The 72,089-nt window shown below is 39.4% G+C and overlaps 1 long non-coding RNA gene across 3 annotated transcripts; it reads left to right on the top strand.

The window, feature by feature from the left end:
- The first annotated feature begins 21,596 nt into the window (after positions 1-21,596).
- LOC140616487 (uncharacterized) lies at positions 21,597-58,521 on the top strand. 3 transcript variants are annotated; one of them, XR_012016958.1, is made up of 6 exons: positions 21,597-21,748; positions 28,327-28,475; positions 28,708-28,835; positions 29,088-29,173; positions 30,551-30,664; positions 58,035-58,521. It is a non-coding gene; the product is annotated as an uncharacterized lncRNA (long non-coding RNA). The 3 variants fall into 3 exon arrangements; XR_012016957.1 differs by lacking the exon at positions 58,035-58,521 and adding an exon at positions 22,979-23,043 and having other exon boundaries at positions 30,551-30,986; XR_012016956.1 differs by lacking the exon at positions 58,035-58,521 and having other exon boundaries at positions 30,551-30,986.
- The last annotated feature ends 13,568 nt before the right edge of the window (positions 58,522-72,089 follow it).

Here is a 72,089-nt window from a genome sequence, read left to right as displayed (position 1 = left end):
TAACACAGACCCATGAAAGGCTCACCAGCAAAGCAAACGCAGAGCCATGGACAGGACCAGAAGGACGAGAGGAAGGAGGCCAAGAGGAAGGCAAGCCAGTCCTGCAAGGCTGGGGTGAGCTGTGACGTGCTTCTAATAGGTGAAATATAATTGTAGTCACCCCCGTAAAAGACTTCTGCTGCAATTTATTAATCAGGGTCTGGGGAGATGGATGACACTGAATGATTATGTAGCATTAGGCTAACCCCCGTCCTTTGGCAGAGTTGTTCTCTGGATGGGGTACAGATGCTCACATCTGCTTTTGTTAGAGACCCAAACTCCTGCATCCTGGTGTGAAGTTAATGAAGGCCCCTGCATTATTCCCCACATTCCTTTAGCAAAGTAAACCATATCTGGCCAACCTGGAAATCCAATGAGTTAATTAAGGGAGAATTGTCTATGATTTCCTTTTACATTATAACTGCCCCCTCAACCCTTACCCACCCCCACATGGACCGGGTCCCCCTCCTCCCTGCAAACCTAAGCAGTGGAACTGCCTCTTGCCCCATGTGCCAGAATGATTAATGGAGGGACTACAATGAGGTCAATTAGCCAGGGTCGGCTTGAAGCTGAAAGGTGGAGTGTGTTTCTTTATTGAACACTGCATTCACACTCCAAACAGTGACCTGCGCTGCAGTGATTTATTACGAGGGCAGTCCTCTGATCACTTACCTTCAGTGCTTGTACCTTGGCTTTGAAAACCGGGCTTTCACTGTCAATTAACGCCAGACAAGGAGATCCATTCAAAATCTGAAATGCATACCTAATACCAGAGTGGGGGAAGGGGCGGTGAAGGGGAGCCGGGGAGCATGAAGAGAGGCGGTCTGGACAGACGCTCCACCGCTTGCAGGACACCCAGGCCTGCAGGACACCCAGGCCATGGAGGGGCTGGACAAGTATGGTTGGGCTTCCCTTTAGGGGCAGAAGCTTTGGGTTTGAAAGCAGGTTATCCTGCCTAGCAACGGGAATCTCAGAGGGCTCCCTTGGTGGGCCCCAAAGGGCACCCTCTTCCACTCAGTTTTGTAGTCATCCTAGAGAGACAGGAAAAACTTCACGGCTACTGTGTATTTTTAAAGCAATGTTTACCTCCTATAAGGGCCTTTGAAATTCCAGAGTGAGTCATTTGGATTTGGGGGATTTTCACATAAGAGCTACTAGCCTCTCTGTGTAACTCGATGGATGTATTGATATCTGTATTTAAAATAACAGGGCAAGAAAACAAATGAAGGGAAGTTCATTCTGGGGATGGTCAAGCTTGTTAGTAAACAAACTGTTTCTTCCCACTGCTGTGCTCAGCATCCTCAGAACACTCCAGCAGCAGCGTGGACTCACCCTGGGGCACATTCCAGGGCATTAAGTGAGTTGAGAAGAATTAGGTCCTCACCCCTTGGTCTGCAGCACTCCCCAGAAGGCTCTCCCCCAATATCCACACAAACACCCCTCGGTTCCTTCAAGGTGACAAAGTATGACACCTTCTTTTTTTCAAAAGAACATTTTCTCAATTTTTATTATCCATTGGTATTATGAAATCTTGCAGAGACTGGCCTACAAATCCCTCTTGATTTGAGTGTAACACCTTCCTAGTGAGACCTTTCCGACCACTTATTCAGCTTGAAGCTCCTCTCTTTGCTTTCCCCTGGAGTTTTCTCCTTAGCTTCTGTCACCACCTGATGTGCTCAGCTTTTCAGTAATTTATTCATTTATTGTCTTGTGTCCACCCCAAGAATGTAAGTTCCATGAGGCCAGAGACTGTAGGGCCTTCTTGAAGTAATTATTGTATCCAGGTACCAAGATGGAGTTCAGGAAACCTCCCTTACCTCTGCAATATTTTCCCAAAGACTGTGTTTTATTGGTTCCCCAGACTGGTTTCATTTATGTTTAAAACTACGTTTCATTCTGTATTTAATTCTTAGATTTTAGACCAGTCTGCAGTTGACAGTGCTAACACTGCTGCTGCTGGTACTAATGTCTTTTTTTTTTTTTAAGATTTTCTTTATTCATGAGAGACACAGAGAGAGACAGAGACATAGGCAGAGGGAGAACCAGGTTCCCTGTGGGGGCCCAATGTGGGACTCGATCCTAGGACCCCAGAACCCTGGGGTCACGCCCTGAGTCAAAGGCAGATGCTCAGTGAGCCATGTAGGCGTCCCAGTACCAATGTCTTATATTTCATTACATTACAGCTTCTCATACCTGTCAAAGCACTCCTGCACGCCTCAGTTTCCCTCTGTAAGATGGGGCTAATAACCCTTTTCTGATAGCCTCTTTTGTGGATTAGCTGAGATGCCATGGTCTGCCCTCAGCACAGAGTAGATGCTTTCCTAACATCAGCTCTTGATACTCTGCACCTGAGCAAGGCAGCAATCCTTCTGCAGCATACACAGAGGAGGATAAATTATTGGCATCTCGTACATGAAATTCCTACGGTCAGAGGCACCCAATGATCTGCCCAAAGTTACCCAGTGAATCCATGTAGGAAATGGGCCTAAACTATTGCTTTTATGCCTTTATGTTTCTCAGTCATAGATGGACTCTGCTACTCTTGGTTTCTACTTATTTAGAAATCTAGAAGTTACACTAAAAAATCAATTTAATTCAGTCTCAGAGAACTCAAGAGAGGTCACTAATGGCATTGAGGAAAGAGGGAGCTTTAAGAATACATAGGCCTCAAATGTTTTCCTCTCTGGAGAGAAGTGACAGGTGCACATTCCCAGCAGAGTGCTGTGGGCAAAGCCATGGTGGGGGGGGGGTCCCCGCTTCCTGGCCTTTACTTCATTGCATTCTGTCCTGCTCATGAAAGCGTGTTAGAGAGAGAACAAGTGGGGGTATTTTGCGTTTTCTCTAATGTACAGGAAACATCATTTGCGAACCTTTACTAACATTAACAGAAACAAATTACTGTCCCCACAGGCCGTGGTGGACTAACCGTCCTTCTCCTCGTTGGCCTTGAAAAATCATCCTCACCTTACATTTCCTCCCTGAAACTGACGTGTGTAAGGGGCAGCAAGAGTGGTGAGCAAGTTCCCCTCCTGGTAATTAACAGTCGTGTGTCCCTACTGACTTAGAACCAAGCAACGTCTGTAATGAAGACAGAACAAGAAGGAGACCAACCTTTCCCCAAGTCTGTCCCGATTTCTCTGCCCCTTCCCCCCCAGGAGAAACATAATGACAGACATGTGGGTTTGGAAAGATCATTTTGGTTGTTTCTTTCTTTCCCAATTACAGATTTGTTCCTGTGGAATGTTTCTGGAAGCTTTATCTCAGCCCACTTTAAATGTATGAGTCAGTGGGACTTCTCTGGATTTCTCTCAGGAGGTCATTCTGCCAGCTTGAACGTCTCTCATGATCAGCAGACAGTAGCTCCCTTTGCTTAGAATTAGCTTGGAAATAGGAAACATGGGGATAGCATTGTGTATCCGTGATGCATATGGCACCTGGGAACCCCGGCCCACAAGGCCCTGTCCTAGGTCGTTGTCTTGCTCCCTGCAGCTTAGTGTCATGGAGTGAGCATGACTTTTGGAGCCAGGGTATCTGGACTTGAATGACAGGCCCACCCTTACCACCTATGTGTCTTTGAACTCATTACATTTTTAGTTTCCTTGTCTACGCAACAAGATTAGCCATACCCCCTTTCAGGGGGGTTACGAGGTACATAATGCAAAAGCATCTTGACTAGGTTGCGGGAATTGGGTTGGAGCAGAGGTCAGTCCACTCCAACCTCCAACAAGTATGAACCCCAGAAAGCCATGTGTGTTTTGTGAGCTCCAGATGCAAGTGCACCTGTTGAAGAGGGGCAGGAGCACATCCAGAGAAAGAATGGGGTGGGGGAGGTGGGCTGCAGGTGCCACTGAGTCCAAGATGTGCTGAGTCCTAGGCTCAGATGACAGCTCCTTGGAGTTGTTCCCCTTGGAGTTGGGTGGAAATGTTGTTAGGCCAAGGGAAGTGACTGTGGACAAAGGATGGGAACCCAATGCTAATTACTGCCCCATGAGCAGCTACTGTGGGTGACAGAAGGTGAGCATAAGTAGTCCAGGGGTGTGAAACTCAGGTCTCTGTTTGAGACCTGCCCTCGGATGGCCGAGTAGGAACCAAGTTAGGGGAAAGCAAGAGTTTGAATTTGTGGCTATATAAGCCTTGACCAAACAATAGGGTCAGACAACAGGATGCTTTGGTAGGCTAGTGCCATGCCAGGCTTTATCTCCCATGCCAGTGGGGCCCCAAGGGTCCCAAATGTGAGGAAGTATGGATATCGTACAAGAGGAAATGGAATCTTCATCCTAGGGAGGAGGCTCTAGAGAGGTCTGGAGCATCATGTCCCAGTAAGGAGGCTGAGAGCTAGAAGCAGATCCAAAGTAAAGGGCCAGATGAGACAAAAAGAGGCCAGAGGCCGATGGGGAGGAATTTGCTAGTGACAATAAATGGGATTCAGGGAATCTCATGAAAGGGTCCACAAGGAGGGCAGAGGCCATGAAGGCCATTGGCTAGCCCACAGGACTACCAGGGTTAGTAGAGTTGGACAGGGACATTTCTCTTTCTTTGATCACTTTCTTCACCAGCTCTCTTCCTTCTCTCTTCTTCCAACCTGCAGCTGCACAAATGTATATCTACAGGCAACTTCTGTTGGCAACATGCCCTGTCCTTAGAGAACCAAATGGCAACAGAAATGGGGTCTCCAACAGCTTTTCTCCATTAGTGTCCATGAAATGTTAAGTAAAAAAGGTTCTGCCTTCAAATAATTTGGAGAAATGTTGGGTTACACTAAGGTAAGCACCCTTCTTTATGGGAGGATTTCTCAGATCCTCATAGACACTGCATCCAAGGCTATTACCACAGTATGAGCCACTGTGAGCAGGGCCTTTGTCATATTTTCTGTGGCAGGGAACATAGACTCTGCCTCGACACAGAGAAGGAGACTAATAGATATTTGTTGAAAAAACAAAAAATTAAATGGGAAAAATTAATTTTCTTAACCATATTTGATGACAAAGATTCGATTGCTCTTGTCCAGGAAAATTTCACAGAGCAAGTGTCTGCTCTATCCGTCCGGATGGAATGGGGACATGGGTCAGTTCTTTCAGTTTTGTCTCTGATCAGATTCCAGTGAAAACTTTCAGGCTCGAATTTAGTCCAGTTCACTGTACCAGAGTCTGAGGAATTTGGGGGGAGGGGCGGGAAATCCTGGCTGTTAGTTACTGAATGTATTGGAGGTGAATCTTGTATGTTCCTGGAGAAGTGGGGAGGGAGGCAGCCAGTATAAAAGACATCTGATAGAGGATTTGGAGAGACTGATCCTCTTGGGCAATAAATAAGAGCTTTCATTGTCTTTTAGAGTGTTTCTGTTACTTCTGGGTTTTGGTGTCAGATATGGTAAGAGACCCACATATGGATCTGATTTTTTTTTCTTGTGGAATAGGAATAAAGGCAAGGCTGGGACCCGCTTCCTAACATCTACCATGGTCAGGGACCAGGTGGCCCCGAAATAGGCCTGTCCTGACCCACGGCACTGATATCACCCATTCCTCCTAGGGCATAACTTCCCTAAAAGTGTGTTCCATAGAGACCTAGGCAATGAGATGCTCCGAAAGAAAAGGTGTTGTGGACAAAGATTTATTTTCACAAATGTGACCTTTGAAGCTAAAAAGGATCCCATCAGCTGGGCAGGCCAGCGACTATTATCATCACTTGACAATGAGGGAAACTGAGGCTTTAAGGGGCCAGGTCAGTTCTTCAGATTGATTCAGCTGCTAAAAGTGGCAAAGCTAGGATCCAAAGGCTGTGGATCAACTAACTTTCCAGGAAGCCCTGTCCATACACACTTGCAACTGGATCTAGGTGTGCACAATGTGAATACGCACATGCACACACGGATGTCCACGTCATCCTCAAGTCATGGAAACACGGAAATTTCAATAATTGTGGTCCTAGATCTAAAAACAGCCTATACTGATATTTAAAAGCAATGTATTAACAATTGGAATGATTGATCTACCCAGTTTTATAAAAGGAAATTGAATGATTTCAGACAAAATAAATGAACTAGTTTTAGAATCAAAGTCCATGTCATCTGAGAGGAGAAAATCCACCGCTCATCACGGGATTGCTTGTGGATGGCTTCTTTCCTGATTTAAGCCCAACTCTTAAACGCTAAAAATTAGAAGTATGTGTAGGGAAGAGAAGTGGATTAAGAGTCAAGAGACCTGGGTTTTCATCCGAGCTCTGTGGCTAATTAGCTGTGTGACCTTGTCAGGTGATTTAATGTCTCTGGACTGCGGTTTCCTCGTTTGTGACAAGAGGGGGTACAGCAGATAATCTCAAAGGTCCTTTTCAGTTCTGAAAGGCTGCACGTTTAATAACTAAATGAGCTCTTTAAGAGAACCTGATGGGTGTCTAGAAATGTAAAGTTTTATCTTTACTGTTATCACAAGCCTCTCTGAAGGGCTATCTGCATATGCCATTATAACATTAGCATAAGTACCTCCTCGGAGGGAGGCTTGCTGTCCCTAGGGTTGCCTTGGCTTCTTGTCAGGGCTCCAGCTCCTCCTCGCTCTTGCTAACTCCTCTCTTGCAGCTGGAGTCCTGCCTAGAACTTCAGGCCTGCAGCAAGGGGGTCCACTCCCATCTGCAGGGCATGCCTGGAACTTCAGACTCTCTTGTTCCTGATTCCCTGGGACCATCTATGCTTCTCAGTGGCTAAGGGCCTCCTAGTCACGTGTTCTTGGCTTGCCTGATTAGACTCCCTCCACTGGTAGCACCTGGTTCATTCTCTACCTAATCTTCCCATCTAACCAACTTCCTGAGTGCCAAGTTTCTATTTTGACAAATGTGGAGGTTGCCCCAGGTGGCATATCTAAGTCAGGGTGAGAAGAAGCCTTAGACAGGGGGAGGAAACAGATTAGCAGAACCCCTCCATCTTGCTGTTGTCAGGAAACAGGATTTGTCCAATCCCGATGGGACTTGGGCTTTACTGCCTCTGTCCCCTGTTGGTACAAATGCTTCCATCAGGAAATGCCTTCCACACCCGTTCCCCTTCTACATCCACCCATCCTCCAGGGTCCACCTTGATTCTCATTTCCTCAGACTTCCAAGACCATAAGACTAAGTAGTCTCCTCTTCTCAAATATTGTGAGGCAGCTCCTTGCCATCATGCACTCTTCATAGAGCCTAATTAACTCCTACTTCTTCAGATCTTAGTTGAAAGGTCATTCTTCTTCCCAGAAGCCTTCCCTGACCAGCCAGATAGGCCAGATCCCCCTGATGCATATGCTCAGACTCCTTGCACTTTTCTTTCATCCTACATAACAGATTGATAGTTACATATTTATTTAACTGAAGATTTAATTCCTGATGCTCTCTCCCACGAGAGCAGGCTCTGTTTTCTCCTGCTCACTACTATATTCCTTGAGGTCCAGCAGAGTGCCACCTGTGTACCCACTGGGACCTTCGCTTACTTTTTTCCCTCTAAATCCTAATTACTTTTTTTTTCCCAAAGATTTTGTTTAATATATATATATATATATATATATATATATATATATAGAGAGAGAGAGAGAGAGAGAGAGAGAGAGAGAGAGAGAACAAGCAGGGGGAATGGCAGAGGGAGAAGCAGATTGTCCACTGAGCAGGGAGCCTAATGCAGGCTCAATCCTAGGACCCTGGGATCATGACCTGAGCCAAAGGCGGATGCCTAACAGACTGAGCCACCAAGGCACCTCTCTAAATCCTAATTACTTAAGATCTTTTCTCTTTGACTAGTGTGCAACTTCCTTGAAGGCAAGAACTGTCCTTTCTACAGTACCTTCAGAGTCCAGCACTATTCTTGATAGATGTTCATTGACTTGACATTCCAGCTTTAAAGAGACATGATTTGATCATCAGTCTGAGTCTATATTATATAAACTGCAGGACCTATTCCTGAATTTCCCATGCAGAAGAGAAGTTATCATAGAAGGTCAGAGTTGTGGATAAATCTGGTGAGAGAAATAAAAAGGAAACATATTCTCTCTGGCATAAGGACACGCAAATCCGGGCACTGGCCGGATGCAGCATTGGGGGAGGTGGCAGTCGGGAGAGGTTTGGTCTTATAGGATTTGGGGCTTACTTCCAACTGTCTGCATTCCATGGAGGGTCACTCAGCCTTCTGAGCTTTAGTCCTTCTCTATTCATTTATTTTACATGTATTTACCTGTTATTTTTAAAATTTTAGCTTATTTTAATTTTTATTATTTTTCATTGCAGCAAAGTTACATAAAATTTATCATCTTAAAAAAATTTATCATCTTAACCATTATTAGTATTAGTTTTATGGCCTTAGGTGCATTCACACTGTTGTGAATCTTTCCCGAAGTATACCTCCAGAACTTTCTTCATCTTCCCCAGACTAAAACTCTGTACCCATTAAACACTAACTCTCCACTCCCCCCTCCTCCTGGCCCCTGACAATCATCCTTTGACTGTCTGTCTCTATGATTTAACGACTCTAGATGTCTCATATGAGTGGAATCATATAGTATTTGCCATTTGTGACTGGCTGATTTCACTTAGCATGCTGTCTTCAAGGTTCATCCATGTGGTAGCCTGCATGAGTGCTTCCTTCCTTTTAAAGGCTAAATAATAAACACTTCATTTTATGGACAGACCACATTTTGTTATCCACTCATCTGTCATGGACCCTTGGGTTACTTCCACCTTTTGGCTACTGTGAATAATGCTGCTATGAACACGGGTGTACAGATAGCTCCTGGAGACTCTGCTTTCACTTTTCTTGGGGGTATATACCCAGAAGTGGACTTGTTAAAACACATGGTAGTTCTAATTTTTTGAGGAACAGCACACTCTTTTCTATAGCAGCACCATTTTACATTCCTACTAACAACTGATGTGCAAGAGTTCCAATTTTCCCCATCCCCCACCAACACTTCTCATTTCCTGGTTGGGGGGCAGTCGCCATGCTAGTGGATGTGCATAACAGTCCTTTTCCTGTAACATGATGTGATGGATGCGGCAATGCCTGGTGAGCTATAGAACAGCAGACACTGGTAGAGGGTGATCATTTCTGAGGAGTCATATGATATCCAGTACTTACCCAGGGTTCTGGACCCAGGCTGCCATTCCTTTTTGGATTCTGTCCAAGTGACTAAATCTCTTTTTGTCTATTTTCTCTGCAAAGATGGTGATGGGGCGGGAGTAGATGTGAATAAAAATAGCCGCCTTCTCTCCACAGGGTTGATGAAGCATCAACTGGCATAATACATGTGAAAACACTATGAAATGGAAACATCTATTTAAATCCAGGAGGTTGTTATTTACAGTCTTAAAATCATATTTGCCCGCTCTAGTTGCCTACCTTGAGCACATTCCCCAGGAACCGTGGGACTAGAAGAACAACAGAATGTGATGATTAAATTCAGAAACTCAGTCTGACCCGATCTGTTTTGGTTGGCAATCTCCTGGTGCAGTTGTCTCATTTGGGGCTGAAGAAGCTTTATAGATGGACTGTGAGGAGGAAGTCTGTTCCAGGCTGGTGGCAGCCTGTGCCTTCAGAGAGGAAAGCCCCAGCTTTTGTTAAGCCTGTTGACTGATTCCTTGTCAGTTTGAGATGATTTAATGGCCATGCAGTTGAACTGCCCCCAACCAAAAATCAATCTGGGACTGTGTCGGAGAGAAATGGTGAACTCTATTTTGTGGGATGGAAGGGAGTAGATCGGACAGTGAGGAAATGTCCAGCAAAGGCCATCGACTCCTTCAGCACATCTATGGATGTATTTTTCCCCCTATGGATGTATCTTATGGGAAGCTCTAAGCATAGGAGTTAAACAGGTGGACTATGGAGTCAGGCAGACCGGAGTTCAAATCCTGGCTCTCCCCAGGAGCCAGGGGAAGTTCCTTTTCCTTTCTGTGCCTCAGTTTCCTCATCTGCATGAGGATAATAATTTACCTATCTCCCATGATTATTGTGAGGGTCAAATGTAACATATATAAGTGTACAATAAATGTCAGCCATCATTGCTCCCATTATTAGATACACAATATCTCTTATACCAGTTCTGTTCTTTTAGTTGATTGAAATCATTGGCTCTGTCCAATCTCGGTGTTCATAGAAGCAGCATGGTATGCTGGGAATCGGTCATGAAGGTAGGGAGGGAAACTGGATTCTCGTGAATTTGTCAGTAAACAGCTTGGTGACCTTGGGCAAGTCACTTACTAGTACCTCTGGCCTTGTTTTCTTAGTCTGTACAATGAAAGTTTCATGTTCTCAGCCAAATATTATTGGATACCTGTATGTTCTTGACATGTAGATGATGATCAGAGAAGCAGTGGCTGCAGAAGCAATGGCCAGTGTGTGGCAGAGAGATTGATGGGGGGAGGGAGGGTAGCAGAGATGCAGGGTCTCCCCAAGTGTGAAAACCTAGTGAAGGGGCACCTGGGTGGCTCAGTGGTTGAGCGTCTGCCTTCAGCTCTGGTTGTAATCCTGGGGTCCAGGGATCCAGTCCCACATCAGACTTCCCACCGGGAGCCTGCTTCTCCCTCTGCCTATATCTCTGCCTCTCTCTCTGTGTGTCTCTCATGAATAAATAAATAAATCTTAAAAGAAGAAAGAGGAAAGAAAGAAAAAGAAAGAAAGAAAAAAAAAAAAGAAAAAAGCCAGCCTAGTGAAGGGGCACTGGGGTGGGTCTATGAGTTGTGCACTGCCTCTGCAGGGGTAGAGGAAGAACTGGAGGCAGGGTAGTAGCAGTTGTTGAATAAATGAACACCTGGGGCACCTGGGTGGCTCAGTAGTTGAGCGTCTGCCTCTGGCTCAGGGCATGATCCTGGGGTCATGGGATCCAGTCCCACATCGGGCCCCTTGCAGGAGCATGCTTCTTCCTCTGTCTGTGTCTCTGCCTTTCTCTGTGTGTCTCTCATGAATAAATAAATAAAATCTTTAAAAAAGAATGAACACCTGAATAGCTGATCTGCAAGCCACGCTCAAGACCATATGGGTCTGGGGATGGTTGGAGGCTTGAGGTGGACACAAGGGTTACCTCCTCTCAGCCCCTGGGGCCCTCCAGTGCCTGCAGCGTGGGGAAGGGAGGCAGAGAGGAAGAAAAGACCCACAGCAGCTTGACAATGAGCGGGGGATCCCAAGACACCCAGGAAGTTGGAGCTTTGGGGCCCAGCCACTGGGGTGCACAGGCCAGGGTTGGAGGGGCATCCGCAGCCCTCCATGATTGGCCAGCCTGCGGAGGGACAGTGACCACAGGGCCCGCAGGCTGGGTGTGTGGCTTATCCGTCTGCTCAGGCTCCTTTCCTTAGCGGAGAGCTGATGCTGATGGGCCCCAAACCTTACACCGAGGCAGACTCTGGCTACTTAAATTTCTGGCTGGCAACCAGTGGTTAGACAACGCTTTCCACCACCTGGTTTTCTGGATGAGATGTTGCTGGGGATGCTTGTCACCATGCCCCTCCTCCCCCCACCTTTGCACCTTCTCCCTTTCCTTCTTTACTCTTCGGTTCCCCTCACCCCCTCTTTGGGGCCATCTTTTCTCCCTCCCTGCCAAATACATCCTGATTTTTTAAAGAGGCGTCCTCTTAGCTTGAAATCCTGGCATGAAGAGGCAGTGTTTGACCTTCTTTGATTACCAGGCTGTCGTTTTTGTTGGTGTGTGTTGGAAGGGGAAGGGGGGGCGGGGCGGGAGGGAGACTCTCCCATGTTCTTCTCTTTCTGTCTCTTAAAAAAAAATTATCCACCTCCCCTTTCAAATAAAAAAAAGAGTGCGAGAAAGAGAGAGAGAGAAATCTAGAGACAGAGAGCGAGAGAGAATTTGACATTATTGTATAATTTAAAATTGCACAGCCTAGAGCCCACAAAACCGAGCATGTAATTACACACTTACTAGAGGTAACAGCAGTGCTGATAATTATTCTTTACACAGGAGAGACCCTGCTGATATCCCACAGTCAGAAAGTGGGAACTACAATATCTTTAATACCATCCTCAGAGACCCTCATAAGCAGAAGAGAAGTATGAGAAGGCTCACAGGGTCCAGAGCAATATCTTCATCGCGCCAGAATGTCAGGGGCTTTAGCACAACAGAAATCAATAGTTTTGAGTACATTTTTTGGTACAATTTTTTTTTTGACCCAACCTGAGAAAGTACAGCGAAGGCAGAGGTGCTGAATAGTATGAAACAAAACCTTCTTCATGGAAGACCTGTCTGTTTAGACATGTCATGCAATGTCAGGTTATGAGACACGCGTTCTTTATCAGAGCAACAAAATAGTGCAGCTGGAGAGATCCTCCTCCTGGAATGCTTTTGGTCATCAGGAAAGCCTTTTCACTGAAATCATAAACGGCTCCCTCTCCCCGTGTCCCCTGATTAAGGTGGCATCTTTGCTTACCATTGGCTATAAAGGTAGGCAGTATGTAGTCTCGATAGAGAGAGGGAAAATATATGGGTACTCGCTTCTAGGCATTTGACCCTTTTCTTCTTCGTGCCTATATGCAAGAAATGAGTTGAGTTGAATTCTAAAAAGAAAGACCAAACGTTATTTGAACCATTTACAAAAGATTTACAACTAGAGTCAGTGAATTCAACTCAGTGAGGTAGAAGGTTTTCAGTTGGGAAGTCCAAGTACAACTTTAATACTATCCTTGCTTTCAAAAGTAGATCGTGCATCTCTCTCCTAACTACAGAAGCTGTGACAAGTGGTGACATATTTCTACCCTATGACCATAAGTCATAAGTGTGCCGTTTGCTCTTTAAAACACACTGCCTTGATTGTTTGCAGGTTGTGCTCGCATTCTGATTTGACGGTGTGCATGATTTCAGTTGGGCTAATACACTCTTCTAATTGGGGCCATTGTTTAACAGGAAAGCCAGCCAGCTTTGGCTGGAGGCTTAGGGGAAGAACCCTCTGGCAAACTGATTACTCAACTGTGTTCCAGGCACTGAGTTAGTTGCATTAATATGCCTTAGTGGTTGAAGGCTTACATGCACTCTGTGGGCTCTATAGTACCCTCCCATTTTAAAGGTGAAAAAACTGAGCCTCAAACAAATGAACTTGGCTAACACTACACATCTAATAAAGATTAAAGAGGTGAGACTCAATTGAAATCTATCAACTGTTCAGTCTGATGGGTGTATGAGGCCATTTCATTTTACGATTCAGGTAATAGTGGCTGGTGAGTTGAAAGAGGCGTGTAGCTCAGAGTGGGGAGCCCCTTGGAGATGGCTTTACAAAAAGCCTTTTAGTGAGGATGTCACAACAAAGAAAAGTGTAATCAATATTTCAGGACAGGGGGCCTTGTCCAAGGTCCTCTCCACTCTCATGGTTCGTGTAGATTACCTGCTTGGCCTTTTGTAAACCCATGCCTGTTTGTACTCCAAGCACAGTTTTCTGGAGAAGAAATACAAGAAGGTTGCCTAGTTCATTCAGGGAAGGGGCATATGCTAGGGCCTGGTGCCATCTAAAGGTCTAGGGCCCAGAAGGTCAGCAAAGCAGGTAGCTTGATCCTTGCAAGTAGAATAATTCTGAATGGGACTGCCTAGAGGCCCTGGCTGTTTGGGTTTTGTCTCTTTTCTACATTCTGTCCAAATAGGCAGTGGCCTCAGGAGCTGGCATGGTAACAGTCAAAGCAGGGAACAACATGAGTTCCTACTGGAGACCCAGGCCAGGAATTTCTTCAGGTCTTCATGGGAAAGAGCTATCCAAGTTTTAGGATCCTCAACTTAGGTTACCAGCTCAGATACACAAGTCTTTTCTCTTAAACCATATTTGTGAATATCAGTCAGAATTATCAGATCAAAAGCATGGGCTTGAAGTCAGACAGATCTGGCTTTGAGTTCCAAATGGGTCATTAGTCAGCTATGTGGCTTTGAGCAAGTTATTCCCTCTGAGCCTCAGTTTCTTTACCTGTAAAACAGCAATAAAACTCTCTCCTTCAGAGTCGCTAAAGGGAATGAACAATATGTGTCATGGCACCTGGCACAGTCACTGGTACATAGTAGAGACTCGGTAATGGTTGGTTCCTTTCCCCTTCTTCCTCTAACCATTTCCTACCCTGTCCTTCTCCTTCCACAAATTTTGAGGCATCAAAGATTCAGGGGAATGAATAGGTCCAAGTAAAATGACACACCCTGTGAAACACCACTTGGGGATGAGTCTTAACTTCAGAGGGCATCCAGGGCAATCATTTGCCTCCTGCATGGGCTAATCCAATCCCACAGGAATCCCTGTTGGTATGCCTAGTTCATTTTCGAACCCATAGGCAAATTGAAGCCATCATGAATGTGAGAAAACAATGTGGGAAGTGAGTCATGTATTCAAAGAAATAAAACTGCTAATAACTCTTCACCCCTTCCAAGATAGACAAGGCATACAGGGAGGAGGGCAGGGAGAGAGGGGTTATCTTGGAATCATTCATTGTTTTTGTTGTTACTGGGTGTTGGTAGCCAAGTCTTTAGATTATCTGGAGCTACAAGACACTCACTACCATACAGGGGAGGAAGTAGAGGTTATTAATAACCACAATTACCCTAGAGCAAAGGGCTCCCTTTCACATCCATAGTTGGTGAGGTGGAGCTTCTCTTTTAACCTTCTTGTGCTTCCGTATGGCAGTGGGCAGATTGGAGAACATTGTAAAACACTTGACTTTGCTGTGTCTCAGGACTTTTCCCCCTCTGTCCATCTCCCACCCCCACAGACCCCCAAACCTTCCCTCCTTTGTGCAAATCTGTTTTCACCACAGGAGCACATGCTGTCTCTTCTAGCTACAACACTACTTGCTAATTCAACGATTCATCTTTAATGAGGCCCCCTGCCAATGTTTAAATAGCATTCAGAACAAAGAAAAGGCAATATTTCCAAAACAGCTGCTTCTACTGCATCCTCATAGCTCATCTCTTCAGAAAATCAAGAAAAACGCATCCATAGAGACAGAAGATAGAAAAATACTTGGTTATTATAAATATCTATGTTATCTATACATGGATGTAGATATAGATAAAATGCTTGCAAATGCTTGCCTCAATAAGGCCAGAACTGTCAAATATAAGCACCCTAAAAGTTTTGTTGGTCTCAGATAGTACTGTTGTAGCCAGGTTTTAATTTAGCTTTCAGATTCTTTTTCAGAACTGTTCAGGATCATACACAAAAGTGGAACAGTGTAGGATTTGAAATTAGAGCAATACAGGCCACCTTTTGGCTGCATCATTTACTATTGGTGGAAGTGGGGAGATCACTTAAGCGCTCTGCCCATGTATTTTTAGTTGGTAAACTGGAGATTATACCATCTTCCATTCTGGATATATGTTGACAATGATTAGTACAGTAGTTCGCAAACAGGAGGCACATGATAAATGCTAATGTCATTTCCTGTTTAAATTAAGCCCTTCCAAAACAATAAAGAGTGGTCAGAGTCTGAAGGGCTCTGTCTGTGTTTCCAGAAGTACTGCTTCAGTGGCCCCCAGGCAATAAGAAGTGTTCACATTAGCCACCCCAAAATGGACCTCTTTGTTCCTGCATTAGAGTCATTCTTTGAATAAGAAAGTGGAAGATGGAGGATCATCTAAAGAAAGTGCCTGGCAAAAATTCACACGTGCCTTTTATTTTATTTTTTAAAGGGAGATTGAAAGTAACAAAAGACTAGAGAAAAAGTAGTAAAACAAACCCAAGGAAACTAGAAGGAAGGAATGAATACTTCTTAATAAGTTAATGAACTCTAAAAACAGAAAAATAGTCTAATTTATTTAAAACAATTCAAGAAATGGTTTTTTGATTGAGGGGAGAAAGGTAAAGCTTGAAAAATATTGAATTAAGAAAAAAGAGAGAAATATTCAACATCAGGCCTGAGACAGGATATGTAAACACAAATGAAACTTTTTAGTTATTTGTGAAGGATGGAGCAGATGTTCAGAGAGATACGGGGAAAGAGCCCAACAAGACAAAAAAAAAAGGGCAGGCCCTTGAGTTCCCCTCACTGGCTGCCTGGCTGTTAAAATCTTCTTGGAATCCCATCTGATAACTTTATTTTTCTTTCTTTCTTTCTTTCTTTCTTTCTTTCTTTCTTTCTTTCTTTCTTTCTTTCTTTCTTTCTTTCTTTCTTTCTTCTTTTCTTTCTTTCTTTCTTTTCTTTCTCTCTTTCTTTCTTTCTTTCTTTCTTTCTTTCTTTCTTTCTTTCTTTCTTTCTTTCTTTCTTTCTTTCTTTTTTTCTTTCTTTCTTCTTCTGCCACTTTGAAGTTGATTTTTTCTACCTGCAATCTAAGGAGCATTGCCTATATAATTACGAAAATAGCAAGTAACAAAGTGGTTTGTGTAGCATGATCCTGTTTTTGTTAAGCAAAATATGTGTTACCATCTATAAAATAGAACCTGGAAAATGGTAACATTGGAGGTACTTGGTAACGGGATTATGGGTGCATTTTATTTTCTGCTTTTTGCTTAGATAACTAATTCTTCGTGTGTGTCGGCAGGAAAAGGTTGCTGTTTGGCCTTTAGTAGCAGATTTATGTGATCTAGCCAATCAGATTAGCTGGATCTCAGTTGTGTCTTTAGGAGTTCAGTGCCTGGCCCTGGAGGGAGAGACACAGGGCAGGGATGTTTTAAGAGCAGAAGGAGAGTGTGGCTGTGGTAAGGACTGGAGTCTTATAGAACATCAGTGGGTGATATAAATGGGATGAGAGGTTAAGGGGCAGTGGAAAAAGCTCGCAGGTGAATCCAGTGTTCACTGAGAAACCCTGCTAAAGGACATAGCTTTTATGTTTGGTTGCTAAGAGAAAGTGAAACTTAGACAGTTGTTATCAGGAATTATTTGGTTGCAAGGAACTGGAATTCTTTCACACTTAAAGTTTTAAAAAGTTTCATAAAAGGAGATGGGGACATCTCATTAACCCCCAATTGCAAACCACAGACTGCTTTCTCTCCATGTTTCCTTCTGTGTCTTTGTCTCTGTCTCCTTCTCCCTGAATCTGTTGGTTCTCCACTTCTTTCTGCTCTTTTCCTTACAGCCCAGATGCCTCTGCAAGCTTTGAAGCCACCTTGGATGAAACCAGAGTGCTGGCCTCACCCATTCTGAACTTCTAAGGCGCATTACCTTGTGGGACAGTTTTCTGTATTTGTTTCTTTCACCTCTATAAATGATGGTATAAATGAACTCTTCCCTTTCTCTTTTGTCAAGCACCTGAAAGCTGCTCAACAGATAAATGGCCGTTTTGAGTAACAAATATGACAATGTGAGTCAAAATACTTTATAAACTGAAGTACCATGTGATATTTTGTTATATTCATTCAAGGCAGGCTCTATTGCATTTTTGCTCCAGGCCTGCTCCTACTGGAATGTTCAGGCAGGCCAGGAGAAAAACTAAAAATAATTTTACCACCTGATCTGGCTCGGAAGTCAGATGACATATCTCAATATGTAACAGTGCCTATCTCTGTACCTGGCACAGAGCAGCCTCTCACATTTTGTTAAATCTCTGAAGATGGGTCTGTTCTCTCAAGAAGGGCCAGAGGCAGGATGCACAAAATAGAACCAGATGTTCACAGAAGCTTTCTGAGGTCCTGGGGGTTGTTTTCAATGAAGAGACTCTTCCAGCAGCTGGAGGTAGGTTGAGCCACAACTTATTAGAGGCTTAATGCCTACATCAGGCTCAGTCACACAGCTTTGTTGTAATTATTTGACCTTTATCATCTTTTCCCATGCTCATGTCTCTTTTATGTCCAGAAACTATAGCTCTAAGGATCTCTTTTTAAAGTTTCTTTTTATTTTTTTAAAGTAATTAATTATTTTTTAATTTTAATTTTTTTTTTGAGAGTACACACATGCTTTCAGGGGAGGGAGAGGCAAAGAGAGAGAGAGAATCTTAAGCAGGCCCCATGCCTAGCATGGAGCCCGATGTGGGACTCGATCTCATGACCCTGAGATCATGACCTGAGCCAAAATCAGGAGTCAGACACTTAACCAACTGACCTACCCAGGCACCCCTCTAAGGACCCTTTTTTGATGCTTGACCTTCTACTTGGCACAGCTCATACTCAATATCCTTCTACACTAACTTGCAATAGCATTGTACTTCTCCTTAGTTGTTCTTAGATAACTCTGCCTAATTATTACTCTGAATTGCTTTATTTTAGATTATTCTGATTATGAATTATGACCTGAATCCTTATAGAAGTAGGGTTAGGTAAAAAAACAAAAACAAAAACAAAAAAAACCCGTTTAAATAGCTGTTCCACTGCAACCTTGCTCAGTGGCCTTTAGGAGTATTTCCTGTTGAGCAGAACTCATCCTGGCCATCGGCTCTCACTTTTCCAATCCTATCACCCAACATTTCCTTCAATGAGACATTAATTAAACAAGTATTTGTTCAATATTGATATAAGTCAGATCTCTGGTGTTGCTTGCTTATTTGTTTTGATATTACTAAACCAGTGCTTTCACAAAGCTTGGAACACAGACAAATGACAAAAATTCTAAAATTTGTTTCCGCTCATCTGTGATAGATATGGGTGGTAGATCATGTCCAGTCACTTTGCCTTTACCTTTCTGTGATACAGACTTTGGAATGCTACAAACAACCCTTCCAGATTCCTTTGCAGTCACGAGTGACTATGTTCTTGCTGCTGCGGCCAATGAAATGTAAGCAGAAGTGAGGCCTTGTGTCACCTTCCTTCCTCCTGCCTGCAGTGATTGTGGGACCTGAAACACAGCAGCCATCTCTCAGGCTGGAAGAAAAGGAGAGGAGAGACCTCGATTTCTGGATGGCACTTGCCCTGGGTAGCCTATGCTAATGTGTTGCCATGTGAGACATATTAATGTCTTACCTTTTAGCCATTGTTTGTAGACCAATCCCAACACACATATCTGCTCTCTTATAAGAGCTTGGTTTGCAATATCTCACTTCATTTAGCAATAGCCCATCAAGTCCATCTAGCATGACTTATGTTAACATGGACAGTCCAAATTGCCTCCATGCAGGGACTACTCAACTTTAGTTATAGGAATAATCATAATTAACATAAAAATCATATATAATATCATTTAATAGGTGAACTACAAATAAGAGATGAGCACCATTTCATTCAAACCAGTGGGCCCATCAGGTCCTTTCCTCACTAATCTGTTTCTACTTTCCATTTAATTGCCCCAGTTATGCAGGCCTTCCAGCACACATGACTTTATTTGATCCCAGAGTCATGGATTTGCACTCTCCCACTCCTCTACAACATTGCCTTCTTGTCAGTTCTCATCTTGCTTGTCCTCTTCCCTTCTTCTTAAAGAACCATTCACTAGTCCTGGAGCACATATCTTGGTGAATTGGCTCCCCGGTGGTGGTCTCTATTCATACTATCTATGTTACTTATTTCTGATTTTTTTCCACTTCTTGGAACATGGGAAGATTGTATAGCCCCAACCTCTTGAATTAGCCATGACCATATGACTTGTTTCAGACAACACCCACAGGAGCTAGTGTGCAGTTCTCCACATTCCCTCTCTACTGCTGTGACAGTCTTGGGAGAGAGAGGGTTGTAAGACAGAAGCTGCCTGAATGCTGACTCTAGCTGGACAGCCACCTGAACTCTGAGCTGACTAACAGTGAGTGAGAAATAAACTTAGATGCCTGATATTTGGGGATCGCTGCAGCAGCATAATCTAATCAATATAGTTGAAGACCAACACAGTCTTCCCAATGGGAAAAAAAAATATCCCAGTGTCTAATAGATAGCTGTGTTCCAAAAACACAAGAGGCAAGCATCTTCCCAGAATAACTAGGAAATAAACATCACTAAGTCCCCCTAGTAGTTAAAATGCCATCAAGACTTTTTTAAAAGGCTATATTGGATGGTGAGTTTTTATTATGAGGTTCAGTTGTAGGCTTGAGGAGAAATTGTTTTTACAGATGTTCAGGGTGTGTTATGAGGAAATGGCCTTTTACAGGGGTTCAGATTGATGGGCTCTCTTGGGACCTCCTCTGACTACATGCACAGAGGAAGTAGGGAGGGGTCAGGACAGGCACAAAAGGACACAGTGGAGTTTGGGGAAGATCATGAAAGGGAGGCAGCTGAGTCCATGAACTAGAATAAGATTCAGAGTCACAAAGACTTGGGTTTGAGTCCTGGCTCTGCCACTCATTAGCCAAATTACCTAACCTCTCTGAGTCTTAGAATGGTGGTCTATAAGATAAAACTAATGATAATTACCTCACAGAGTTGTAATGAATCTAGAGAGTTAATAAATCCCAATTATCATTGCTTTTGCTGTTATTACTGTTACTATCTGGACCATTACCCAATGGTCCAGTTCTTTACTTTTTCTCCAGAAGCTTCACAGGTTCTGGAAACAGGGTGGAATAGGGAGAGAGGATTACAAACGTCTTCTACAACCCTTCTACTTTTATTTCTTCTTTTGTGGCAACATTTTGGGGTGGCGAGATGTTGGGAAGTACATTTTGGGGCTGAAGATGACTTCTTTGCAGAAGTTGCGTTTGAGTCTTAAAAGCTAAGAAGAGCCAGGGTAAAGCTGAGGGGAAAGTTGGAGATTGCTGGCTGCTCAGAGCTGGCTCCAGTATAATGGTTCAAAGTGGGAAGACAAAGAGGCTTTCTTTGTCCTGTCCATCTGGCCAGAACTAATCCAGGGCAATATTAAAGAGAACCTGATAGACTGATCATCCATTCTGACATAGCTCTTGGGAACCTCAGAAGAGTCCTGGGCAGAAGCGCTGGTACAAAGAGAGGTAAAGGGAACCTCCAGTACATTCATTGGCCCCAATGGAGAATTTTCTGGTGGGTCTCTACTTTTTTGTACCCTGTCACGTCAAGAATTTTTTCATCCTGCTGGGAAAGTTTTCTAGCCCTGAGAGAGGACTTTGGAATCTTTAACTCAGATTTCCCAACAGTTACTTCATTCTTTAAAGCTGACTCACATTTTATTTAAACACCTTCTTTAGTTTTAGGCTAAGCAATAATATCCATGAAATCACAGTTTTCACTTCTAACGCACACTACAGTAAGTATATATGTGACTTAAAATTTTAAAAGAATCTTCATCCATGCCTTACTTTGAAACATCTTGTGCACCCCTAGTGGTGCACGGGGCCACATTTTGGGATAGTGGCTTTAGAAGCTGAGGGGAGCAAGGGGTATCTACCCACAGGGGGTGGTGAGAAGGGGGCATCTGCATAGAACAACGGATGTTCTCTCAGCACCAGCCCCCCGGGCGGCCTCCATCTTGGTTTAGGCGCTGCCATCTGCTCTGAGAGAGCAGCCTTTTGTGAAAAGCTGTGGGAGGATCAGCCTGGCTGATTGGCTGGAGCTGTGCCCAGAGTGCCCAGATGTACATGTGCCCCAAAAGAGGGGGCACAGCTGGGGTTCACTGCCTCCCTTGAGGTTTGGTTTTCTGGTGAAGCTCAACCCTGCCTCCCACTTTCCTGCGGTGCATTCTGCTCGAGTTGGCGGTGAGGGAGAAGGCCCACTGCGGCACTGTGAGCTCCCTTACCGCCGTCTGCCTGCCATTTGCTGCCACTGGGGACATGAGATTGCTTCCATGGAAACAGAACCATGGATTGTTTTTCCAGAAAACGTCTCAATCTAATTTGTGTGGAGCTGCACTGTGTGTGTGCGCGCGCACGTGTGTGTGGAGTGTTTTAGTCACAGAAGAGGGGTGAGAAGAGGAAGGGAGCATTTACATAGAACCCCCAATTTTCCTTGAATCCCAGGGAGTTAATTATTTCAGGTGAGTGTTGGAAGTCATGGAGACTGCGTCTAATTAAGGTGTGGTGTTAGGAAGACCTCACCATTATATTTGACTAGGGTACTCAGAAATTTTTGAATTCTGTTTGGTCTAGACAGTTCTTCTCAGGAGGTCTCCCTCAAAAGAGGGAGGCCCACAAGGGAGGCAAAGTAAGGCAATGGAACAGTATTTCTACTTAGCAGTTTCCTCTAAGCCCTAGTGCTGGACTTCAGTAATTGGGCTGAATCTCCTCTACAGGTCCTTTTTTTGAGATCAGGCAGGGCAACACTGCCTCAAAAATGAGTGTTTTTTGACCCCTGTTTTTCTTTCAACCTTCAAATAGGAGTCTTGGATTTTATGCAATGGAACAACAGGCCAGACTCCCAGCAAAAAAGAAGCCAAAGAGAGTTGGTACCTCAGTGATGAGAATGAAGTTGGCCTATGCTGCCCTCCTGAAGCCCCAACTGGTGATAGATAGATAGATAGATAGATAGATAGATAGATAGATAGAGGGTGGGGGGGGAAGGAGACAGAGAATGAGAGAGAGAATCCAATGGGGAGAGAAAATAGAGGTGAGAGCTACTCAAAGCAGCTCAGACATTCTTACCAGTCTGGCTTAAAGGAAGGAAGTGAGAGAAGAGAAAAGTTGCAAGAGCCTTGAACCTGGAACACCTCATACCTGCTGCACTGATATTAAGATATCAATGCAGCAGGTGTGATTGATACTACACTGCTGCATTGATATTAAGATACAGCATTTATGTACCTTGTGAACTTTTGTTCCATTAGATGCTCCACCCTGTAGAATGGTGGTCCAATAGATTGTTCTAAAATTTAAACAGTTGAGATGAGAATTTCTCCTTCTTGGAAATAGATTGTCTTGCTTCCTCCAGAGAGAAGAGAGAGGTCTGAATCAGCCTAGCTCTTGAACTTCTACCATAAAGAGGTTTAGCTTCTGCCTAATGTCTCTTTCTTCTTTCCTCTTATGACAATGACTTTGGGTTTCACCAGTATGTCAAGATTAATAATGGTTCATCTCGGTACTAATAAAAATAACTCCAGTTAGCTAGTATGAGATGCCTGAAACCTTCCCCAAAGCCCTTGTTCTACATTTAGGAGAATAGCACCAGCACACAACTGTGCTCCAAAGTAGTTATAGCTGGGTGATTGTCTTAGTCTACAGTTCTATGTCATCTATTGAGAGACTGGAATTGGACACCATGTTTTCTGCAGATGGCTGAGCTCTTAGCAATGTGCCAAGCCAGTGGATATGCCTTCAGGAGCTTGACCCCAAGCAAGTAAGCAAATAATTGTTGAATGACCAAGTAGTTACATTTCCTTGCTATGTTGTGGGATTAGAACTCCTTTAGGAGTGAAAAAGATTTGAACAACAACTTTACAGTGGCCACTTTTAAAATTCTGGATTATCACAAAATCTTCAAGGAAAAAGAAATCATGTGGGGTCTTCATACCATCCGACAGATGGAGTCTACTGTCTCATTCTGTATGTTAGTTCCAGCTGCCCTCTTCACTTGAAATATCTTTCTTCCTCTTCACCCTTCAAATCATGTTGGTTGTTTTTTTTCAAGACCCCCTCAACATCAACTTGTGTGTGTCTTCCTGTCCACTGAAACTGAAGTCCTGATCTCTCTCTCTCTCTCTCTCTATTCGTATTGATATAGCTCTTCACTATCTGTTTAGCACTTGGCACTTGCCAGATTATGTCACCTTTTCTTTGTGAATTTTGCTTCCCTGACTTGATTATAAATCAGAACTGTGCCTTGTAATTCTCTAGATCTTTCTTCATGTATTAGAAGAGTGTTTGACATACCGTGAGGCCCAATGTATATTTTGGAATTGAAAATCAGTCCTGGGAAATTTCCTTCCAAGTAAAATGAAGTTAATGCTAAAATCTGTGTCAATGGTACTATGAGGACTAGAAGAGATGCTGTCATAAAGCATCTAGACCCAGGCACATACTAGCTCCTCAATAAACGTTATTCCTTTTCCTATCCTTCTGGGCAAGATGTCCAGCTTTGATTTATTAATAACTCGTATGTAAGCCATTTGTTAATACTCAGGAAATAAAAAGTGGTGTTCCTTTCCTAATCTTACTGTGGTTTTGGGGAAAATCAAAAGATCTGTGTTTTGTTTTATAATCTCTATACGTTGAATTTCCTGTCTTTCCAGAGCTGCAGTTCTTTATACTCTATTTTTTGCCTTCCCCGCCTCCCAGTGCCACATGGCATGCATTTACTTTGAAAATGAAGCACATTTCAATTTTGTTTCAAGAATTTCAGCATACCCCTGCCCATCTCTGGAGATCTGTGGGATGGCTCCTAGCCCCAGATTGCAGGTACCACTGCGTAGCATCCATCAGCCATCATTCAATCCTGGCTGCCTGCTTATATTGCTTCTGTGCTCCCCATTGGCACTGCCCGCCTGGCACTCACCCAATCCGGTCTGACACTTGCTGCTGAGGATGGGGAGGGGACCCAGGCAGGCTTCCAGTTCTTTCATGAGCTGGGTGCTGCCTGCAACCGGCAAACTGTGAAGCCCTGTTCTAAGGCTTCAGAGGTCCCCAGCATGGTGGAGTGGGGCACTGAGCCATGGGAAGTGTATAAGCAGAGAGCACAGTGGAAAGTAAATTAGCTCTTGGCATTGAGTCCTGCTGATATAAGCTCTTGATTTTTTTTTCACCTCTCAAGTACCACTTAAGTCCCTGTGCTTGCTTCCTCACAAACAATGGAGCTGAATGTTCATTTATTTGCTTGGAAAGGGTTGGGCTTTTCCCCCTTCTCAGTTCCGAAGGCTTGAAGTGCTCAGCTGTCCTCTTTCCAGAAGCTTGCACCCCCTTGGCTTCAGTGTCTTTTGCGCTTAATTGCAAATTATTGATTTAAAGGGAATACTTTTTAGCTCTTGCAAGATTCAGTTGCTCCTGGGTTGGACTCCCCAGCAGGACACTCTAGGGACTCCAGCTGGGAGGGGAGGGGAGGACCAAGGATATTAGGATTTTTTTCTGGGTGGGAGACCACACTCTTCCACTCGTAGACTTATTGGATGCCAGAGCTGAGACCTATTTTACTGAGAAGAAACTGAGGTCCAGAGATTGATAAAGCTTTTATACCCAGAGAGAGTGGAACTTGCAATTCCACTGATTAATCTTCACCGAAAACCTCAAGAGGTGGGGATCTTGTTCTAAGGCAGAATTGACTCAGCAGATCTGGGGTGATGCCCATGATTTTACATTTCTAACAAGTAGCTCCCAGGATATGCTGATGCTGCCTGTACCAGATCATACTTTGAGAAGCAAGGATCTAAACTATAGCATGGGCTCCTAACTTTGTCAGCACTTTGCAATTATGTGTGAGTTTTAAGAATTACTGATGTTTGGGGTCCTATCCCCAGGAATTCTGATTTAGTTGCGGAATGCCCTGGACAATGAGTGTTTTTAAAGCTTCCTAGGTGGCTTCTGTCCAACACAATAGTTTCCTTAGGGAATATCTTTCAGCTGAACTCCCCAAGCCTTCCAAAATTTTGTGCAAATACGCATCATCTGTATAGAGATGCCCTCGTACATGCATGTGTGCATGTACTTCATAACTTCAGAAATGTTGGAACCAAAAGAATAAAATAATAATTACAAGAATATAATATATTTTTCCTGAGCGCCTACTCTGTACTTTATATGCATTACTTCATTCATGTATCACTAAAACTCTACAAAAATGTGAACCTCTAATCCCAGAAAGGCCAGCCAGCATTCCCATTCTTCCATCAAGTTTGGCAGAGTTGTGACCACTCTATTCATAAGGCATCTCAGACTTAAAGAACATCAGTCCCATGTGTCATATGGGGTCATTGCCAACCCAGGCTGGGTGAGGAGGTGCGGGGTTCATTTTATGACTTGCAAAGGTGGGGCTTCCGGGGAGCGGCAGGGGCAGGAGCTGGCCACATTCAGAGGAAGCAGCTGTGGAAATAGAAAGCCGGAAAGCAGCAGCAAGCTAGCCCTGGATGATTTCATTGATCTGATTGGTGGGTATGAATTTCAGAGTCACAATCTCAGTTGTGCAAAACAGATTCTTTGTCTCTGAAATTGAATTGAATTTAGCTCTTAAGCTCTCTCTGGTGTCCATAGCAAAAACATACCTAATTATTTTAAGAGAGATGCAGATCTTTCCACATTTTTTTCCCTCAGTGTCTTTGGTGTAAATACTCAGTTGATCTGGGCTCCATTTCTCCTTTCCTTCTACAAAGTGGGTTGGGTCATGGGTAGGTGGGCTTATTGTCTAGGCATCGTGTGTGTGTGTGTGTGTGTGTGTGTGTGTGTGTGCACCTCTGTGACTCGGTCCTGTCTTATGTCCCTTGCAGTCGCTCCCTTCCCACCCTTTACAGGTCCCCGCAAGTGTCTCTGCATCATCTTTCTCTCATCTGTGAGGTTGTATAAGACCTCCTTTGCCACTCCAAAACAAATATGCATTTAGGTAAAATTTCCCATGTGCCAGGCTCCATTTTAAGTGCTTTATATATGTGAACTTAGTTCTGATGAAAAGAGTATGTACATCACCCTCATTTTACTGCTGAGGACACTGACACATAGGGAGGTTAAGTAACTTTCCTAAGGTTACATGATGGAGTCATGATTCAGTGTCACTTGTCTCTAGAACCCACACTCTTACGAATCTTACTAATTGGAATCCTGAATGTCCAGGAGGACTATAGCACTGGTGAAGGAATTCGATTGGATGATTTTGTAATACTTCTCAACTCTGACTCTGTCTCCTAACACTGTATGGACCAATAACACCGTGGATAAATCTTCTACTCTGTGTGTGTGTTACAGACACTGTACAGTTGACCTTTGAACAACACAGGCTTGAACTGCATCTGTCCACTTACACGTGGATTTTGTGTAGTACAGTACTGTAAATGTATTTTCCTTAGGATTTTCTTAATAACATTTTCTTCTAATTCATTTTATTGTAAGTATATAGCATATAATATGTATAACATATAAAATATGTGTTAATTGACTGTTTATCTTATCAATAAGGCTTCTTGTCAAAAGTTGGCTATTAGTAACTACATTTTTGGGGACTCAAAAGTTATATGCAAATTTTTGACTGGAGGAGTTTGGTGCCCATTCACCTCCCTACTTGTTCAAGAGTCAACTGTACTTCCTTGTTTCTTGTGCTGTTGGAGCCATCGATCTGTTCACATTTGTGTCATATGCCTGTCTTCCCCTTCTTACATCTTCTACGAGAACAGAATATTGCATTCCCCTGTATAGAGTTTCAATGTCTTAAGGAACTGGAATGGCATTGAGTTAGCCCAAAGACTAAGTTTTCCTGATGGAAGGAAAGGGAGAGGAGAGAAATAGAAGGGACACGACAGGCTACACAGAAGACAATTCAAGTTCAGTGTTTCCCTTTAATTTGATTCATATTAACCTCCTGATCTGTAGTACTTTGGAAGAACATCACCAAAAGAGAGATTTTCAATTTCTCCAGTATAGCAATGGCTAATGATCCCAGAGACAAACTACCACCTTGTGTCTTGCTCTTTCCCTTTCAATTTCCCAAAGTGAGTATGAGGGTCTCTGGACCCCGCCAGTCCTGAGCGATGGAGCGATTCATTTTACATAGGATTTCGTCTCTACAGTCCCTCCCTGCCATAATTAACACCTCGGGGAGGGAATTTAAAATCAAGTGCTTCTTTTTCAATTACCACTTAGAAAACTGTGTAATAAAACACCACGGCAAGTCTGCTTGCTCTTTTTGAAAGTCTAATTAATTCATTTGCGGAGGTTGCATCTTGCCTGGCACTGTGTCACTTGCTCATTTAAAAAGGTGCTAAGGCTTGGAATCTGTGGGTCACCACTTGAACAAATCCATTTTCATGTCCCGTTTTTGGAGGCTGACAGAAGAGCAGTAGAAACTGAGACAGACAAGGGATAATAAGAATGTCCTATGACCCAACAAGAGAGCTTACTTTGGGCTTCTCAAAGAATTAATCACCAATCTCACCCTGTATCCTAGGAAGCAGGAGGCCTGGGTCTAGGCCTGGTTCAGCCACTAAAGGGCAGCATGACCTCCAGCAGGCACCACCCTTTGGTTTTTTAGCCTGTTTCATCCCCCCCGCCCCCCGAATCTCTCCCCCAGCTCTATTGTTTTAAGCAGATGTATCTCTGGCTATCACTTTGCTTACTAAATGCACTATTATCTTTCACTGATTAACCTGAAACCAATCGGATTCATTGCATTTCATTTATAATATGCTTGCTGGACAAATTTTTGGTGAAAAGACTTGAAGAGACAGAGATTCAAAGAAGTCAATTGGTTCACCGATTTTTGATCTCTCTCCCTCTCCTCAAGATAGTTTGTGCGTATCGACAGAACTCTAGCTACATGTTATCTGGGTGGGTTTCCTTGATAGGTTCCATTTCTCAAACTTGATCCTCATATTGCAATAAGAAACAAATGTACATTTAAGGGAATTGTTTAATTTCCTATAATATTATCTCATTAAAGTTTCCCTACATTACCAATCAAGTGCTTCTAAATATTTCTTTTCTACTTAAGGGTACAGGATACTGTGGCCACCTGCTGAGGCTTATTGAGCTGGCTTTCTGGGTCCCTGGAGTGGGCACATGGCATGAGAGTCCACATGTGAAGAAGAGAAACCAGAGACCTGAGTGACTCCATCTGAGCTGGAGAGAGCACAGATGAAGGTGAGTTTGGAGGCCAGCAAGAGGGAGTAAAGGTGAGACAAACTGCCATGGGCCCAGGTAGGCAAGGAGAGTAACCAGAAGTGAAGAGCAGGGCTCTGAGGATGAGGGAAAGTGTAAGATTGAACAACATAATTAAGAGGAGCACAAGAGTGTCCTCATTTACAAGTGGCCAAACTGCTGTTGAACAGATGAGTTCTGTATCAAAACTTTTACTTGTTTTTAATTGCTCTAGGCACACAAAGTATGGCTCCAGACACCTTCCCGTCAATATCTTCTGTCTGTCCCTTGAGAAGAGCAATTGATCTGAGGCTTTCAGTGTCTAAGTTACATCATAAGAGGACTTGAGGCAAAGCTTACGTGGTAATGTCTTCTTGGGGAAGGGGGTAGTGGGTGTGGGACACTAGAGTTTCAAGGGTGAGGGAAACAGGAAAGTTGGGAAAAGAAGGAAAGAAACCAACCAGTTACATAGTCATGTGGCCATCTTGGGACAGGCTATCCCGAACACTGTACCTGGGAACCTTTCGTTAGAGGCAGGAAGGGAGAAAAATTTACCTGCTGAGTCATAGTTTCATCTTGTCTCTTGTTGGTGAAAGTTTACGCTCCACATTTCAGGATTTTGTTACTTGGCCCCACTGAGTTAATGCTGGAGAAGTGGATCCCGTGCTCCGTAGTATGGAACTTTGGCTGAATCTCCAAAGGTGAGAGGAACCAGAGTCTGCATAGGTCGAGACACATTGAACCTGGGCACTGGAGCTTCTGTGGCTTCTGTCACACAGGCATGATGGAAACTCTGCTAGAGCCCACCACCTACATAGGGGAGGACGAGGCAGCCAATGGTACCATGTGGCTGAGACAACCAGTGATACCATGTGTCAAGGACTGGAGGATGGAAGAGGCTAAGTGAATATAGTGAGGTAGTAAATTAGGTCCTATGCTCTTATGCATAAGGAGTTTTAGGACTATAATGATAGGCTGGCTGGGGAGAGAAGAAATGTGGCTTTGACTAAGAGAACTGACCTGATATTAGAGATGGCTCTAGAGATATCCCCTTCTCCCAAATGACAATGGTCAAGGGACATTGGAATTCAAGGTACTGACTGGTCACTATGTCATCCGTGGGGTCTTTTAGACCCTCTACTGACACTAGTCTGACTCCCTGCCAAGTAGCTGGGAGTGGGCTGGGCCCAGTGAATCCCATTTTGCTTGAAGCAATATCCAAGCAGGGGCTTTAGCCCTCTCTTGGAGGATATTACAAATAGGTTTGCAACCCAGTTCCACATTCTATCTGCTATTAGGAATGTTGGGATCCTGGCCAGCTTGGTATTTACTGTCTTAGGAACTGAGTGGGCTGAACTGATTACTAACTAGGAGTGAACCAAGTTACCTTGGCCGAGAAAGTGGTAAGGCACTCTCCCACCACCACTACCACCACCCAAGAGGGTAGAAAGTTGGAATGCTACTAAGATTGGGTTATCTCAAAATTAAATTTGAGCAAGATTATTGGGGAAAGGAACATTAGTAGGAGGAATTTAAGCTTTACTAGGTCAAATGGTACCCCCTTCACTCTCCACCTCCTATCTTTGGTCATCTTTGTCTTGGAATCATCTTTGCTCTACAAGTCATGAGATGTAGATAGATCTTGGAATCATCTTTGCTCTACAAATCATGAAATGTAGATAGAAATGTGACTATTTCAGAAAATGTTTCAGCTGCTGTCTCACTGAGTTATATGGGTCATCCACATTTGTTTCTAGAGAGAATGGGGTCAAGTAAGAGGCTCTAGTACAGTCAAGAAGTCCTTGGCACATCATGTGGCCTAAGTCACTTCACAAGGGCTAGGGCTCTGTGTTGGAGTTTAAAGCTAACTCTCCAGTCAAAAGTGTTTATTTGTCTGGCTGTATTCTTCGTTCAGGTATCTTTTGACCATTTCAAAGTGCTAAGAGTGATAACAGAACAGGTTTTGGGTGTTCAAAATCATGAGTCCTAACCAAATATCCTCTTCTCACAACATGACTTATGCATATGTAAGAATTATATTCTAAACTACTAAGACACGATTTTTAATCCTCTCTAAGTCTTCCCTCAGCCTCTCTACCATTAAAAAGACATCATTAAGTAGAATGGACTGCAGAAAACAGACTCAAATTCCTGGCCTTTGTCAAGCAAAATAGAACTTTTCATTGTAAGAGGTAAGTTTTTTTAGAGTGATAAAGAGTTTTATGTCTAAACAGGCTAAAATCCCAAGATTTAGCATACCATTTATCTATAACAGGATTTTTTTCAAACTTTTTGGTTTCAGGATTCCTTTACACTCTTAAAAATTATTGAGAACCAGGGCTCCTGGGTGGCTGAGTTGGTTAAGTGCCTGACTTCAGCTCAGGTCATGATCTCGGGGTGGGGGGGGGGTGTCCTGGCATCAAGTCCCAGTCCCGTATTGGGCTCCTTGCTCAGCAGGGAGTTTGCTTCTGCCACTTGCCCTACTTGTGCTCTCTCTTTCTCTCTTCCTCTCTCTCTGTGTTAAATAAGTAAATAAAATCTTTAAAAAAATTATTGAGGATCCCACAGATCTTTTTTTGCAGGGGTGGTGGTGGTGGATAGGTTATATATACCGATATTTGCTTTATTAGAAATGAAAACTGATATATTTTTTTAAGAATTGCAAAAGAAGATGATAAAATCTACTTTCTTCTTCTTGAATTTATACATAAGCCTAAAGACAATTTTAGATTTTCAAAATAATGATTTATTGAACAATAATGAAATTGTAGAGGCAGAGGTTATAGCAGATATAAGTGAAGATAGCTTGTAGAAAATTGTAGAAGTTCAGTAGAATCCCTGAGAAAAAAAGAGAGTTAATCTGGGAAAACATACATGTTCATACCCTAAAAGAACAACCCTGGAAAATTCTGGAAAGCTTAAGAATATAAAAACATATATATCTTTAGCTATCAGAGCCTTGACATCATATGTCATGTGGTTTCTGGAAGAATCTATTGTACACTCCTAAGAATGAGTGTGAAAAATGCAAATATTATCTTTGCATTATTATAAAAATAGTTTTGACTTTGCCTACCTCCTGAGAGAGTCTCAGGAACCCCAGAGATCCTCAGGCTGCACTTTAAGAACAGCTGATTTATACAAAGGGTGAACATATGTAGGATAGTCCCAGCTTATGCTTGTTTTCCCTGTTAATATGGTTTTTACAAATACTTAACTCTTAAAAGTTTAGATAAAATGCTATATGGACAGTGTCTACAAGCAAATAGAGTATTTGTTTAGGCAGTTTTCCTTTGGAGATGTTTAAGAATTTTCTAGAGAACAATTGAATGCAGACTGAATCCCTGATGTGTCTTCTAGGAAGACAAAGCCAGTGGCCTAACTCTGGGTTGAGCTCCTTTAGGGTGGAAGAGAGATGATGAAAATGCACATTGTCCAATGGGTACAGAGTTTCATTTTGGGAAGATGATCAAGTTCTGGAGGTGGATGGTGGTGGTGGTTGCACAACAATGTGAACATTCTTGATGTCACTCAAAATGGCTAAAATGGTAAATTTTATATTTCGTATATTTTACCAAAATAAAAAATGTGCATAAGTTTGGGAGTGTTGCTCAGGAAGACTGTCAACCTTATAAAGAAGCCCTGAATATGCCCAGAAGAGAACAATGGATCTGAGATGGACAGAGGATGAGTGTGGGCCTCTTAGTATCCTTGAGAGAATCTTGTCTGTGTGCAGACATGGTTTGTATCAATCAAGTCTTGCTGGAAATACTGACCTCAGCTAAGTGTGGCGGGTTTAGGGGCTGTCCCTGAAAGACCAAGTGGAAGGAAGTCTATCTCTATAGAAGCTCAAGGAGAACAGAGGGCTGCCTATCCCAGATAAGCCTCTCACTCAGTGTCCTCCATGTACACTCTGATCACCTAGAGTTGGCCCCTGAACGAAGGGAAAGAGCAGACTCTTAAACTGGCTGACAAAACCCTGAACTGACCAGGGAAATGCTACACAATCAAAATACAACACAAAGCACATATGGACATTTTACATTTTCTAATAGTTATAAATAAAGTAAAATGAAACAAGAGAAATTAATTTTAATAATATATTTTATTTATCCCAATATATCTAAAATATCATTTCAACCTATAATCAATATTAAAAAATGATTAATGAGATATTTTACATTCTTAATTGTACTGTCTTATAGAAGTCCAGTATTATTTATTTATGGCACATCTTAATTGGCACTAGCATATTTCAAGAGCTCATTAGCCACATGAGGCTAGTGACTGATGTACCAGACAATGCAGAGTAGAATTTAAGTGAGAATACCAAGCCCAAAAAGAAACTACCAAAATGACCAGATTGACCTGGAAATTATTAGATTATGTTTTTATTCAATTAAGGGGAAGTGGAAGTGTTGTGTATTTTTGCTAAGAGTGGAAGCATTCAATTGTCAGTGTGATATGTTGTAACTTTCCCAGTCACCCACATGGTGAGTGTGGAAGCATACTCCTCTATCAGAATGAGACCCTGAATGATTAGGATGAGTGCAGCCACCTGACTCCCTATATTAGATAGGTAATAGAGCAAGAAATAAACTCTTATATTTAGGAGATGTTTATTGTTATAGCAAAATTTAACTTATCCTAACTGATACATGCAATTATATACTATATTGGCTAATTAAACTTCTAAATATGTTTGTAGTAAAAGTTCATTCTTCTGTTTTAAGTATTTCCAGGATTTCTAGCTAAAGGAGACGGGAAATATGCCACTCATTAATATCCTGTGAACCTACTTAGCTGGGAATATTAATGAAGAATTGCATGAAGGGAGATATTGAACAAACAAGTAGAAAAGCTGTAATTTTTTAAAGTCAGTTTCAAAACCAAATTTTATCCATCAGTGCCTATTGAAAGATACAGGCAGGAAAACAAAATTTTAATCCTGCAAAAGCAACGTTGATAAGTTATTTCTACTTCAAACACTAATCATGACCTATTAGAGAAAAATAATCCTGGCATTGGTCAGACCTTTTCTCTACAGAGTTTCAAACATTTACCACTTATTTGGAAACTGATGCTTTAAACAAAAGAAATTCTAGAATCATGGATGAACTGAATATTCCTCCCATTCTTAAATAAATGGAAATAATAAAGCCCAATTTTTACTAACTTCCTCAGACTTTGCACTTGTCAGTGCAAGTATGAAACAAATATGAACTCATGTATATTTATTTAAAGTATTTTGTAACTATATATAGAACTTCAGACTGCAAGGACTTGTCATTCTGAAACACAATTAGAATTTTTCATAATGAGTACTAAAAAAAATCTCTCAATTTCTAAACCTTCCTTTCTCAGGTCAAACTTTTAAATTATCTAACTCATTTTCTTTGAAACTCCCTTTGCACTTCTTTTAGGGCATGGAATTACCTTCAATTCTTTCTCAGTATTCAGATAGATACAAAGAAATTAGTGGACCTGAAAATTTTACTTTCTCTACACTGATTATCATGTTCCAGTTGTCACAGGAGTAAATTCAATTTATTATTTCTCAAATACACACTGTATACATCATATTGTGCTTGGTGCTATGAACAAATAATGGAAATGGAAGATATATTACCTACCTTGAAGAAACGTACAGCCTTGCTGAGGATACAGATAGGAAATGGCCAAATGACTAATAACATAGTAGAAGAATTAAGGGACTGAGGGAACGCTGGGGACAGGATGGTATAGAAATAGAGCACTGGCTGGAAGCCTGGGGACTTGAATTTTAGCTCTCATTATGAGTATGTAATAATTGTACATCTGTATGAAATAGGGTGCTTCATAAAGCGTTTTCACACATTATCTCATTTCACAACAACACTGAGAAGTCAATATCATTATGATCCTCATATGACAAAGGAGAGGACATTGATGTTCTGAATGTTTTGTGGTTACCTACACTAAAACTCATTAAAAGACAGATATACTCCTCAGACTTTCACCTCCAAGCCTGCCTCTCTTTCTGTTTCACACAGAAAGAAACAGAAAGGCTGTATGACCTTAGATAAGCCACTAGACTTACCTGGATCTCACAATATAGTCTATTAATTGAGAGGTTTGGCCTACGTCAGCATTTTCCAATCTAGGTTACAGGGAAAACATTAGTCAGTGACAAACATATTTAGAAAATGCCAAGTTAAAGTTTAACAGTGTCTTAGTTAAAAAATAATTATTATTTTCTCAAATGTATACTAATGTATTTATTTTAGAAATAGATTTTAATAGAATGTATTTTTTATATAATGTTTTTATTATTAAAATTATTGATTTCTTAATTATAATAACTTTATAAAGACCTCTTGAAGATTTTAGGTGCTACTGAACATTATGAATAACTAAGAGAAATTATACCACACATACAGGGGTTCTGACCACATTTTTTACCACTTACTTTTGTGGTGGGAGGGCACAAAGCATGTAAAAGATTGGGGTATCCTCCCTTTAGGAGATGCTGAGCTAAATTATTTTTAAGGTTGTTGGATATCTCAAATTCTAAGAGTTCATGTTAGTAAGTGGTGTTTGATGTTTGATGTTGGAGAAGTACTGTCAGAGGGTGGAATTGTTGGATGGAGTTTCCTAGAAGATGGATAGGTGTGTGCAGAATGGGAGGCCAGACAAGAAGACATTCCAGGTAGAAAAACCAACATAACCAGCATTGGAGATGTCTGTCCACAGAAAAAAGTGCTCATTGATGAGTGGGAGAGCAGTAGGAGACTGGACCACTGGGTTGAGATCTTGAATGCTAAATATATATTGGACATTATGGTAAATCCTCAACTTTCTTTCCCTATTGGATAATAGCAAAACTCCTAGGGAACCAGACTCTCAGCTCAAAGGGTGTGTCTTGGCAGAGGGACAGTCTCCATTCATTTACAGGTGATGGGTTCAAGAATCAGTACGTGACCCAATTTAGGCTGAGGAATATTATTATTTCCCATAATGCTGTCCTTGTCTGTGATCCCACTGATTTCCCTGACCTCACAGATGTCAGGTTTGGTCATGAGGCTCACTTTGATCTAGGAAAGAGAGCCCAGGTGTGGTTCTGGTAACATCCCATATAAGGGCTGCCCATTCAGTCTGGATCCTGGAATGAAGACTATAGGAAGCAGAACTACAGCCAACCTTTACTGAATGTGTTTAATGTGCTAGAAATAAACACTTGTTGTAAGCCACAGCAAGTTTAACTTGCTAAAGAAATGAAATGAAAGGTCTACTGGATATTTTTGGGAAAGTTTTTCTTTACTCTTAAAAAAAGCTACAGGGAGTAAATCTACTGGGAGTTATCAAGGGTATATGTAGCCCAACGCCACCACGAGGCAACATAAATGATAGAGGCCAGGCATGGCATGAAACCAATGTTGGAGAGATGCAAAGAAACTAGATCCTTAACATCTTGAACCATTGGATCCTTGTTCTGAACTCCAGATTTCTTTGTTTAGACCAGTACAAGTTGAGTTTCACTTGCAAGTGAAAGCATCTTACCTGATTCATAAAACTAACAGTGACACATGATCCTGGGGGTAGCAAGCCATTGAAGGATTTTGAGAGGGCAGTGATGAGATAAAGGCAATTCATGAAAAAGACTCATTTGGCATTTGTGAAAAAAAAAAAGTTCAAAATGGATTGGAAGAGAGAAGACAAAGCAAGAAAACCAGTTTTAGGAAAATTACAATAATCCAGAGGTAGTAGGGAGTCAGGATGAGGGAATATAATGAACACATGAGAAGCGAGAGGTATTTTGAAGAATTGACAGGACTCTGCCTGAAGGAGAAGCAGGTCTCAAATGCTTCCAAGTTTGCAGGACTATGAGTATGGTGAAGTCTCTGATGGAATATGGAAGAGGAGACAATGGAGATGATGATAGTTTGTTTTGGGACATAATGACTTTGAGGTGAAAGCAGGAAAATAATGTAGTTAAATATACTTGTGCAGAATCAAATAACTATGTGCCAGACACTAAAGATATTGGGAAGAATAAGACCCAGCCCATTCCTGTGGGATCCCCACTGCCCAGAAGGGAAGTAGTGGCAAACAAAGGAATTGCAGATGAAAATTGCAAGGTTTAGAAGTAGCACAGAGGTAGAAGATCCAAGGGAGACATTTACTTATGCTCTTACAGATATCGAGTGGAAGCTTGTGAGAAGTCAGAACTATCAGAACAGATGTAGGTATCTTTTGTAGAAAGGCAGTAGTCAAAGCCATGTAGAGGATGAATCATCAAGGCCATCAAGAGACAGGGAAATTCAGCGTAGAACAAGAAGGCGGATTTGGGTTGGTGACCTGTGAGTGCACTTACTGACTAAATAAACTTGGGCTAGGTGTTTGGTGACGTGAAGCTTTGGTTTCCTTCTCTATGAAGAGGAATAAGAGTGGCTACCTCCTTGATTTGTTGTGAAAATTAAACGATATAACTCATGTGACGTGCTTTGCACTATACCTAGAACCTGATAAATCCTCATAAAACGTTGCCTTTATTATCTTCATTATCATCATTACTACTAGTAATATTTATTGCTACATGACAAACTACCTCAACACAACCATTCACTCTGTCACAAATCTGCAATTTGGTCAGAAGTCTGCTGACTCTTCTCTGTTCCATTCAGTGTTACCTGGAATGGTTGAAATGGGGCTGGGAGACCTATTTCCAAGATGGCATACTTCCATGACTGGCAAATTGGTGCTGGATTTGGTTGGGTGCTCAGCTGGGGGCCTCAATTCCTTATGCAACTGCCTCCAGAATGCTGTTTTGTCTCCATCACGGCATGATGGCTGAATACTCTGGAGACAGGAAGTGGAAGCTGCCAAATTCTTAAGGCCAAGACCCAGAAACGAGCCCTGTATTTATTGTTTTTGCTGTATTCTTTGATTAAGCAGGAATGAGCCCACTCAGATCCAAGGGGAGAAGACATAGACCCCACCTCTCAGTAAGGAGGATTGTGGCTTTCATCTACCATGTAATAGAATCAAAAGGGCAACTGAGGAAAGCCTGCTATTGGGAAGCAGAGTTGAAGAAGTTTCAAGAAGTTTCAAGAAGTTTCATATTCCTTTGAAAAAAAGTGTTTGAGGCATTAAAAAGCTAAGCTTTTATAACATATTTAAAAGGAATTGTGCTATAACATTCTATTATTAAAGCTCGGAATTAATCAAAAGTTGAAACAGATGACTATCTTTTAAGCTTAACAAAAGAGCTAAGAGGTCTGAAGGAAAACTTCAAATTATAGTACCAGAGAATGCTAGATCTGAAAGGACCTTAGAGACCCTCTAAGCAGGCCTTTGTTATGTGTGGGTTGCAGAACACACTCTGGGGAGAAAGATGTATTACAGACCTCACAGCTGGGGTATGGGTGATGTTTTCAGCTGGGCATTTGTGTAGACTCAGACACATAGTCACACGCGTTAGCATAGCATTGCTTCTCACGTTATCATTTCATGCTTGTTTTGGAGTGAGGGGGAATAAGTGAGAAGTATTTCCTCAAATGAAGACGTCAACCACAGTTTAATTCATCCAAACATATTAGCCTGAAATGTCACTTTGCTTCTATTCCTCACCAAATACTCCTTTGTGTGAAACACTGTATTTCAAAAATGGCTTGTTGGTCTGATAAAGAGTAGGCTTTTAGAGCTGGTTTGTCAAATTCTCAGATTTTGCAGCCAAATGATATGTAATTCTGTCCTATTGCTCAGATCTGGCCTGTCTAGTCCAGTGAGAAAATGAAGTTGGAATTTTCGTGGGCTATCTAGAGAGCACTAGGTGGAAGGAACCAAGGTTCTGATCCAAAACTTAGCCCCTTACCAGCTCTGGGTCTTTGGCACGGTTGCTTTACTTCTGGACACCTCTGCCCTCTTCAGCAAGGCAAGCAAGCACTCTTCTGTGAAAGGTTCTTCTCCGTACTTTGGTCAGGGATCGATCCTGTGGTAGAGGTTGCTGGGAGAAGTGAAGAATCCAACAGATCCTCTTACTGAAAGACCCACTAGTCACAAGGAAGCACGTTTATTGAAACACAAGCTGCCAAGGGTCCTTGAATTTCCATAAAGCTTTTCTGAGGACAGTATATGAGAAATAAGTTCCTTGATTTTAACTGTGCCACGATAAAGTTCTAATATATCAACATTCATATAATGAGAGGCATCCACACGTCTCCTCAGGCAGTTGAGGGCCTTTGTTTGTTATTTTTCAAATAATATTGTGCTGCTGACTCATGTTTGCCTTGCACCCTGCTGTGACCCCTCCATATTCAGGGCCCTAATCACGGTCCTCATTATTATTAATAATCAGTGCCTATGAAATTATACTACACTCTGGCTTGTTATCAAGTCCTGAAAGTATGCAAATAGATTAATCAACAAGCTCCCTTGCTTCAAACCTTGAATGGAACTTGAAGTATGGTGGAAGTATTTGCCCTGGCTCTCGCTTGTCTCCTCCAATCAAGCCTGAGGTGTGTTTTCCTCCTAACTTTTAATTGCATGACCTCTGAGAACCTAATTTCCAGAAAACCCATTTATTATTTTAATGCTCATTTGGCATTATTATTTTCCCAAAGCAATCTTTTTGTCTCTGAATCTCTTAGGAGAGTTAAGAAGCAAGCCAAGAAAAGCTTCATTTTCTCTTCCTGGCCCTCAAAGGAAGCAGAAATGAAACATTTAAAATCTTAGTTTCTAGTTGGGGATGGGAGGAGGGAGCAAGAAAGGAAGGGGTGCGGGGTGGCGGGGAGGGGGAGGGAGGGAGAGAGATTGGAAGGCACTTGCGTTGGTCCCAGATGGAAAGCAATCCAGCAAATTGCCTTTAAACAGCAGTGTCCCTGCAAATAGGGCACTCTAGCTGTTTCGTGTCACTTGAAAGCATCTTGTTGATATTTTTATAGATTTTATGATACATTCTAAAGCATGCGTCAAACAGCCACTTGGAGTTCTGGCAGTAATGAACATTGTTATACTCACAGTCTGAGTAGTCTTTACTTCAAAGGGAGGCGTTGGTCTGATCTTTCATCTTCTCAGTTGTTGCTTACCAGCTTCCTTCAGATACTGTTTGAACTAAAAACCCCACATTTCCTGGTTTGAGTGAGCAATTCCCCTGACACTTCTAATCCTCTCACTTGGAAGCTACTAAACTGTGATTGAATGATGCCATTAACAAGAAGGAGGTAAATACATTTAAACATGCAGACTTAGACTTTACTCAAATAATAACTGGCTTATATCTTCTTTGTTTACAATAAGTCTTGTTTGTTTACTGAAACAGGGAGCTTAAGGAGGGAGAAAATTAAACGAGGAGTGAATGAATGAATGAATGAATGCATATCATAAGTGGTGGTTGAATTTTGTTATTAAATATCCTTCTCACACTACTCTATGTGGAAAGATAAGAAGAGGAAAGAAAAGTAGACATTCCATTCTTTGGAGATGGTGAACTGGATTTTTCACAAGGTAAGTAACTTTTATCTCTGGTCAACCTTATTTTGGTTACTTTCTGCTAAGAACCATTTACTTAAGCCAAGTCATTTTGCTCACTGATCCCTGAACAATACTAATTTCAGTACAACACTGGGAGTAACAATACTCCCACCACTGAAAGTTGTTTTTACTGTGTGCCTATTTAAAGTTAAATATAAATTAATTCGGGTTAATACAACTGGAAATTTTGTGCCTCAGTTGTACCAGCCACATTGTGAGTACCTAGCGTAAGCTAGTGGCTACTGCACTGGACTTAATGCAGATATGGAATATTCCATCTCAGAGAGTTCTATGGATATTGCTGATCCAGAGACTTCTTAAGTGCTCCTTATTTTTCCCTAATTATGATTAGATGTATTAGCCATCATCTTTGGTTCAGACACATGCATGCATGGCCCATACATTTATTTGTTTGTTTGTTGTTTGTTTTAATTCTGTAATAAATATCCAAAAACCATAAGTTGAAATTAAAGCCAGGACCTTAAAAATAACCTATAAATAATCACGTGTTCTCCCCCTGCCCACATATCATTCTGCTGTCTCCTCCCACCTGACATTACCATCATTATGATTCCTATGTTGATTCATGCCCTTGCTTGTCTTTTGTGTATTTCAAAGATTTCCTTTTTAGATATTCATAACATTTTTGTGTTGTGTGTGTGTGTGTGTGTGTGTTGTGTTGTGTGTAATTTTTGGATATTTTTTTTACTATATAATATGCTACATGTAATGTTGGAAGACTTTTAAAATTTATCATGATATTATTGCATATTGCAGTAGTTCATTTTTCTGACATGTAACATGCTATTTACTGTGTAAGTATATCACAGCTCTTTTATTTACTCTTTTGTTGATGGGTTTTTGGATTACTTCAGGCTTTTGCTGTTGTGAACAGTGCTCCTATGAACATTCTTATACATATTTACTATTGAAAATGTGCAAGAGTTTCTCTTGGGTATATAACAAAGAGTAGAGCCATTGGTCATAATATATATGAAAGACTTTAAGAGACAGTGGCAAGCTGTTTTTGCAAATTTACTCCCACAGCAGTGTAAAAGATATCCTGTGTTCACATCCTTTATAGCACTTGGAATTGTAATTTTTAAATGAGTCTAAAGTGATATCCCATCATGGTCTTGATTTCCTAGTCTGCTGATGGTGTTAGACATATCTTCAAGTGTTTAATGGTTATATGGCCTTCCCATTCTTAAATGCCTGTTCACGTCTTTTGCCCATTTTTTATGTTGGATTGTTTGTGCTTTTTAGTAGTTCTCTATATGGTGTTGATACAAATCCTTTTTCAGTTGTGCGCATAGTAATATATTCTCCAGTTTTCAACTTGTTACTCACATTAGCTATGACATTTTTAGGTGAACAAAAGTGTTCTTAATTTTAATACAGTTAAATATATCAGTCTTTACCTTTATAGCCCCTTTTTGATATGTTGTCTAAAAATATTTTTTTCACTTCAAGATTTAAAAGGTTTTCTTTTATTTTTTTTACTAAGAGTTTTAAAGTTTTGTCTTTTCATTTATGTCCTTGGTTCACTTGGATTGATATTTGGCCATTAAGTGACATAGAATTTCATTTGTATCATTTTCTACATTGATGACTCTTTATTTCTAGTTCCATTTATTGAATAATCCTTAGTTTTCTTCACTGATCAGACATTCCACTTTTGTCCTAATCCAAAGTTCCACATACTCATGGATCTAGTGATGGTTTTTCTAATGTTCAATTTGTCTATCTCTGTATCAATACATACTGTTTTAATTACCATGGTTTTATAATCATTCCTGATATCTACTTAGGACATGTGCCCTCTCCATATACTTCTCCTTTAGAAGTGTCCTGAATATTTGTGGCTTTCTACTTTTTATTATATATTGTATATAATATTATCAAATTCTAAAAGCAAACAAAGACCTGGGCTTTTAATTGGAATTCATTGTATCTGTAATTCAATTTGGGAAAAGTCATTTTTATAAGAATACGTTTTATCTCTCCATTTATAAGCTTCCTATAACATTTCTCAACTTGCATATATTTTGTTAATGTTATTCCTTGATTCTTAATTTCTCTGAGACTATTATAAATGCTACTTTCTCTTTCTGTTTTCTAGTTATTTGCCACTGTTGTCTAGAAATGCAACTAATTTTTGAATATATGTAAATATATATAAATAAATATGTGTATTTACCAGGCAGCTTTAAGCTCTTCTGTTACTTTAAATAAATTTTCAGTAAATTATTTCAGATTTTCTTTGTAAATGATCACATAATCTATAAATAGTGACATTTTACTTCCTCCTTACAATCCTTGTCACTCTAATTGCTCTTTTGAGTCTTATTACATTGGCTAAGATTACCTATTTAATATTGTTAGAAGTGAGATCAAATTGCTCTTGCTTTTAAAGAAAATAATCAAATTGTGTTTTCAAATTGAGGATAATGTTTGCTTTAGGACATTACAAAAAAATAGCTCTCCTCATCAGGTTAAAGAAGTTCCCTTCTATTTCTCATTTACTAAGAGTTTTTATTATTTATCAATATTACATTTCAACAAATACTTTTTCAGCCTATATCATATGATGATATGATTTTTCTTTTTAAATTTACTAATGTAGTGAATTACATTTAAGGATCTTCTGTTATTAAAACTCTTCTGCTTTAGTGGGATAAATTCTACTTGATTATTATGATAATCTTTTATATACACTGTTGAATTAATTTGCAAATATCTTGCTTAGGATTTTTGAACCTGCATTATTCACTTATTTTCACAAGTGAAATAAGCCAGTAATGTTCCTTTCACAGAATGTATTAATCTAGTTTTGGAATAAGGGTTATGTTGTCCTCATACAATAATATGGGAAATGTTTTTCCTTATTATGCTTTAACTGCTAGAATGAATTTGTGTTAAATTGGGATGATCAATTCCTTGAAAGTTTTGTAGAACTTATCTATAAAATCACCTGAGCCTACTGCTTTTAGGGTGGGGATTTTATTTATTTATTTGTTTGTTAGTTTATTTATTTATTTATTTATTTATTTATTTATTTATTTATTTTTAGAGAGGAGAAAGAGAGTGCAAACAAGGAGGGGCAGAAAGAGAGGGAGAGAATCTTAAGCAGCACAGAACCCTATGCAGAGCTTGAGCTTGATCTCACACCCTGAGAACATGACCTGAGCTGAAGCTAAGAATTGAACGCTTAACCAACTGGGCCATGGAGGCACCCCTATGGTGGGGATTTTTAAACCATCATTTACATTTCTTTAACAAATACAGAATTTTCAAGTTTTTAAATTTTTTTTTGAGTCAATTCTGATATGTTAGATTTTTATGTGTATTTGTTGATTTTATATAAGTTTCAAACTGTCAGCACATAGTTATTTATAGTTTTCTTACTATATGTGGTTATGTAAGATTTTTCCAATTGATAAAATTATTTATTTATATTCTGTTCCTTATTCTCTTGAAAAGTTTTGCTAAAGATTTTCCCAGTGTTTTTAACTGCAAAGGATAAGATTTTGGTTTTCTTGACTCTCCTTGTTTTTTGTTATTGATGTCTATTTCATTCGTTTCTACTATTATTTTATTTATCACTTTCTTAGAGTTTATTCTATTGTTCATTTATGTAACTTATGAAGATGGGCATTTAGGTCATTAATTTTGGAGCTTTCTTCATTTCCAGTGAAATTATCTAAGGTGCTACAACCCTCTTGAAGCAACGCTTTTGATGAATTCCTTTCTTGTTGCAGTTTAATCATCTAACTTTCTTCAAGCCTCATGTCAGATTTTACTTCTTTTGTTCTGCTTCACTCTCCTGCTGATGCTAGTCCACAGCCATGGGTTTGGTTTTACAATTCTATATTATAATTAGATAGAATAGATACAGACTCAGGATAAACTCCAGCTCTGCCACCTTACAGCTATTTGACTTTAATCATAACCATATATATATATTTTTTTTCATCTTAAAAATGGAAAAGACAAAAGCTAACTTTTCAGGTGTTTATGGAATTTAAATATGAGTTAACCTATGTGAAACTATCTGGTATCAGTTTCTGGCATATAGTAAATTAATTAACTTTTTCCCTCCCTCCTACCCTTCCTTCCTTCCTTCCTTCCTTCCTTCCTTCCTTCCTTCCTTCCTTCCTTCCTTCCGTCTCCTTCCTTCTGAGGTGTATAAGATTACAGCGTTAATTTTTCTTCTGATATACATTGAACATCATTTCTACATAAATGTTGCAAAATGTAGAGGAAACAGACTTGGTTAGTTGTCTTCTCTTTTGGTCTTTATTTTTCTCATGTGGATATTCCCCAATCCATTTCCCCCTTAATGGAGAAAATGAGAGCATAGTAGCAGCTGAGTGTTCTGTCCCTACCCACCCCCCTGATCCTTAATAAGTGTTACGAATTTCTTAGTCTTGACTGTGGAGACTTTGTTTGGCTAAATAGTAACCTCCTCGACCAAATCCTCAAACTGCTGAATCTGGATTCCTGATAGGTTAACTCATTTACTTAAGAAGACTTTCCTGTTGAAGGATCACATTTACCATTTTAACTTTATTTTAAGCTCAAAGTTGTTGATTTCCTCTATTAGAACTACCTCTTTCCAAATTGTGTTAAGTCAATGAGAAGAGGTGGTCCTGATCTTTATGTATTAATGTCTTAATATTCTAACATCTCTCTGGAGGAGCTGCCATTGATAGGGGCAATCCATAACCTCCCATAGTGGTGCAATGATTATCTCATGAATTTGCTAGGTGTCAGCAAATATGGGCTATATACTTCACAGTTCCAAATGAAGAAATTTCTTTGATCCTGCTTATTTTTTAACCATATACCCCTCCATGAAGTTCCAATGCCTGACTCTCCTGGTACAAAAAGTATGAGGTTAGACAACTAGAATTAAATATGGATTCATTTATCAGTGGAGAATAACCAAATTAATAATTTAGCAAGGATCAGACAAGATACACCCATCATCATCCACAGGTACTTCTACATCCTCTTGTTCTACTTGCAACATAAGTGGTCAATCAGGAGGCCTTAACACAATTGGAATTGAAATGACACGTCTCTCTAAAGCATTGTGTATTTATACTATGTCAGAAATATCTCCCACAAACTCTGGTGGTGTTTCTTTACCAGTGAAACACATTCAGCTCTTGATGTAAAGTATTAACACCCAAGAATCTTCCACATATTTTTAAAAATCCTAACATTCTACCTATGAAATTTTCAAAAGTTCTAGTAACAATTTGCTGGTGTTCAACAGATACACCAACAAAATGAACCTGAAATTAGACTTGACCTTCCTGGGCAAGCCTTTATTTGCTCATAGAGTTCAAAAATGAGTTGGTATACTCAGTGCCTCAACATATGCTTCATTACAAGTCACAAAGTCACTCTTGTAAAGATGGAGATGGGATGGGGTTCATAAACAAGGCAAGACTGAAAATGTTCAAGTATAATACCTACAGAAATTAAAGCATCAGATCCTGCCCAAATAATGAGCCATACAACTAACTTCAGTAATGACCTAGAGAGGTGCCTGGGTGGCTCAGTTGGTTAAGCCTTTGACTCTTGATCTCACCTCAGGCCTTGATCTCAAGGTCTTGATCTCAGGGTTGTGAGTTCAAGCCCTGCATTAGGCTCCATTAGTGTGAAGCCTGTTTAAAAAATTTTAAAAATGACCTAGTAAATGTTCCTAGTGGAGCAGGATAGCATTCCCCCACCAGTTGCAGCCTAAAAGTACCCACCCTCAGTTCCAAGACCTTTAGAAATATCTTTGTCTTTCTTTCTGTTCACTGATTCTAAATAATGCCAGTTGGGGTTTTGAATTTTCAGGATCTGCTCCATCACACCTTACACCAAAGATTCTTGTACAGAAGTGATTACCAAGATGAGTGAAATTGCCTCATTGCTAGTATTACTACCTAGTCACCATTTTAACCTAACACCTCGGTTTGTGGGGATGTTGTGCTTCCTTCAGTTATTAAGGACAGTCAGAGATCTTGTAAGGAAAGATTGAGCTTTGGGTAAGCTCAATATTCCCTTTTATTCTTTTATTTTTCCAATAACTATGTAACCAAATTCCTAGACTAAATTATATCCATGTGAATACCTTGCTCAGCTTCCATCTTCCTGATTGTAGCCTGATGGACTAAATAGCTTCTTCAAAACCTCTTAAAATTTCTCACTATATTACAGTGTACGGGTATAGCATAATCCATGTAATCAGTGGGGTTAATGAATCCAGCATAGATTATTTACTTCACTTACCATAAAATTATTAATTTAATAACTAGACATTTACACATATCTTCAATGATATTGCTTTTAAAAAAGATTTTATTTGATGGAGAGACTACAAGCAGGGGGAGCAGCAGGCAGATGGAAAGGGAGCAGCAGGCTCCTCATTGAGCAAGGAGCCTGATGATGTGGGACTCAATCTCAGGACCCTGAGATCATGACTTGAACCGAAGGCAGACATTTAAATGACTAAGCCACCCAGACGCCCCTCTTCAATGATATTCTTAAAGCAAATTCCAGTGGGGGAATTATTGATTCAAAGGTTAAAGTTTTTATTAAGTATTGTAAAATTATCCTCTAAAAAGGCAGCATAAATACATAATTTCACTAATAAGGTTTGAAAGTTCCATTTTTCTCTATATGCTTACTAATCCTAGGTATTTTATTAAAAAACAAACAAAAACTATTTCAATGTGAATATCCAAAAGATTGTGTTTTGATGAATTGTCTTTGAAAAAACAGACACATAGATCAGTGGAACAGAATAGAGAACCCAGAAATGAGCACTCAACTCTATGATCAACTGGAAAGACTATCAACTGGAAAAAGGACAATCTCTTCAATAAGTGATGTTGGGAAAATTGATCAACCACGTGCAGAAGAATGAAACTAGATCATTCTCTTACACCATACACAAAGATAAACTCAAAATGCTTGAAAGATCTAAATGTGAGACAAGAATCCATCAAAATCCTAGAGGAGAACATAGGCAGCAACCTTCTTTGACCTTGGCTACGGCAACTTCTTGCAAGATACATCTGTGAAGGCCAGGGAAACAGAAGCGAAAATGAACTATTGGGTCTTAGTTAAGATAAGGTTTCTGCACAGAGAAAGAAACTGTCCACAAAACTAAAAGACAACCTGCAGAATGGGAGAAGATATTTGCAAATGACCTATCAGAAAAGGGCTAGTATCTAAGATCTATAAAGAACTTATCAAACTCAACACCCAAGAAACAAAGAATCCAATCATGAAGTGGGCAGAAGAAATGAACATAAATTTCTCCAAAGAAGACATACACATGGCCAACAGCACATGAGAAAATGCTCTGCATCACTTGCCATCAGATAAATACAAATCAAAACGACAATGAGATACCACCTAACACCAGTGAGAATGGTAAAAATTAACAACTCAGAAAACAACAAATGTTGCAGAGGCTGTGGAGCAAAGGGAACCCTCTTGCACTGTTGGTGGAAATGCAAACTGGTGCAGCCACTCTGAAAAACAGTATGGAGGTTCCTCAAGAAGTTAAAAATAGAACTACCCTACAACCCAGCAATTGCACTGCTGGGTATTTACCCCGAAGATACTGATGTAGTGAAATGATGGGACACCTGCACCCCAATGTTCATAACAGCAATGTCCACAATAGCCAAACTGTGGAAGGAGCCACAATGCCCTTTGACAGATGAATGGGAAAAGAAGATGTGATATATACACATGTGATGTGATATATATATATATATATATATATGATATATACAATGGAATATTGCTCAGCTATCAGAAAAGACGAATACCCACCATTTGCTTCGATGTGGATGGAACTGGAGGGCATTGTGCTGAGTGAAATAAGTCAATTGGAGAAGGACAATCTCATATGGTTTCACTCATACGTGAAATATAAGAAAGAGTGAAAGGTATTATAAGGGAAAGGAGTGGAACTGAGTGGGAAAAATTAGAGAGGAACACATACCATGAGAGATTCTTGACTCTGGGAAACAAACAAAAGGTTGAGGAAGAGGAAGTGGGGGTGGAGATGGGGTAACTGGTTGATGGGCACCCAGGAAGCCACTTGATGGGGTGAGCACTGGGTGTTATACCGTATGTTGGAAAATTGAATTTAAATTTAAAAAATGAAACAAAAGAAAATGTGTGACTTTGCACACACATAACATTTCCCCATAGGAGTCTTACAAAAGGCCTTTCTTTTAAATGGAATTGTCCCCTTAAAATTTGTTTGTGTAGCTACTTTACATTTCTTCTTAATTCTATTCCTTAATATTTTATGATTCTCTTCCTATTCTGGATGGAATTTATTTTTCTTTAATAAAAAGTTCGGGATCCGAACTTTGGTGGCTCAGCGGTTTAGCACCTGCCTTCGGCCTAGGGCATGATCCTGGAGTCCCGAGATCGAGTCCCACATCAGGCTCCCGGTGCATGGAGCCTGCTTCTCCCTCCGCCTGTGTCTCTGCCTCTCTCTCTCTCTCTGTGACTATCATAAATAAATAAAAATTAAAAAAAAATAAAAATGAACAGTCTAGGGCCACTTGGCTGGCTTGGTTGATAGAACAGGTGGCTCTTGATCTCAGGGTTGTGAGTTTGAGCCCCACATTGGGTGTAGAGATTACTTAAAAATAAAATCTTTACAAAAAATAAACTATACTCTCTATGCATTTTGAAGGCACACATGTGTAACTACCATCACAGTCAAGATACAAGAACAGTTCAAAGAAGCCCCCAAATTACTTTGTGACTGAGAGTCAACTTCCCAGTCTTTGGCAACCACAGATCTGTTTTCTATCACTACAGTTCTGCCTTTATTAAATGTCATATAAGTGTAATTGTATGGTAAGTAGATTTTTGATCGTGAGGCTTCTTTCAGATTCATCCATGTTGTTGGTTGTATCATCATTAGTTCTTACCTTTTTATTGGAGAGTAGAATTCCAGTGTTTGGATACACTATAGCTATTTTTATCCAGCTGAAGGGCATTTGGGTTGTTTTCCATTTCCTCTCAATTTGTTGCTTGTCTTTTCATTGCCTCAAGAGTGCCTTTCAAAGAATAAAAGTGTTAATTTCTATGAAGTCCAGTTTATCAATATTTAATTCTTGGACTGTGCTTTTGGTGTCATAGCTAATGAATCTTTGCCTAACTCAAAATCACAAAGATTTTTCTCCTGTATTTTGTTCTAGAAGTTTTATAGTTTGATGTTTTACATTTAAGAATGTTAGTTTTTGAAGTTAATGTTTGTGTATGATATAAATTATGAGTTGAGGTTCATTTTCTACTTACAGTTTTCTAATTCCACCATCTTTTGCTAAAAAGAGGATCCTTTCTTCATTGGCTTGTCTTTTCAACTTTGTTAAAAATCAACTATACATGTGTGTTGGAGGGTGACTATTTCAGGATTCTATTCTGTTCTATTTACATGTTTGAGCTTTTTTTTTCACTAATAACACACTGTGCTAAATTTTGCAGCTTTATAGTAATTCTTGAAAACCAATAGTTTGAGTCTTCAAACTTTTTTTTTTTTTTTCAAAATGATTTTGGCTATTTTAGTTTCTTTTCCTCACTAATTTTAGCTTGTCAACTTTGAAAAACATCTTTCTGGAATTTTAACTAAGATTGCATTGTCTACAGATTAATTTGAAAGAACTAACATGTTAACAATGTTGAGACTTTCAATCCATGAACAATGGCATGTGTCTTTATTAATTTAGGTCTTTGTTTATTTCTTTCATCAGTTCAAGAGTAAAACATTTATTAATGTTGTTCAAATCTTCTTTCTCCTTACTGTTTCCTATCAAGTTGTTCTTTCAGTTACTGATAGAGCAAAGTAGAAGTCTCCAACACTTATGGATTTGCCTATTTTTTTCCTTTCAGTCCTACAAGTTTTGGTTTCAAGTATTATGAAGCTCTGTTTTGATGCATACACAATTATAATTGCATATTGATGAATTTACTCCTTTATCTTTATGCAATGTCTTCTTTATTCTAGATAATATTCCTTGTTATAAAGTCTACTTTGTCTAAAATTATTATTGTTAGCATGTTTTAAAATAGAATTTTGTAATATAATTTTTTCTTTCATTTAATGTCTGTATATTTAAAGGGTATTTCTTGTAGAAACCATATAGTTGGATCTTACTTTTTAAAAAGATGCAATTTGACAATCTCTATGTTTTAATTGATGTGATCAGGCTGTTTAAATTTAATGTAAATATTTATATGTTTGGATTAAAATCTAGGACCTTTCTAATTGTTTCCCCCTATAGACAGCCAATTTTCTTTTGAGCAATTAAAAATAAGAAAATGTCTTTTATATTTTACTGTTATTTTACTTATTTCTGGAGACAGACTTTTCTTTGTTCAGAAAAAAAGTTTTTTTTTTTACTTTCTTTTTTGTTGTTTTCCTTTAATATTTTATTTTAGGATGGGTCTTTTCATGACTATTCTTGCAATTTTTGTTCGTTTGAATAAGTCTTTATTTGTCTTTATTTCTCTTGTATTTATTTCTCTTGTATTTATGAAGATATTTCCACTGGCTATAGAATTCTGGGTTGACAGGTTTTAATTTCTTGCAGCACTTTAAATATGTTTTTCCATTGTTTACTGGCTTGCATATTTTCTGACAAGAAGTTTGCTGTAATTCTTACCTTTGTGTAAGTATGTAATGTCTTTTTTCACAGCTGTTATAATTTTCTCTTTAAATTTGTTTACAGCAATTTGAATATAATCTGTCTTTAGAGAATGAGGGGGAATTTTTTCTGAGTTTCTTGGTCTGTGATAGATATCACTTATTATTCTTGAATGATTCTTGCCCATTGTCTTTTAAATATTTTTTTCCTGCCAATTCTTCTGGAATCAAAAATCCAAATTTTTTGATGTTGTCCCAATAGTTATTTGATCACCTCTTCTGAGCCCCCCCCCCCCACTTTTCTTCTTTTCAATTGTATTTTTCTTCTATATTTCAGCTTGGGTAATTTCTACTAACCTATATTCAACGTCACTTATTCATTTCTCATCTGTATTGAGTCAGCTAATGAATTTATCAAAGGCATCGTTCATCTCTATTACTCTGTGTGTGTAAATTTGTTTTACTTCTAGCACTTACATTTGACTCTTATATTTGCATCTTCCAGCTGCAATTCCCTATCTGTTCATTTACGTTGTTCCTCTTTTCCATGGGAATCTTTAACATATTAATTATAGTTATTTTTAATTCCTTATCTGATAGTTTTGACAACTGGTCATATTTGAATCTGATTCTATTGATTGCTTTATGTCTCTTTAAGGTCGTTTTTCATGTTTGGAACAGTAAAGTCTGAGACAAAGAGTATTTGTGTCTGGAAATAAGCATAATCTTCTAGATTTTTAGTGGTGGGTCTGTGCCATTTTAAACAAACTGAGCTAGTTCTTCATTTTGTCATTGTTAACTTCAGTGCATCAAAGCTTTACATTCTTCTAGTATTGCTTTATGTTCAGGATGGAAGCTGGTTTGTCAGAGTTTTTTTTTTTTTTTTTCTCAGTGTCTCTGTTGTACCCTTATCCTCAAACTTTCTTTGTGTGCCTGTGCCTCAGGAAAACAAAACAAAACAAAAACAAAAAAAAACTTTCTCCTTTCTTCTTGCATTTGTATTAGTTTCTTAGGACTGTGAAAATAATAAAATATCAAGCTGTATGGCTTAAAACTATGGAAATTTATTTTCTCACAGTTTCAGAGGCTAGAAATGTGAGATCATTTTGTCAGCAGTTTTAGTTCCTTCTTAGTGCTTTGAAGGATGATCTGTCCTATGCATATCTCTTAATTTCTGATGGCTTACTGGCAATCCTTGGTATTTGCTGGCTTATAGATACAAAACTCCAGCCACTGCTTCCATTTTCACATGGTGTTCTCTATGTTTCTTTCTGTGTCCATATTATCTTCCTCTTAGAAGGATACCAGTCATAGATTAAGGTCCCACCCTACCCCAAAATGACTTCATCTTATCTAATAATAATATATAATACTGTTACTAGTATTATCATATCATATCAGTGCAATATAATACTACATTACCATATAGTACCGTATAATATGCACTATACTATACTAATTTAATACCAGTACTAATGGCTAAAACATCTTAACATAATAAGAGGTTACATCTGCAGTAACCTTATTTCCAAACAGTACTGGTGGGTTAAGGTTTAAAGATATCTTTTGGGGGGACATAATTCAACTCATAACACCAAGGGTATTCTGCTCTTACTAGTTATTTGGTATTTTCTAACCTGGTTTGGGGTGGGATGTGCATTTTTCTGAACAAACCTCTGTCTTATAGAGAGGTCCTGTGATCTTGAGTGTCAGAGATCAAGCTTTCTCAGTGATCAGTGCCCTTCTCCAGTGGTAGGAGACCTCTTAGGGTCTCCTGCCCCATCCCAGGGATGGAGGGCTTTTCTTTTACTTTTCTCTCAGTACAGTGGGTTTTTAGTTGGGTTCTCAAAGTAACATGGTATGCTACCCAACCTCTAAACACTTAAGGCATTTGTTCTTTGGAAAAAAGTGTCCAGAAAGGGACATCTGCCTTTTCTGTAATGTACCCACTATCCTCCTCCAGTTATAAATCAATGAAGGAGGCTTTCTCCAATCTCCTACCCTGCCTGCAATCTTTTGCATATAAGCCCTGAGGTAATATAAGGAGAAAAATATGGTACTCAAGCAGACTTCTCTTTTATCTAAAGCACATGGTAGTGTAGCCTTTCTTGATATTCTACACTCAGACTTTAGCAATTCATTAAAAAATTTGAGCTGAATTTCTTCTTATCCTATTATATGGTGATACTGGATTTTCCCTGTGTTCTACCAAAGGTGAACCAGTAGTCATGACCTTTTCTCCTTAAAAGTGTTTGTATTTCCTTCAACTTTAGGCTGGTTGGTTGCTCTGTGACCTCACCAGTCTGATGGCTTCAAGAAAAGTTGCAATTTTGGGCATTATCCTGTTTTTTTTTTCCTCTCTCTTGGTTTTAGAGTTTTAAATGCCACACTTTCAAAAAAGAACACAGGCCAAGTTTCAACAAACATGAAAAAAGTCTTTACCATGAAAAAGAGATCAATGAACAAAGACAAAAAAAAGGAACTCAGAGGGTAAGACAATATAGGAACCAGAAGAAAACTTCAGAACAAAATAAAAGCAATATCCTTAACAAAAGATTATAAGTTGCATCCACAGAATGGAAATATATGTATGTGTGTGTGTGTGTGTGTGTGTGTATGCTTGTTATGAATATATATATATAAAATATATAAAAATATATATAAATATATATATAAAACATTTAGAAAAAAACATAACTCTTGATCATAAACATATTAAAAAATGATAGTGGAAAAATAACATTGGTAAAAAGGTAGGAAGGTAATTAATAGTAAGGAAATCTCCCAAAAAGATATAAAAAAGATAGAAAATGAAAAACAGAAGATGTTGGATAATCAATATAAGGTGTCCAATATTTGATTAATAAAAGTATCAGAAAGAGAGAAAAAGGAACATATAAGAGAAGAACTTGGGAAGATGGCAGAGTAAGAGGACCCTGAGCTGACCCCATCCCATCTGTTCAACTAGATATTGTCTACATCTAAGTCAATAAACCAGAGAGAGATCCAAAGCCTTGCAGAACAAATTCCATAACTAAATATAGAAAAGAAGTTGCAGCTGAAAAGTTGGGAAGGTTGGAAAGGCAGAGGGAGGCTGTCCACAGGAGGGAAGGAGCTGTATGTGTGGAAAGAGCAGAGAAATGGGCCCTTGCATTAGGGAGCTCACAGAGGAAGACTAATCCCTACAAAATTTGGCTTTAAAAACCAGAGGGAGTGAATTCTGTGTTTATAAAATCAGTGGTACTTGGAGCCTGGAGCTTGAATAGTGTACTACCCCAGCACTGGGCAAGCCAGGAGGGTGAGTGGTAGCTCAACCATCACCCTTAAAGAGACTGCAGCATGCTTGGAGAGGCAACATAAAAGTGTCAGTTTACACAACACCTGGGGTAAATAGGAGACATAACTATTCATATGATTTGGGAACCCTTTGGAGGACTTCTCTGAAAATGAGGGAGCTGACAGGTGCCATTTCCTTCCCCATTCCCCATCATAAACACAGAGCTACCTGTAGGAGGTGGACTGCATTGATACCCGCTACCTAACCCACTAGTGGTGAGCCATGCCCATAAGTTCTACTGAGGACTAGTTGACTCTAAGTCTGCTAGCCTTGGCCCTGGGCTCAAGGCAAATTTTGTTAAAGCTGTGCATACACCCCAACCAGATACCAGGTGCATAGCTGGAATCATGTGCTAGGCCCAGCCTTGCTCAGCGTCATGCTCCTGGAAGCCACATCTTACAGCTCCTAGCTCCTGCAGAGCTTTGAGGGATCTGGCATAGGACTAGTGGCACAGTGCAAGTTTTGCTCATATTGCCACCCATTCCCAAGTTCCCAGAAGAAGAAGAGAGAGCAAAGGGATCAGAAAATTTATTTGAAGGAATAATAGCTGAAAACTTCCTTAATCTGGGGAAGGAAATATATCCAGTTCCAGGAGGCATAGAGGATCCCCAATCAAAGCAGATCCACACCAAGACATGTTGCAATTAAATTTGCAAAATATAGTGATAAAGAAAAAAAATTTAAAAGCAAGACAAAAGAAGTAAATAACTTACAAGGGAGATTTTTCAGCAGAAACTTTCCAAGCCAGAAGGGAGTGGCATGATAAATTCAAAGTGCTGAATGAAAAAAAATCTACAGCCAAGAATACTCCATCTAGCAAGGCTATCATTCAGACTAGAAGGAAAGATAAAGAGTTTCCCAGACAAACACTAAAGGAGTTCATGACCATTAAAACCAACTCTGCAAGAACTATTAAAAGGGACTTTTTGAGTAGAAAAGAGAGACTAAAAGTGACAGTATAGAGGAAGGAAACACAAAAGGAGTAAAAATGAATATTTCTTTAAGCAATCAAAGAACTCACACAAAAAGATATAAAATATAACAACATATAACTAAATATGGGAAGGAAGGGAGAAAAGAATGCATTCAACTTTAAATGACCATTAACTTAATATAGACCACTATATACAGAAGAGGTTATATAAAAACTTAATGGTAGCCATATATCAAAAACCACTAATAAATATGCAAAAAATATAGAGAAAATAATTCAAATAGATTACTAAAGAAAATCATCAAACCATGAAAGAAAGGATCACAGAAGATCTTCAGAAACAACCCCCCCAAAAAAAGAAACAACCCCAAATGATAAATAAAATGGTAATAAATACATATCAATAATTACTTTGAGTGTAAATAGATTAAGTGCTCCAACCAAAAGACAGAATAGGGAATCCCTGGATGGCTCAGTGGTTTAGTGCCTGCCTTCAGCCCAGGGCGTGGTCCTGGAGACCCGGGATCAAGTTCGGCATGGGGCTCCCCTCCCTGCGTGGAGCCTGCTTCTCTCTCTGCCTGTGTCTCTGCCTCTCTCTCTCTGTGTCTTATGAATAAATAAATAAAATATTTTTAAAAAAAAGAATAGATAAAAACAAGACCAATCTACATGTTGTCTACAAGAGACCTATTTAAGACCTAAAAATACCTGCAGATTGAAATGAGAAGATGAAGAAACATCTATCATGCAAATGGATGTCCAAAGAAAGCCAGAGTAGCAATTCTTATATGCAATAAAATAGACCATTAAACAAAGACTGTAACAAGATACAAAAAAGGACACTATATAATAATAAAGGTATAACAACTGTGAATTTTTATGAGCTACATGGGAGCACCCAGATACATAAAACAATTAATAATAAGCCTAAAGGAATTAATCAAAATAATACAATAATAGTAGAGGACTTTAACACCTCACTTACATCAGTGAACAGATCATCTAAGGAGAATATCAACAAGGAAACAATAGCATTGAGTGACACACGGTAACAGATGGACTTAACATATATTCAGAACATTCTATCCTAGAATAGCAGAATACACATTCTTTTAAATGCACACAGAACATTCTCCAGAATAGATCACATATTAGCCCACAAAATAAGCCCCATTAAATTCATGGAGGTTAAATAACACGCTACTAAACAATGACTAGGTCAGCCAGGAAATAAAAGAAGAAATAAAAAAGTACACAGAAACAAATGAAAATGAAAACACAACAGTCCAAAACCTCTGGGATGCAACAAAAGCAGTTCTAAGAGGAAAATTTATAGCAATACAGGCCTATCTCAAGAAGCATTGTTATGTATAAGAGATAAAATTAGTTAAGGCATGGAAAGTACTTAGTGCATGGAAAACAGAAAGCAACTAATAAATGCTGGCTACTGTTATGTTTCAGCAGTAGCACTGTTGTAGTCTACTTAGTACAGCTTTATATTGTATTAATACATGCTGGAGGAATTAGGTCTCATTTCTCTTCTAATTTTCCCCCTAAATTTTATGAGGGTTTTTTCTTCTAAATAAATTCAAGAATCATTTTATCTTCTCCACACAAAATACATTTTATCTCTGAATTTGTTCAAGTCTTTTGTCCATGCACAGAGACTATGGTTTTGATTTCTTTATCAAAGTCTACACACTCCTGATTCAGTTCATTCCTAGGTATCATGAGTATATCTCTACATCTTCATCTCTCTTTCTCTCGTACTCTTATCCTTTTTTTTTTTAAGATTTTATTTATTCATGAGAGACACAGAGAGATAGACAGAGACACAGGCAGAGGGAGAAGGAGGCTCCATGCAGGGAACCTGCCATGGGACTGGATCCCGGGACTCCAGGATCACGCCCTGGGCCAAAGGCAGGGGCTAAACTGCTGAGCCACCCAGAGATCCCCTTGTACTCTTATTCTTGCTCTGGGTCTTGTTCTATTTTATGCTCTATTGTGCAAGAGATCTTCTTTCCTTACATTTTTGTTATATCTCTTTGTATATGGAAACAATATGGATTTTTGGAATCTTATTTTTTAGCCTGTCACCTTTCTGAACTTTTTTTCAATATTAGTATTTCAGTTGATACTCTTGTGCTTTCCCCATTATACAATTATAGTATCTACAAATTATATTTTCTCTCCTTTTCCAACATATAAGATTAACTTATTTTTTCTTTTTCTTGATTTGCTTTCTCTTTTTATTTTATAATATATATACTTATATTATATGAAAGCTGATCTTCTATTGTTCCTTTGATCTTGTTTTGTGCTTTTGCATTGTCTCCTTTATTTTCTGTCTTTTCACTTATTTTGTTTTGTTTTGTTTTTAGTCTTCCAATGTTGTAGTTTGATGTATATCCCACTTTTATTCAAGTAGTAATAATAATAGCAATGATAACTCTATTACTATTATTATAATAGCCATTTATTAAAAACTTGCATGCACCAGGCAATGTGTTTGGCACTTTACAATTTTCAATAATACTAAAATTATCACTAACAACATCAACAAAATGCTAACAGTTGCTATCAGTATTGTACATTTCCTATATGCTAGACATGTTTTAAACACTTTACATGCACTGATTCCTTTTATTTTGACAAAACTCTGAAATAGTTGCTACTATTATTCTGGCAAAATCCTATGAGGCACATATAATTATCTCCACTTTACAAATAAGAAAATGAGATTTTTGCATATGACACCAGCACCAAACAATAATCTATGGTCTGTCATACTTACTTTTAAGGTCTTCAAAAACATTTTACTGGTTTTATGTTGTTTCTGAATCCTATCAGTGCTCCTCCTCTTCCACATCCTCCTCTTCCATATTTCACATCTGTGGTCACTTTTCTTCTTTCCCCTCTGTCACAGGCAGTTCCATTCTACATTTCTTTCTCTTTTCTGTCTTCAAAGACCTTAGTAAATGTATATTAGAAAGGAAAGAAAAAAGAAAAGAAAAAAAAGGAAAAGTGAGGAAAGAAATCCTTTACAAGACCGTGGTTTCAGGTTATTTCCAGTAACAATCTTCTTTCTTATTCCAGGATCAGACCGCCTTACTCCTGCAAGGGCCCTGGAGGCAGGCAGCAGAGATGACATATACTCAGCATCTCGGGTGTGATGGTTCCTGTGAGGGTGACTCCTTCTGGGTTCAGGTGCCTGAGAGGAGCCACAGATGGTACAGGCCATTACTCACTACCCTAAGGCAGCACAGCCAGTCCCCCATTGTTCAGGATATAACAAAGTACTTAGATCAAGCCAGTGACAAAGCCATTCTCTCTGAGCACTAATTAGCCTCTGAGTAATTTCTAATCTAACTCCAATTTCAACCATATGTATATACAGATGCAGTTTGCTTTACACTTCTTGTCTTCCTTTTCTCATCATTCTTGGATCCTCTTGCCACCCCCTCCCCCATTCCTGCATCTTTTTCATTCTGTTCATCAATTTCCTTTCCTGAGATGTTTTAACATTTAACTTGGGACTTGAAGGTTGACAATGTTTGGGATCCTACGTATTCTCCTACACAACTGTGTGGGGCTCTCAGGAACTGATCACTAAAGTTAGTATAAGTTAAACTCAGAATTCCTTTCTTTCCAGAATGACAATATACAAGTATAGATGTAACTAAAGCAGCCTGCTGATACTGCTATATTATTATTATTAATAATTTCTTATATTTTTCTTTATTTTATTTTTAAAATATTTTCTTTAGTTACCTATAAGAAGACCATTGTTACTTTGTTACTTTGCATACTTTTTTTTTTTTAATCAATCAAAGCATACCCTAGGTTCTCAGAGAGGCCTTTCCCCACATTTGTTCCTATTCTTTAAATATCAGAAGACTTTTTGGGTCACAGATTTTTTTTTGGGTGACTGAATTTATCTTTTTATTAGGCATTAGCTAGGACTTATTTGTTGCAGCTTTACTTTGGAAATGTGTGGTTCTTTTTCTCCATTCATGGGTTGATTCATTTTTTCCTTTCCTTTTTTTCCCCTTCATTGTCATGAATCTGTTTTTCAAATTTCATGACACTACTAACATGACATTACTAACCACACCCTCCATTCTCTGTCCAATTGACATGAATTCCAAGAAGACAGTGGCATTCTCCTTTGGTTCTCCTTGCTTCTACATCCATAGTTAATTTATCTTAATTAGGGCCAGCATGGTCACATTAACACTTCCAGGAGACTGCCTGGCACCATGGAAAGTGATGGCTTTGGAAACAGGTAAGCCAAGATTAAAATCTTGGCTCTACATCTTCCTATGTATCTTTGAGAAATTAGTTTACCTAAGCCTTAGCCTCCTGATGTTTACAAATGGAGAGAATCCTATTTTGTAATATTACTGTGAGCATTTAGAGGTCATTATGTAAATTACCTGGCATATGATAGGATGAAAATAACTTTTATTTAGAATCAGTCAGTCAGATGTAGGATTCAGATCCCACTTCAGCGCAGGAAATCAGATTCCTACTTCCCAGGAATTTTTAAAGGGTTGTTTACTTAATCACTTTTTGAGCTTCAATTTCCTTATCTGTAAAATGAGAACAAAATTCCCAATGTTGTAAGATTCTAGGAAGACCATACTATCTGAAAGAGTATAAGACCGTTGCACATACTCTCCAGAAATTTTCCTTCTCTTTTACCTTCTGGATGAAGTCACACTCTGTTGGGCATGTCTGAACTTTACAAGATGCGTTCTTTTTGTTGTTTTTGTTTTGCTGTTTTTACAAAATGAAACCCCCAGTAAGTATTACACTGGTTTCAAGGCTTTACTTTGGCTCAATACATTGCTTGTTTTGACATCTCAGGAAGGCAGCATGCATTTTCTCTTTCTGATCAACAGAAATATGTTTTCATGAAGATATTACTTTTGATTTTCTCTCTTAACAAGTGTGTACAACTTTTAGCCCCAGGGTACCATTTGAATAAAAAGAAAGAAAAGAGAAAGAGAAAACCCACAGTTTACTGAAGTGATAATTTCAGATAGTATGTGTGCTGCTGAAGCAAGCACTATGATAATTTCAGATAGTATGAAAAAGAAAAGAGATGTAGAATATCCCACTTGAGTATCTTGATGAACTCATTTTTCACAGTTAACTGAAAAAAAAACTCATTCATTTTTTTCAAGGATTTGGAAAATGCCAAAGAAGAAGGAACCAATAAAATAGGAGAAATAGTACTCTCACCAGAATACAAACAAAGACTCTTTGCTTCTCACAGGATTGCGAAAAAGACATGCCCTGAAAATGCAGAATGTTTCCCATCCTTTATAATTCCAAAGGAATAGTTCCATCTCTGATGAACTGGAGGATGTAGGCTTTGAAATCTGACATGCCCTAATTTTAATCCAAGCTCTGTCACTTACCATTGGCAATGCATTTAACCTCAGCAAATTTTCATTTCCTTAGGTGGAAATGAAACAAAATGAACAAAATGGAAATGAAACAAAAAATGGACAGCCTAGTTCTTCCCTCATATTGTTTTTAGTAGGTACAAATGACATAATTGAGGCACGCAGAAGCAATTAGCACAATGCCTTGTATAGAATAGATAATAAATGTTAGTGGTCCTTATATTTTTACTGTAGGTCTATCCAATAGTGTGAACTTGATAATCATAGATGATTGATACAAGTAAATAATGGGACCTGTTGAAAGAATGTATCAGTGGAATTTATCTCATTTTCATTAGTATAAATCAATTTAAAGAAGCATCTGCTCTTGAGAGACAGAAACAATTGAATTGTTTTTATACTTGGTATAACTTTTTAAATTTTGATGAGAAACATAAGAATCCCACCTGTTTTATGATGATTAATTACATCAGTTTTGATAAATATAAATGCTATCATTTGTTGACTTAGTATGAACAAGGTGCTTGCCTTTAGGGAAGGGAATATATATCTTACAGGTAATAAAACTAAGCTCAAAATGGAGAGATCTCCTCAAGTTTAAACAAGTAATGAGGAGAAGAGTCAGAATTTGAACTTGGGTCCTCTCCATGTTTGACATTTTGTACCATTTGGCGACAGAATAGACCCTTGTACACAAACATGGACATTATTTAGTTCATAATATAACTAAATCCTTGATAATTTTTTTTTAAAAAATCTTATTTTCATATATTTTTTAGGAAAACATAAACAATCTAGAGGTATGATAATTTCATTTTTGTCCATTTTTGGTGTCTGACTATATTTTATTGAATTTATCTAGATAAGTGACTAGAAAGTCCTACCAATGGTTATATGATATCATCTTACTAGCAAATGAGAGCAGTTTATGGCTGAGGTGGCAATACCACATATTTAATGACAAGTCAGGGAAGTAAAAGATACCTTTCTTTTCTTTTAGAGTTTTGAAACTTTTGGGAGGAATTGAACCAACATTCAAAACGTAGTTACGATGTGACAGGAATTATAGGTAGGGGCATAAAATGCTTTTGCTCATATAATGATCTGAACAATAAGCCAGACAAACATTATCATCTCTATTTTATGATTAAAAAGGAAGGCTTTGAAGTATAGCTAGGTTTTGAGCCCTGGAAAATGTACTTACATTGAGAAGCTCATTCCATAATGATGTTAACAAATGAAGTATTAGAGTTCTTTCCCCTACTTTTCTATTTACCTTGACAAGGAAAGCATTCATCACTTTTCCCAATGGTGCCTTGGCTCATCCCAGGGTCAGGATATCTTTCAACTAATTGACATACAGTTTGAGAAGCATACATGACTGGACCATCTTCAACAGACCCCTCAGTCTATAAACTCAGAAGGGTGGGGTCTAGGAGGACACATGGATGAGGATAATGTAAAATGATGTGATGTTGTGAAAATTTAGATTTGGAAATGATTTTTAATCAAGTTCAGTCAGGGGAGCCTCTCTCCAGGTGTAACCAAGATGTAATCAATAACTGACATTTCTAGCCCTCTTGTCTCCCGTGTGATTTTATTGAACACAAGTTTAATTGATCTGAAAAAGAAACTTACTTGTTTGGAAAGTTGTGTGCACTGCCAGCAAAATAAAATTTCCTCAGTTCTTGCCATGTATGGGGTTTACTTGGATTGTTTTACATGGTAAAACAAACAGAGTAGAAAGTTGTCAGGTCACTAGGCTGCAAAGGCTTGAGAAATAACAACCTATGAAGTCACTTCGACAATGAGAGAAACTGTAAAATGTGGTAAGGATTTCCTGTCATTGGGCTTGTTCATTCCAGAAATTGAATTGGATTGGTTACCATGGAAGAACTCCATTGCAACCATGCCCAAGGGACAAAGTGATACAAAGGTGTCAAACTTATATAAAATGTAACTCCCTTGACATTGTATAGCCCTTGAGGATTCTACCTCAAGGTTGTGGACTGAAAATAATTAGTCAAGGAAAATTTCATTTATTTGTAAATTCAGATTATGCACTTTGCTCCTACATGCCTTAGTTTCCTCACCTATAAAATAAAAATAAGCCCTACACTGCTGGAATGGTGCAAAGACTTCTGGATCTAAGCAACTCAAGGAAATGTAAGTTAGGCTTTCCCATTGATCAAATTCTTCTCTTGTACAGGGAACATCTTGGTGTCCTGAGAAATCTTTTGCAAACTTCACATTTCTCATACGTACAATAAGAAGGTTGAGCTAGATTGTCTAAAAGTCCTTCCCCAAACAACGATGCCAAATACTTGTACTTCCACCAACATCCTTGGAAAAATGCATCCTTGCAATAGCAAAAGATTTCAGAGAGCTGCTTTAGAAGGCAGTGATTTTACAGAAACACATTGAGTTAGAAGACCTGCACTTGAGTCTCACTGGCCACATCCTTGCCATGTGGACTTAGGTAAGGCATTTCACACCCTTACACCTGAATTTCCTCAGCTATGGTATGAGGACAATAATAACCTACAACACAGAAATTTCTTAGGCTGTCTATATGGAAGTACTTTTTACACTATAAAATCCACTGAAATATTTTGACTGTCATATAGTACAGCCCATTCATTATTTTTTCCCTAACAAAGAGCTTTTAAAATTCATATTTAAAAAATGAATGTAGGGGCACCTCAGTGGCTCAGTTGGTTAGGCATCCAATTCTTGATTTTTGGCTTGTGTCATGGTCTCACGGTTGTGAGATTGAGCTCTGCATTGGGCTCCAAGTTCACTGTGGAGTCTACCTGGGATTCTCTCTCTCCCTCTCCCTCTCTCTCTCCCCTCAAAATAAATAAAATCTCTGAAAAAAAATGTAGTTTCTGTTTTTATCAAGATTATGCATGCTCATAATTTTTTTTTCTCATTAAACTTTTGTTTTAATGGGTCTCAAAATTCTGTGACAGATTTTTGGTCAAGTTGTTTCCATTAAAAAGTACTGATTTTAAAAACTAATAACTTAAAAATGCCACACACGCACACACAGAAAAAATGTTCCACTAAACATTCTCCTTTCCTTCTGAAGGTTTTACGATGCATTGTTATCATTAACCAGTCTTTTACTATTAGACTTAAATGGCCAATTGACACAACCAGTTCTGAGACCATTCTTCCATCACTGATTAAGACTGGGGTGGCAGGTATTGGGGATAATACTCATTTAGCCTTCTGAGCTTTCTGGGCAGACTTGGTGACTTTGCCAGCTCCAACTGCCTTCTTGTCCACTGCTTTGATGACACCCACAGCAACCGTCTGTCTCATGTCACGAACAGCAAAACGGCCCAGAGGAGGATAGTCAGAGAAGCTCTCAACACACATAGGTTTGCCAGGAACCATATCAACAATGGCAGCATCCCCAGATTTCAAGAACTTGGGACCATCTTCCAGCTTCTTTCCAGAACGACGATCTATCTTTTCCTTCAGCTCAGCAAACTTGCAAGCAAGGTGAGCTGTGTAACAATCCAGCACAGGTGCATATCCAGCACTGATTTGGCCTGGATGGTTCAGGATAATCACCTGAGCTGTGAAGCCAGCTGCTTCCATTGGTGGGTCATTTTTGCTGTCACCAGCCATGTTGTCACGACGAACATCTTTGACAGATACGTTCTTGACATTGAAGCCCACATTGTCCCCAGGAAGAGCCTCACTCAAAGCTTCATGGTGCATTTCAACAGACTTTACTTCAGTTGTAACATTGACTGGAGCAAAGGTGACCACCATACCAGGCTTAAGAACACCAGTCTCCACTCGACCCACTGGGACAGTACCAATACCACCAATTTTGTAGACGTCTTGGAGAGGCAGACGCAAGGGCTTATCAGTTGGACGAGTTGGTGGCAGAATGCAACCAGGACTTCAAGCAGTGTGGTTCCACTGGCATTCCCATCTTTACAGATGACTTTCCATCCCTTGAACCAAGGCATGTTAGCACTTGGCTCCAGCATGTTGTCACCATTCCAACCAGAAATTGGCACAAATGCTACTGTGTCGGGGTTGTAGCCAATTTTCTTAATGTAGGTGCTGACTTCCTTAACGATTTCCTCGTATGTCTTCTGGCTGTAGGGTGGTTCAGTGGTATCCATTTTGTTAACACCAACAATTAGTTGTTTTACACCCAGTGTGTAAGCCAGAAGGGCATGCTCACGGGTCTGCCCATTCTTGGAGATACCTGCTTCAAATTCACCAACACCAGCAGCAACAATCAGGACAGCACAGTCAGCCTGAGATGTGCCTGTAATCATGTTTTTGATAAAGTCTCTGTGTCCTGGGGCATCAATGATGGTCACATAATACTTGCTGGTCTCGAATTTCCACAGGGAGATATCAATGGTGATACCACATTCACGTTCAGCTTTCAGTTTATCCAAGACCCAGGCATACTTGAAGGAGCCTTTTCCCATCTCAGCAGCCTCCTTCTTAAATTTTTCGATAGTTCTTTTGTCGATCCCACCACATTTGTAGATCAGATGGCCAGTAGTGGTAGACTTGCCCGAATTTACATGTCCAATGACGACAATGTTGATGTGAGTCTTTTCCTTTCCCATTTTGGTTTAGGTTTAGCGGTGGTTTTCATGACACCTGTGTTCTGGCAGCAAACCCGTTGCGAAAAAGCCATGCTCATAATTTAAAGGGTCAATTACCTTTACAGAGTTCATTATGTAACATGTAGTTCCATACCCCTTCCCCCCAGAGTCACTGGTGTTCTGTTCTCCATAGGCAACTATTTTTAACTCTAAGGTTGTATTCTTAAAGTATTAAACTTCTGTGTATCTAAATAATCTGCATTATTAGTGCAAGTACCACTTCTTGATTCTTCAGTTCTAGGCATTATATTGACCTACCAACTGTGGAAAATGAGAATATAGCCAATTTACATCCTCATCACTCTACTACTAGCAAACACATGCATAGTATTCATATTTCCATTTTCCCAATATAAATATATCATAATATCACTTTAGTTAGATCTGTCACCAGTGCTTAAATTAACCTGAATACATAAATGCTATTCACAGCTGAGCCACATAGTGTACTATCTTTTTCTTCCTTTCTTGCATAAGTATTTATTTCTCCCAGATTTGATAATTGGCTTGTTTTCTTTATCTGCTACATTTTCTATGGTCTTATTAATTCAGCTTCCAGTTCTCTCTTGATATGTCTCAATGCATTAAGATTTTTACCATTTTTTTCTTTTTGGAGATATCACTGAAGGAGCCTTCAGATCTTTCATTCTGGGCTTGTTGGTTGCTAAGTCTGCTGCCTGATTCCATCCTGGGATTACTCTTTGTCATCACTCTGGGGATTTATTTTACTTCTCTGATATTGGATTTCATTGTGTGGAATCTTTATTAGTTTATTCCCTTGTTTTAAAAATGGAATACTTCCTCCTGGAGTTTCCTGCAAATATGAGTATTTTGAGAATTTACATCCAAAAACATATTTAGTTTACCCTTAGACTAACTTAATTGTTTAACTAGGTTTGGAAATTAAGTTGAAAATAATTTTTCCTTATAATTTTGATGGTATCACTCTATTATTACTGTTAAAATGTCTGGTGCTGTTTTAATCCTTTGTATACTCAAACATTTTTCTTTTTGAAAAACTTATAAGATCATCCCTTTCCCAAGTATTCTTAAATCTCATGGTGATGTCCTGGGGTCTATTTCAATTTATTGTGCTGGTGCTGGGCCATAAACTAGATGGTCTTTATGTTCTCCAGTCCTGAGATTCAGTGAGTCTCTTCTTAGCTATTTTTAACTAAGCCCTTTAATGTTCCTCTTCTGTAACACCATAGATGCACATCTATAATAGCTCTTATCACAGTCTCTTAGTGAACTGTCTATATCCATAGCATATGGCATAATGTGCCTCATGATGGAAATTCAACTGACTTTTGCTGTGTAAGTGAAAACAAAAATTATTTGTGATCTTCTGGCAGGTTGGACAAAGAAACATGTAAATGGATATGAAATATTAATAACAGCTAGAATTGTATTGGTTTTCTAAAAATATTACCTCTACTTGAGATTTTACTATTTGCTATAAATTTTGTAACTTTTTGTAATAAGTGACTTGGTTACCAACCTGGACAATTCTAGAATGCTATCTACAACCACTTGAAACTTGAAAGGAGAGAAATAAAAATAGTTTGAGGTTCCTGAAGTTTCCAAAGACCTTTAAACACCTAATGTTGGTTATACTCAGCATCTTTATAATCAAGTAAAAGGAAATGTTCTGGAGACAGCCCCCACCTTTAACATTTGTGAGTCCCAAGACAAGAATATACCTGGTGGCCCCATATGTATGTGTTTAAATATTTAGAATTCATAACTCAAGCTTTAAAAATGTTAAATAAAATAGTTTCTTGTCTCATACCTTAACAAACATACTTTCAAGACCTGGGAGACCAAAATACATTTAAATTCTGGGATTCTTTGACATCCCAGGTTCTCAGCGCTCAGCTTGTCTCTCTTATATTCTTACTTTCAGTTGCATCTGTCAGATCTTTGAGACCTCAACTGGCATGCGTGTAGACACACTGACACACTAGAGACACACAAACAAGTTCTATTAACATGCTTTACAGACAGTCTCCCTTGGCCAATAGTTGGGAAAACAGTAAGCACACTGGTGGTCCAGTCAATACTTGGGAGGGCAGTCTTGGACAAGAGGCCTATGCAAACCATGAAAGTGGTCTAGGGGCCAAATGGGAAAGGAAACCAAGGGTCCTATGGAGAGAAGTGTAAAGGGTAGGCACAGCTTCCAGGTGGGCATGTTCTCTTGGCCCCATAGACTCCTCAGGAAGAGGGTCAGAATGGGACTCTCTAGATGCAGAGTCAAGGGTAATCTCCTTCAGACTGGGGCTGGATGTAGACTCCCAGAGAATAAAAGAAACCTGGCTGTGATCATTTGGTCAATCGATGGCAAATCTGAGAAGGAAACGTAGGTGTTCTGGTCTATTCCTTTGACCTCTCAGTAATCAATTCTATTAACCAACCAGGAAGAAATTGAGTAAGTTCAGTCCTTTTACTTTTACTTTACATTAAAAACAAAACAAAACAATGGAACATGAAACTTCGTGATAGCTTATACTAGTCCAGCCTAGATCATAAATCAGAATTTAAATGTCTCCTGGCTTGAGGTAAGGCCTAAACTGATGTTATCCTCCCCTTTTATGAAGCCTCAGGGGCTCACAAACCCAGATTTAGACTTGGTGGTTTGGATATTAAAAACGGGTTCCTTTCCCTGGATTTTATGTAACCACTTCAAATTCCAGTACAAAAGAAATAATGGCTATGATAGGAAAGCTCATAGGACAAAGAATGCCTACCTTGAGCTCCAGAGAAGACCTTCAATGAGAATTTGGAAACTCAAAATATCATTTTCCTGATGGACTGCCTGATAAATCTGAAAGAAACTAAATTTTAAATTTCAAAATTTTATAAACAATTAATGTCCTTTTTTAAAATTAAAGATTTATTTATCTTATTTGAGAGAGAGAGAGAGCATAAGCAGGAAGGACAGAGGGAGAGGGAGAGAGAATCTCATGCTGACTCCTTACTGAGCACAGAGCCCCAGGCAGGGCTCAGCTCTGGGCTCTATGTCATGACTCTGAGATCATGACTTGAGCCAAAACCAACAGTCAGATGCTTAACTGTGCCACCAAGGTGCTCCTAAATAGTTGGGGTCTTGAAAAAAATGTAGGGTCCTTCCCCCTGCCTCTTTTCCCCCCAATCTTCTCCAATATTTTAAAAGCACTTCTAATTTCTTTCATTTCTTCTACTCTTTCTGCTAAGGTATAGAAACACAAAAGGAAGACCAACCAAAATAGCCAAGCCTCAGGTGTAATTTTCAAATAGGAATTGCCTTTCCAGTGCATAGTATTTAGTTGTTGCTCAGTATATACTAGTCTTCCTTTCTCTACCTCCACTCTAGTTCCATTCTCCAGCATCAAGATAGCTGAAAAATCAATTGCTAATAGTTTAACATAAGGTGGGATGTTGAGTCCACAAAGTTCTATGTGTAGGGTGAGTGGAAGCAAAGGGAAAGTTGGACAAGATCCTTAGTATAAATCTTGTTTCTATGGTTTTTTTTAGTGATTCAGATCTTGGGTTGGATTTTAGAATCTGGTTCTCCCAGTTGCTGTAGTCTGAACTTGGTATCTTATACTATTTAACTCTTTCTGATCTTAGCTCACACTTCCTTTACCTTTTTGATTCTGCTTTCCCACCTATATTTATCCTATTGTCTTGTTCTTGTACCTGCCTTTTGATAGCCACTGTAGTGGGGCGACCCAAAGGAACACTGCTCAGATTTGTTCCCAGATACTCACCTTTAAATTAGAATAAGGAAATGCTTTCACCTCTCAGTTCACCTTCAGGGGCATCTCATGCCTATCAATTCATATTGCCTCCTTCAGAATTCTCTTCTTTTTGTGAAATTTGACTGTGCCATTATAAGAACTTACTATAAAGCACTTAGGCTTTTTAAAAAAGCAAATACAACAGAGCATACACAGTGCTGTTGGCTTGGGGCTTTGGTGCACTTTCCTTAAGAAACCAAGTGCTTGCTTCAATAGTGCTTCTTTGCTCAATACTTCTTAGGAATTACTTCTTTCTGGGAGATGCCTCAAGAACTAGTTTCTACTGCTACTTCTAAGCAACTAAATTCTTTTGAAAGAAGATAAATAGGGATGCTTGGGTGGCTCAGTGGTTTAGTGTCTGCCTTTGGCTCAGGGCATGATCCCGGAGTCCCAGAATCAAGTCCCATATCAGTCTTCCTGCATGAAGCCTGCTACTCCCTCTGTGTCTCTGCCTCTCTCTCTATGTCTCTCATGAATAAATAAACAAAATCTTAAAAAAAAAGAAGGAAGAAAAATAAACAGTGTTAAGGTGCTTCAGAAAAGAAATTTTAAACTATTGGGTTACCTGGGTGGTTCAGTCAGTTAAGCATCTGCCTTCGGCTCAGGTCATGATCCCAGGGTCCTGAGATTGAGCCCCACATCCAGTTCCCTGCTCAACCATGACACTGCTTCCCCCTTTCCCTCTGCACCTCCCACCCCAGCTCCTGCTCTCTCTGTCTCTTATGCTTTCTCTCAAACAAATAAATAAAATCTCTAATTAATTACATGTTAATTAATATATATTAATATTATTATACATGTATCTCCACACCATATTATCTATCATGGTATTTTATCCTTTTCACAAAATTTGGCTCTCTAGGACTTTTTAAATTAAAAAAAAAATCTATACACCAGAGTGTAAATTGTGCAGCCACAAATAAAAACATAAAAAAGAATGTTCAGGGTTCTGTTCTGGTTGGCATGCAGAAACATGTGAAAGTCCTTCATTCCTTCCAAAACAGTAAGAAACCAAACAAAACAAAAATCATAGTTTTACTTATTATCATTAAAGAGCTGTGGACACAAAGAAATCTGAAAGAACTAAACGTTAGAGAAATGAGCTCTTCAAAGGACAGCAAGGGACAGAGAATGTTCAGTTGCTGAGATTGGGGTAGCATAGGCAGGAGAGTGAGTCTGTCAAAGAAGACTTACTTGGGCAAGGAGAAACCTACCAAACTTTGGCAGACTGAGATTGATATCATCAGATTTGAAACTGGGGGAACTCTGAATGCAGAAATAATGGTTCACTAAGCATTCACTAATTTTGCTGAATAAACACAGGCAAGAGGAGTAAGAAAGCTCATAAGCTGATATAGCCCACTCTAGGAGAAAGAACTCTCAAGATCTAGCAGTCTCATGTATTCAAAAATCTTGGACTCTCAAAGCCATATGGTTTCAGATCACTGCCTTCAAGTTTCATGATCTCACAATCTTGCTGCTTTGAACTTGGGGTCACAAAGCTTAGTGGTTTTAAAGTCTTATGATCTTCTGGTCTCACTATCCCTCAGTTTTGAGGGATAGCCAGTGTTCAGGGTTTGGTCCCTGGGCCTTCCCAGAGAAAGAAGCCTAAACTTACCTTCAAAGTGCATGTATACAATGGAATATTACTCAGCCATTAGAAATGACAAATACCCACCATTTGCTTCAACATGGATGGAACTGAAGAGTATTATGCTGAGTGAAATAAGTCAATCGGAGAAGGACAAACATTATATGGTCTCATTCATTTAGGGAATATAAATAATAGTGAAAGGGAATAGAGGGGAAGAGAGAAGAAATGGGCAGGAAATATCAGAAAGGGAGACAGAACATAGAAGACTCCTAACTCTGGGAAATGAACTAGGGGTGGTGGAAGGAGGAGGGCGGGGGGTGGGAGTGACTGGGTGGTGGGCACTGAGGGGGTACTTGATGGGGTGAGCACTGGGTGTTATTCTGTATGTTGGCAAATTGAACACCAATAAAAAATAAATTTATTATTAAAAAACACAAACTCACACAAAACAAAAACAAACAAAAAAAAAGTGTTTGAAAGCAGAGGCAAATAGAATCTAACAAACACTAAGATCAAACACAATCAATTCAATTTCTGACAGCTCCAACACAAGAAATGAATTAGAGGCAGTGCTGAAAAGCAAAGATCCCTTATGCCCAAATCCCAATGCCTATCTTGCTAGGGGAATAAAATCTACAACTCTGTCCCCAAACAGTTCAACTCTTCATTGGATCATGTTGATTAACTCCTTCCCAAAGTTCCAGATACCCACTTTTTTCTTTCTTCAGTCTCTAGTGTTCTTTGAAACCCAATGTCCAATATACAATAACAAGAGACAGGAAATAAAGCAGGGAAATGCACAGATTAAGAAACAATGAGTGAACAGTAACAAACCTAATAAGCCAGATGTTAGAATTAACAGACAATTTCCTTACAATAGCTATTAAACATTTTAAATATGTTAAGAGTTTAAGTATGTTATACATTTTTCCTCCAGAGTTTATAAATCCAAAAAGATATTGTCGATAAGTGTTCCTTTAAAAAATAAGTTGTATTTTAAAGGATTTAAAATAGGAAAAAAAAGTTTTCTTTAACATTAAAGGAATGTTAAACAACCCACAGAGAAAATTAGAGTAAATGGATGAAGAGATAGAGGAACATATGAAAAGTTTCATAAACAGTAAAAAAAGGCTAAGTAAAAATTCTGGAATTGATAAATAATTTGAAGTGAACATTTTAGGGGCACCTGGCCAGCTCAGTCAGTAGAGCATGCAACTCTTGCTCTTGGGGTTGTGAGTTTGAGCTCCATGTTGTGTGTAGAGATAACTTAAAAATAAAAAATCTTTAAAAAGATTAAAAAGCAATTGAAATGACCATTTTACTGCACGAGGCTAATATTAGATTGGACAAAATAGAAGAAAGCGACAATGAACTAGAGGAAAAATGAATGAAAATCATCCAAACTAAAGGACATAGAGAAAAAAAGGATAAAATACAAAAAGAATGGAGCCTCAATCATCATAAGATAAAATCGAATAACATACATGTATTTGGAGTCTCATGAGAAGAATAAGAGACTAGGGCAGGAAGATAATCAAAGATTATTGGCCCCAAAATTTCACATTTCAATAAAAATTATAATACACAAATTCTGGAATTTTAGTGACCCCCACCCCCCCAAGCAGAATAAATGCAAAGAAAATCCCAGAGAAAAAACATGCATTACGTATAGGGAACAAACACAGTTGAATTCTCATGGAAGACAGTGGAATGAA

The sequence above is a fragment of the Canis lupus genome, chromosome 24, assembly GCF_048164855.1.
Source record: "Canis lupus baileyi chromosome 24, mCanLup2.hap1, whole genome shotgun sequence".
Taxonomy (NCBI): Eukaryota; Metazoa; Chordata; class Mammalia; order Carnivora; family Canidae; genus Canis; species Canis lupus.
The sequence above is the reverse complement of the archived record's forward strand: the minus strand, read 5'-3'. Positions and strand labels throughout refer to the sequence as shown.